The sequence below is a fragment of the Molothrus aeneus genome, chromosome Z (genome assembly GCF_037042795.1).
Source record: "Molothrus aeneus isolate 106 chromosome Z, BPBGC_Maene_1.0, whole genome shotgun sequence".
Lineage (NCBI taxonomy): Eukaryota > Metazoa > Chordata > Aves > Passeriformes > Icteridae > Molothrus > Molothrus aeneus.
In genome coordinates this window covers 37,784,612-37,850,277 of record NC_089680.1, presented here as the reverse complement: position 1 = coordinate 37,850,277, position 65,666 = coordinate 37,784,612, and the positions used below count along the sequence as shown (strand labels likewise).

Below are 65,666 nucleotides of genomic sequence, written 5' to 3'. Positions count from 1 at the left end.
GATTCCCAGAGTGTACTGTCCATAGCCAGGTGTAATGTTGCTTTCCAGTCTGTGACTACTGTGTATTCCCCAGCAGAAGCCTTGCAGCTGAGCTGGCCAAGGTGGCTTTTGGTCAAGAATAAGCATAGCCAGTGGTCAGGCTCTGCTGTCAGACTCTGACTCTCTGCACTGTACCCTGAGAAAAATCATTTATCATCTTTATGTTTCAGCCCTTAAATTGCTTCCTGCATTCCTCCACCTGATCGTCATAAATACAGAGCCCTCAAAGCAAGTTCCCGTAAGAAGGAAATATATAAGCCACACTTTGGAGGTCTAACACTGAGCACTGAAGTTAGCTCCCACTGGCCACAGTTCTAAGAAGCCACTATTGGAAATTTATTGTCTAATCTTTCTGCCTTAGTTTCTTTGTATGTGACAGTGGGCTAATACTATTTACTAACCTATGGGGAAGTTTGCAGTTATGGAATGATTCCTTTATTGTCAAGTGCTTAATTTCATTAGAACATATAAATATATCCTCCAATTGGCTATGAGATCTCTATGGATTTTAGTAACCATTTGCTATCATCACATAAAAGCTGAGAGGAAAATAAAACCCCTCTGAAAGCAGACTATCTTCCTGTCTGTCACCTTACCAGAAAACACCAGAAGCATGCAAAAACTGGTACTTGGTTTTTTTTTATTTGCATAAAGAACTTACCCTGATTCCTGCCAGTTTTACAGTGTTCTTTTTACCTTTGTTTGACATGTGCTGATCTTACATCTACAAAAACAATATTGAAAACTCATGTTGATAAATCTGACAGTAAAATGAAATTTTATTTGTGAAGAAGAATTTGGAAAAGTATTTCTTTTTATTGTGTGTAACAATTGCCTCAGTAAAGAAGGTGGTGTCTGAATTAAGAAGAACTACTCCAGTAAACGAGTAATTTTGCTGAAAGTCCTTACACATTGATTTTTGCATTTCTGAAACTAAGTAGTATGAGGTCTGCATCAGGAGCAGTATAGGAGAGGCTTTAGCTGTGCTTTTAAAGTGCCTATTAATGCAGCATTTGATTAACTGTACAGTAGGTATATATGCAGTAGTGAAAACAATAAAATCCCGATGTAAGTTTATCTGGCATAAAACCCCCCAACAGAACAGAAGGCAATAGATGGGCAGTAGGAAAGTATAGCTGAAGTTTGTGGCACTGTGTGTGAGAAGGGGATCTGCTTCTCCTGCCCCTTCTCCTCGGTTCTACTCTTACTGACTAATCTTCCTGATGTAATCTTGAAAGGAAAATCTGTGACTGTGTGGTCTTTTGTAGCGGTGGTGATGGCTACAGAGACATGTTGGGAGAGCTGGACCAAGCCTTTTCTTAGTGCATTAGTGTGTTCAGACAGTTTCAGTCTGCTCCTATGTGATACAAGGAGCTCTGGCACATTCTTCTTCCAGAGGTTCGAATTCCACCTGTTGAGCATAGAAACCTGTGCAAAGTTGCAGGAAAGCACATGTATGTGGAGTCAAATAATACTCTTAGACAGGTATGAACATATGCAAAGCCACAGAAAATCACACCATGATGCTAAGTACCCTAAAGCATCACAAACAGGGAATGGAAACTTAACTACAGAAAGCTGTACAATGTGGTCCCTTCCAACCTGACCATTCAGCCATTCTGTGATTGTGTCACCTTGCCAAGCTCAGTAGCAGCTGCATCAGGCAGGCCCTTGCCATTGTTGGCTGTCTGTGAGGAAAAGTTGGACTTTAGGACCCTGACAGGCATGGGGTTAATTTTTGTCTCCGTGTTAACTGTTTTACATCAAGTACTTATCTGTGCCCTTGGTCTGAGGTGGCTCTGAGGCTGGACACTGGACAAACTGGTCTCAACTTCCTCCCTTATAATGGTGAGCTTTTGCACAAATAGGGCCAGCAAAGAAAAATCTCAGAATCTAAGGAATTTCCTATGATTCTCTGAATCCTCAGAAAACCCTATGAAAATAATGAGAAAAAAATTTCCGCCTTTAAAATACAAAGGGAAATAATGTATACTTGCAGTATTCTCCTAAGTAATTACGAAGATGTTGATGCAGAGGAAGAGGCGTGATGAGCCATGCTGACAGTATGACCACATGAGCTCTTTAAGCCCTCTTAAAATTATTTGAAAAGCTCATATGCTTTTAATGTCCCTAGCTAAAGTGGTAGCTATGATGCTTCTGGTGTTTTGCAGTGGAAAAATATATGGATTGTGCAGACAACCCTTTGGTGATGGTAGCAGAATGCAGTCTGTTAAGTGGTGAGGGAACAGAGATCTCCACCTTTGCCAGTGGTGGAGGTATTTAAAATGTTTTATTAGGACTGAATTTTAGAGGACATAGCTTCCTCTCTAGGTATTTATACAAGAAAATTAGCCTGCTCATCAGATATTTTGCTCAGCAATAGAACAGCCTTTGAAAGATCATCATAATAGTGGTCAATCCTTTGTAATATATGTGAATGTTTTTCTCTGTTTTAAATAATGGACTAAGGTTTATCGCCTGCACAGTTTAATGGTAGAGTGGACCAGTCCATTCAGTATGAATGTATAAGAAAATGGTCCACTGGAATAAAGGCTGCTTTTAAAAGCATTTTGAAATTATAGGAATGGTATAAGGAATGTTGAGCCTATGCCAGTGAGGAGATACATTGTGTTTTGTTCAGAAAATTTATCCTTTGTGCATATATATTTTCTTAGCTCCCTGTGCCAAGCTGAACATCTGCAGACACCTGAATACTTCACCCTCTGTGAATAAACACTCAGCTAGTGTCAGAGAAGAATGTGCCAGGATTATTTAATCATTAGACAGAGGGGAAAAAAATCTGTCATGACCTACCGACCAGACATTTCTTGGCAACTGCTAATCAACAATGTTAGCCTTTTATTGTCTCCCCTGCCATTATCTTCCAGGAAAGGTCTGAGAAAGAGGTCAGAGTAGCTTAAGTAGGTATTGGTTCATTTGTTATCTTTCATGCAGTATGCTGCAGTCAACAGTCTGCTCTCCATTGAAGGTGAAATACTTCACCTTAATTTGTCATGTTCCTTTACTGTAGAATTTGGCAACCAAATTCAAAAGATAAGAATACTTTCTGGTGGGAATGTTTCTGAGAATAACTTTTAATGCTTTCTATGAGAATTAATTTTTGAGAGATCTATATTTGGTAAATCACAAACTCCTTCCTCATTGGCAGTCTACAGAAAAAACACATTAGAAAAGTGGGCTGGATCTTAACTCAGATTTCCAGCTCTGAAGACTGTCTCTGTTCAGGTAAGAGCTGTATTCTATGCTTACCTTTGAACAGGCAATTGGATTTGCATTCCTTTCCTCAAAAAGTCTTTCTTGGGTGGCATACCCCCCAAAAAAACCATTAATTCTGACAAGAAGATGAGGAACAAAAGGGTAAATTATAGGAAAAATTCACTTAGCACCTGCTTTCTGTCACACAAGTATATTGTGTAGACAGTGGTAACAGGCATGGTGTCAAGTGACTGTACCTGAAATGTTACATTTTTTAAAAGGAATTTAAAATTAAAGACAGTGTTATCTTTGATCAGAAATTGTTCATTATTCAGCTTTGTTCACCCATGCTGCCTTAACAAAACACTGCTGAACAGGAAAACCAGAAATTTGATTGCTTCTTTTCTGGGAATGGAAGTGTGTCAGCCAGCCTAAGGCACTGGGGGGATTTCTCTAACTTTCTTTTTTGCTGTAATACTGGAAACATTTTAAATTTGTTCAAGCTTCTATGGGAAGCCAATACAGACTATCCTCCTCTCCAGCACAGAACAGCAGCTGGCAAAAAAAATGAGTGCCACCACAGCTTTCATGGTAGCCACTAGGCAGCCCAGGGTTCATGGACCCTGGACATGCAGGGTAGTGCAAGAAATGAGAGAGATCCACCTCCTGTCTCACATCCAGCAGTAGCAATGAGGATTCCCTTCTGTTCAGGAAAATCTGGATTTGCAACATGTGACCAGCCTCTTTTGAGGCATCCCAGTAGATAGCTAAAGGCATGGTTTCCATACCCACTGAAAAGGGCTAATGTGGCAAAAGAGTTACAAATGTTTGACCTCACTGGGATTTCCTTGTTGTGCCATTTGGTCTTTCCTCACTTCCACATGCTGTACCCATTCCCAATCAGTTTGCTGAACTAAAGATAATTAATCTTTGCCAGAATGGTTACTTTAGGTTTTCATTCTGTGAAGACAAACCTCATTCTTGTTACGGCCAGAGCTGTAGGAATTAGATTCCCTTTCTCTTCTGTGCAATCTGTACAACCTGTGCAATCTGTGCAATCTGTGCAAACCAAAACCATTTTCTTTTTAGCAAGTATGGCATAAAGTCTGCGCCGAAGCTTTAATGTTTCTAGGAAATAACTTATGAACCCTTTGTCTATTGTGTGAGGCCACACAGGTACAAAGTGGCATAAGTCAGAACAGAGATTTTGGGATTTGCAAAGGTGGAATTTCAAGCAGAAAAGGTCAGGGGTTCTGTAGAGCAGAGAGAGCAGCTAAGCCATTGATCTCGTGGAGCAAATACCAGTCTGCTATACTGCAGGAGAAATTCTGGACCTTTCAGTGAGGCTGGCCTGAACAGGATGGCTCAGGTGCAAAGAAAGACAGAGCATGCCAGAATTGATTTTTCCTTTAAAAGTGCATGCATCTGTCATGCAGTGTTTTTGCATCTAGCCTCAGGGAGTAGGTTGTCTGGAAGGTCCAAGCACATGAGCTTTTTAATCTTATGTTTTGCATCAAGAAGCTAGATGTTTATATCACTTGTTGAATTAGAGCTTTATACCCTGACATTTGGATAAGATGTTTAAAAATAAAAGATCATTTTATTTGCGTGCAAAAGTTCTCTCTTCCCTGTGTTGCATCAGAGCAGCTGTTGTTGTGCTCTGCTTTTTTCTTTCTGGGACTGTCTGTGACAGCCACCAGCCATCCTGTTTACAGTCGTTAGCGCAAGGAAATTGGAAACTGCAGCTGCTGGAACATGATTATCTTCTTCTTCATGTCAGGTTTGTCTTTTACTGTGACACAGCAAAATAAATGTTTGTACAGCTAATAAGACATTTATCTAGAGATAAGCAGAAGTGCCATGTCCTTGCTGAATGAGCTGCTGATGTAGAGCTAATTTTGGACCAGCTTACTAGAAGTGGTGATACAGAAGTGTGACAAAAAGGGGCAACCTCCCCCAGCCCACAGCCCCTCTATAATCAGAAGCGGAGAAGCCTCTAAAGCAATTGCAGCAAGATTTAGATAAGAACCCTGAAGCAAGCAAACGCTGGCGTCTTTGTTAGCTTCTAGGAAAGGACAGTCTTGTGCAATGTTTAGTTAAAGGCTTATACCACTCGTAAAGGTTCTTGATTGAACAGCAGTCTAATTAAAATTTCCTCCAGTTCAGTGATCAAAGTGAAACAATGCCTAAAACTCAGGACTGTGCAACCCTTGTTTTATAAAGATAACAGTACACAATTGCATTTTTGTCACTGAGGAGTATGGAGAATTAAATCTGTCTGTGAAATGAACAGTTTTGAACAGTACATGCAAAAGGTCTGTCTGTTCCACAGTAATTAGTGTTTCATTGTACTTTTTTAACTTGCTGAATTCACAAAACACACAAAATTACAATTTAGAAAATGTGTGAAAAACAAAGAGACAAAAGACTTCAATTGTTAAAGCTGCCTTTTATTTTGAGTTTATTTTCTCAATCTTAATGAGATTCTTTTTATGGCACACGGCATCAGAATCAGCACCTTTGCATTTACAAATTACAGAGAAGCCCTGTCCATTTGTTTCCCTAGTTTCAACTTTCAAATCATGCAGAAAGCCTTAGTCTTTGTTCCTTTTTTCTATGAAAGGCTTAACAGCACATTGCTGCAACAAAATCATGTTATGAGGGTGGGTTCCATTCACAAAATAAATTTACTACACATTAGATGTTGATTAAGTAATTTCATCATAAATGAAAACTATAATGCAAATGCCTATAGATATATATACACACACACACACAGAGTGCAGCTTTTGTTATGTGCTACCTTATCTTGGTTTTTGTTATGCTCCAGATCACAACAGTATCATTAGTGCAAATTAATGAGATTTAACTGTAAAGTTATTTTTTAAACAGTAACTGTAAAGTTATCTTTTAAACAGCCACTTGGACATATTTCAACTAATTTAGGCCACTGTAATGAATTAATTTTCAGCATCTGATTTGGCAACTGATTTCTCAAGCTCCTCTTCAGGATTAGATTTCTTCTGGTTTGGGATAGCAGGTAGGACACAGCTTGGTTTTAGATGCTCTCCTGATAGACCAGGCAGGAGAGAATAGAGGATCTGACTCTGAGAATGTCCTGTTTTTGGAGATCTGGAGACTGGAGCTGGTGGGAGAATAACTGCACCAGTCCGTAGGGACTTAAACTTCTTAGCATCCTGAGATGGCAGCTGAACTAGAGGAAATAGGAAAAAAGAGAAAGTGCACAGAAAGTGAAAAGCACGGCATTTTTACAAATGATTTTGCAACTTCCTTTGAACTGTTGTCTCTTACTGTGTGTACTCAAGCCTGTACTTGAAAAATGTGATCAAAATACTAATAAAATATTGTATTTTTGTATTCAGATGAAGATAAGCCTGGCAAGGGTTATCTTCATCTGAAGGAAACAACTCCAGTGTTAAGTGATTTACTTTCAATTTAGTGACCAGTAAGTCTTGAAAAGTTCAAAAATTTACTTTTGATAAGCAGAGAACTCGTCATTTGTCTGGAGGAGACTTGGTCCGTTTGAGAAATTTTCACAATATATTTTTTCATTAGAAATCACAGACTGACTGTAACAGAAGTGTTCCATGGGAACATATTATTTCTAACAAAAATGCTCTATTGCTGAAGGTAAATGCTCATCAAAATCTAAAGAAGATGAAATGGAAGAATGTGAGATGTTGTGTCTGGGTTCCTCTAGGCACAGTCGATCGTAAACACAAATCCACACATGCTCTGCTATACAAGGGCCACAAAAGTAGCCCGTGACCCTGTAGCACACCAAGACACACCAAAGCACTTGAGAGGCACACCCATTATGTATCTCTGTTGTTGTCCTGTAAGAAACTGTGGCTTTAGATATTCCCTAATTTCCAACTCATAGTCATCAGTCATCAGCACAACATTGTTTGTGCTTCAAAGCTAATATAGTTCTGTATTTTCTTTAAATTGAAATCATCAGGCTCCTTCATTCAGACAACTCACTAATTCCCTGATTTTTTAAAAGGAGAATTCAAAACCATAATTGTAGACCTACTTTTCTATGCTGTCAATTTATTGTGAACTGCATTAGCTTCTTTTCATTTGATCTCAATATTATTCACAAATTCTTTGCATACAAACAGTTTTGTTTTTTATAGTTTAACCATATAAAGAGTTCATTCTGGAGCTATCATCTCTGTTTTGGCAACAGAATCTTGCAATTTTTTACATTCTTTTTTTTTTGGTTGCATTCTCATTGCATTTGTGATTTCCTTCCATCTGTGTATTTGTGATGAATTATCTGAAAGGCTATTAACACTTTCCTCTTCAGTGCTCTAGCTGGAAATTTTGTGCTTCATTTAATTTGCCCCACTGAAAATAAATGTTACCTCTCTAATGTCGGCAGTGGGTCCTCACTGCATATATTTGTCCATCTATCTATCTATCTATCTATCTATCTATCTATCTATCTATCTATCTATCTATCTATCTATCTATCTATCTATCTTAACTATACACATGGTACAAAAGAGGCTAAAGTTCTTGTCATAATCCCCTGTGGCATGCACCTTATACTAATTTAATAATTGATTATTTATTTTTCAGGAGCACTACTTTTCTAAAGCTTACCAGGTATGGATTTAGGGCAAAGCAGGATCTTTATAGAGAGGATTTAGAAACTTGGTAGATTCTTTTCTTTTTAAGCTAATTTCAATTACTATTCAAGTTGTGATTACCTGAGCAGACAGTGTTTACTACAACTGCCTGGCCTCCAGCAGTGTACTGTAATTCATTGGTCATATTTAAGATTCATTCATGTTCAGAAATTCAGTAAATCACTTCTCCTTTCCATGAAAAACACCCAAACCATTAATATTTTGCTTTAGTTGGTACTGAATTTGTGTGAGTCTGGGAGGGCTATATACAATAAATGAGCCCATTTGTTTTCTGGCACATGTTAGAATACTTTGAGTTCACTGAAATTTTGGTGAGGATTCAGCAAATGTTGAGAGGCTCACTTGTGTCCCTCTTTGGAACATAGTCATATGTTAATATATTCAAAGTTCACATCTGTGTGAAAAATATCTATAAAGCTTTATGTGCTTTATGTACATCATGAAAAACTTTAAATGATAGACTTAAGTAGGCCAAAACCACTGTAGCTTAACTTCACCCCCATGACAGAGCAGCCATCACAAACTCATGCTCATTCAAAGAATCCAAACACCAGTGCCTTCCACACTGTCCCACATACTGTGCTCAGTTTGGGATATTCAATTTAGGATTTCAGGGCTGGTACATGGATGGCTCTGAAACAATGCAGAAAATGACTAGTATTAGTAAATGTACTGAAACACACGAGCCTGGACCCAGAGCTGGCATCTGTGGGAGGGAGAGCCCTTAAGGCCCCAGGAGCTACACTCAGGAAAAGCACCATTAATGATCACACAGAGGGCAGAGTTGGTCACCAAAGACCTGAACAGCAGGAGCTACTGGTTCAGGAAGCCTTTCCCACTCAGCAGAGACTCTGGAGTGGCTGCTATTACAAACTGCAGAGGCAAAACCAAGGCTGTCTGTTGCAGACATCTTTTTATGAAAATCCTTTTCTTAGGATTTTTTCCTGCTGAGAAGCTGAGACGTTTCAGCAACAAAATGTAAACAATGGTTATCTGCTGCTGTGGAATGCAACAGGTGATTGGCCCATCTTGGATGTTTACAATTAATGGCCAACCACAGCCCAGTTAGCTTGGACTCTCTGTCCGAACCACAGACCTTTGTTATTCATTCTATTCTATTCTTGGCTTAGCTAGCCTTCTGAGAGGAAACTTTTCCTTCTATTCTTTTCTAGTATAGTTATAATGTAATATATATATCATAAAATAATAAATCAAGCCTTCTGAAACATGGAGTCAACATTCTCATCTCTTCCCTCATCCAAGAAACCCTGTGAATACTGTCACAGCTGTCAGAAAGGCATTGCCCAAGGAATATGGAGTCCAACAGAAGAATGGGTCGTAGACTCCCCTCCCTTCCACGCAGTGGACAACCGTGGCCTTCTGCAGTGGTGTGGGTGCTTTGTGGAATGTTTTGCTGTTAACTTGGGAAAGAAGAAACATAAAATCACAATGAATAATGGCAAAAAATACCCCACAGATCTCCAGAAAATACTGTTAAATGACCTGTAGAAACAGATTTTAAGTTTGTTTTTTGAATTTGTTGTTGTGGTGGTTTTTTTCCCAGCAATTAATAATGTCACCTTTTTGTATATCAGACACTTGTTGTCTCCTCTGATGCTTCCAGAAATATCTGACCTTCTTAACTACATGAAGAAGTGAGAGCAGCAGAGAGTTCTCTAGAAGTTCCATATTTGTTTGAAGATTTATTCTGGCATTTTGTGGGGAGTGTGTGACAGTCTGTTTTCCAGGGGTTGTTGGAAGTGTTGCATGATGAGATAGAAAGATGTGTGGGGGATGAAGCAGCAGCCTGCAGAATAGGAGATGCAGTCTGTACTGAGGCTACTCAATAAGTCATGTGAGGGATCTCTGGCCCTGGGAATACCTGAAGGGTGAGAATTTATTGTTTAAAACCACTCAAGTACTCTTCCCAGGCTACTGTTTCATTCCTATTTTCCTCTTTCTAATGTATATTTTAAAACATTTTATTGAGAGATTTAATAAGTTCTTCCTTCTTTTTTCATTGCCCTTCCTTTTTGGGGGGAGATACTTCTTCTTTCTCTATTTCTGAGTAGTTTCGGTTCTCATTCTAGTTTTTGCTTATTTTATTGTTCCAACTTCTTGGTAGCGTTTTTTTTTTTTTTTTCTTTTTTTCCTTAGTGTATTTTTAACACACGTCTTGTGTTATTAAAAATACTAGAGAAAACACAAATATTTGTATTCATACTTTGTTGCTGGAGCACTTTACCTGGATAAAGGCTATGTCCAAAAGAATAATACTTTTAGGGCTGGATGGAAGATGAGTGTGAAATCTCATACTGAGATGAGACTCTGAAACAGTAATTTAGAAAGCTTCATCAGCAAATACGTCATTTGTGTTAACAAGAAATAAAGTCTATTTTGCAAATAATTTTGCTTTTTTGTTACTGGCTTCAACTAATGTTCAAGCAGTAATGGCACCTGGATAAATGTGCCGTGTTAGTTAAAAAAGCCATGATTCTTAATTGTGACAATTGTATCTTATTTGTAAAACAGTTTTTGGCATGAGACTAGAACTAAATTCTTGACCACTTGTATGAATTAATGCAAGAACAACAATTATTAGGAAAGATTTTTTAAGGATTTTGCTTACAACTATGATTTAACTAGAAGACACAGAGAACAGGAGTAGAAAGCCTAAAAACCAGAATGCTTGGACCTAGGGTTTTAAAAGTAATCAAAAGCAATTAAATTATTTTCTTTCTTCTGAGCAGACAGAGAATACCACCTCAGTAATTCAAACACCTTTTCTTCTTCCTGTCTCATGTAGAAAACAGCAGCAGCACAGGATTCTGTATATCCCCACCCAATCTGATGGTCCCTGTAAGGCTGCCTCTGCCTCTTTTCTAGCAATATTGTAATCACTGTAGAATTGCTTCTGACATTCAGATTATAAGTGGCAGAGAATCTTAAATTTAGATCTGAATGTTTTTGGACCTGGATGATCCGCAGGATGACAGTCAGAAAACTGTAAATCCTCATCCAGTATCGAATGGAGATTTGTGCTTTGTGGAGCACAAGAATGTGAGGTTAGGACACTGCTGGGAGTAGGGCTGATGTCCGTGTATGAAGAAAACTACAGCCTGGAACAATCCCAGTCTTGACACTCTGCTGGGACTCTGGAACTGGGGTGAAACTCTCCTGCTCTTTGGGACCACTGCTTCTCCATGCTGAACATGAGCCAACAATGTGCCCATGCAGAAATACAGCCAACAGCATCCATGGCTGTATTTCAGGAAGAGCACTGCCAGCAGGTTGTGACAAGTGATTCTTCCCCTCTACTCAGCTTGGGTGAGGCACATCTGGAGTTCTGAGTCCAGTTCTGAGGCTCCCAGTGTACAGAGGGAGGGGGACATCCTGAAACAAATCCGATGGAGGGCAATGAAGATGACTAAAGGGTTGGAGTGTCAGCCTTAAAAGGGAGACTGACAGAGCTGGGGCTGTTCAAGAAGAGAAGGCAGCTCAAAGGATCTTGTCAATATGTATAAATGTTTGATTGTGTGGAGTAATGGAGAAGGAGACAGACTCTTCTCAGTGGAGGCCTATGGAAGGAAAAGAATCAATGGCCACAAATGAGTACTAAGAAACATTTTTCTCTGAGGATAGTCAAACACTGAGAGATGACACAGATAAAGTGTGTGGTCTCAATCTCCATTCTCAGAGATATTTAAAACAAAACTGGTGTGATCCTAGGCAATGTGCTGTAGGTGACTTCTCTGTGGACATGAGGATGGACAGACAGTCTCCAAACATGTCTTCCTACCTCAGCCATTCCATGATACAGTGAAAAACAAACATGAAACCCCTCTCAAGCACTCAGACACTACTGATGGAGGCACGCAGAGTGATACAGTAACTGACACTTGTCTGTACTTACTTTTGTGAGCACTGTGGTTGGGTATTGGAGCTAGGCTGTTCTGTACAGGAATAACATTTTTCATTTTGTGTTGGTCTATGGACATCTGTCGAAAACTTCTACCTGTGAAAGAAAAATAAAATTATTATGGAAATAATTGTAACTAGTGTGGTGCACTGTGCATTTCTGGCTTCCAGAAAAGAAAACTTAGTACTTCTCAGAAATATGTAATAACAAGAAACCACTGACTGAAAAAAAAGAAGCTGTTGCGTAGTTCACTTTACACTCACAAAAAGGACTGACTGATTTAGTACAACCTTCACATATACACTTATAGTTTCCTCTCATATAATATAGCTTTAGGTCTTAAAATGGGCACAGTTTATTAGCTAGGTCTCTGTAAGAATCTTTGGAATCTAAATCTGTAAAATTATTCAAATAGATGATTTGATTTCAAAATTGAAGCCTTAGTTTTCAAAATGTCCTGATAGGGTCTCAGCCTTTATAAGTATTAAAACAAAACCAGAGTTCAATTGCTGGTTGGAAAATGACATTGAAAGCTATTAGCAGTAAAGATGAGCTTCGAGAGGGTTTTTTTTCAGATGAAAGCATATCATAACTGATAGAAGGCTATACTGATCCTTATTAAACCATGTTCATGGCAGTATCATTTTCATCAAGAAGAGTATATACTGAAAAAGGAATGGTTGGTTAATTCTGGCATGTCATTATTTAAGATTAAAGTTAGCTTAGGTCTAATACTATTAAAAAAGACAGTAAGTTAGATGATGTAATGCATTTCATTGCATAAAGGACACGTCTAATACTGAAAAAAATAGAAACTCAAGCACCAAGTCAACATTTTTACCAGATCCTTTTCCTGAGCTGATCTTATTCTGTGATACTTGAGTCCCTCAAATTATTTTTCATGTTATCACCAAGTCTGTGATGAGCCATGTAATGAGATGTCTTGGCAAGCAGCTGCTCATCCAGCATGGCTTTGCAACACAGCTCATTGAAGAGCAGGCATATGCTCTGTCAGCACACAGGGACAAGGGGAGACACGGGGTGGATGAAGCAGGACATCCTAAGCAGGAGGAAGAGAAGGAATGACATTAATTGCCTTTCTGGCTTTGCAGCTGGTACTTGAAAATACCTATGTGTTGTTGGGCTGTCCAAGATAAAGCTGTAGGAAAACAGTTTTCTAAAAATTTTCTAAATGTGCACAGAAGTAGCTGTCACACAGATTCTGTGTGAAAGGAGTTACTGTGGTGTTGGTCAGGCAAGCCACCATGTTACAGTGCAAGCCCAGCCCGGAGCAAGGCTCTGGTCTAAAAGCCACAACAGTTCATAGACATTGGGTCAGTCTGCTGGATCCTGTGGTTAAGCTGATGTGTTTGAGCTAAAGCATGAAGAATCTTGCATGAAGAATCTCTGCTTAACAGAAATAGACTTCAGTCTGGTTTCCCTGTGTTTTACTTTTTAATATCTCTAGTGTCTAGTTGGTAAATTTCTTCTATAGACCTTGCATCCACTTTGCACAAAGGACTAAATATATCAATTCCAATATAGCAGAGAATCGTTTGGTGCTCTCATTAGAGCAATTCAAGTTATATTGGTTTCTGTGATGCTTATGCTGAGAACTAATAGCTTATTGTGTATGTACCATTATGGCTTTGATGATGGGAGGTTGTTGTTGCTATCAAGAGATGTGTTCATTTCATAAATGGGATATCTGTCAGCAAAATAATGGTATAAAACATAATCATGTTTGCAAGGATTATATGAATGCTTGGAAAAGAATCCTTGTTAAAAGTTTTGGCATCAAGTGGAAGTTTTCTTCTACTTTTCCTTTCTATCCATTTCACATAACATCTGGGAAAATAGTTTTTTTCTCTCTGAGACATCATCTTTGCTGTCCCCAAGAACACATTTATGATTGCAATTATTTTTGAATAAATGGAAGAAACCCAATTTCATTCTTATAAAAGTTAGGACTACATTTGGGTCTTTTTAGAGACTGTATTTTTCTTCTTTAATTTTTCCTTGCATTTAGGAAGGTGAACCACATAGTAATGTATTTTGTGTATAAGTTGTTAATGTTATGATGAATGTCTCAGAGTAAGTTGGTTCTTAAATTTGAGAAAGTGACAGCCACACTGATAAGCTTTGCTCTGCTTTCCTAGACAAAAAATGCTTCTTGTTGAACAGTACCATACTGCTTATACCATCATAAACTTAATAATAGCCCATTTTTTACATAACCTTTTCAAGCAAACAGAAGGTACTGTAATAAAATCTGTAATAAAGTATCATCTTACATCTGGAAATTTAGTAACCCAAAAGACAAGTGGGTGATAGGGGTCTCAGAGCTGTCTTATACTTGAGACAGGCTTCCTGTTACCCATATCACTTGGAATTCTCTACTTCCACTATTTTTCCCTGTAGAATGTAGATGGGAGTACATTTTGCAAAAAGAGATGATTGCAAAGCTCATAAGTAAATGCTTCAGATTTTTGATGCTAGCTCAGTACTGTGGGTGGAAAACTTTCATGGATTTTGACAGTTTTTAGTATAGACTGTCTTTGCTCTTCTCAGTGGAGGGCAATAATTCTGAGAGAAACCAATGGCACAGTAGTAAGGTAATTCTCATTGCTACACACAGCAACCTCTCCTCTTTGTGTGAGTGTTAATGCTCAGCTAGTAGATTGACTCATCTTTCATTCCCAGGAGTACAGATAATAGAACAAAAAACCTCCAAAGGCTTTGACACATGTATGTGCCAGCTGCCTTTGTAGCAAGTGAGCACAAAAATTAGCTTTGACTTTGACAATAGACATGGTCATGCAAGACAATCAACATTCCGTGTCAACAGAGAAAATAATTTTAAAATTGCATTTTCTTAGATTATTGATACCCATAATCCTGGCCTAGATATTCAGTGATTAGGAAATTACACGTAGTCCCCCCAGTCATGAATTGAGAAATGAAGTATTAACATTTCAGTATCTTCCAAAACCGGATGTTGTTTTTTCCCCCCTCAGCTAAGTCTCCTGCAGAAAGAAAGAAAAATCAATTAAAAAAAACCAACCAAACAACAAAAAACCCACAAAAAATCAAAAAAACAAACCAACCAAAAAACCCCCCAAAAAACCCCCAAGCCAAACAAAACAAAACAAAACAACAAAACAAAACTAAACTAAACTACACCCAAACCCAAAAAAAACCCCAAAACCAACAATAAACCAACAAAAACCAACAAAAGATATTTTTCCTCAGAGAGAGGGCTGCCTGCACAGCCTTGCTGGCTGGGCTGGGCTGGGCTGGGCTGGAACCAGACTTTGCTGCTGATCCCTGTAAGTCCTGCAGGCACAGCACACTGGAGACCTGGAAGCCCTGGAGCTCATACAGTAAATGCAGTTCTAATTCACAGAAAGTCAGGTGGCTTTAATTACAGGGGCAGACAGATTTAAACCACACACTAGGCATGAAGAGAGATAAGCAGATCTTTTTATCACGAAGAAATGTGAGACAATATCTGTGTTGTGCAATGCATTCCTGTCAGACACTCTCTTCCTCCTTAGAGGATTTTAATTCATGTTTCAGGGGAAGTTCCTTTTTGCCAGCTACAGGCATAATTTCATTATTGGAAAATGGTATTAAATTTTAAAATGGAGTTGGTACAAAGAAAACTGGACTTAAAGAAGATTCAGGCTTTTTGTTTTCTGAGAGAGATAACAAACTGTCAGTAATAAGATAACTTACCTTCCCTTTGGGCATTCAAAGATGGCTCCCATTATAACAATTAGATTTTTGTTATAGGTTTTCCACAAAAACATTTTTTCTAGGAAAACCACCTATCCTTCTGTCCAGAGTAGACAAGGATTTAGCCATTTTCTTAGCACTGTAGTATACTACAATATTAAGAGAAATCTATAATCACGTTTTAAATAACGTGGTAGTTACTTCCATATCAAATGTATAAATTCCAAGTCTATCAAATTCCAACAGGAAATTTTCCCAGAAATAGCTGTACTGCAGTTTGGTTTATCCAGCTTGAACTCATTCCTGCTACTGCTGTCAAGTTCAATGATCTCAAATATCTTAGCCTCCCTGTACCCTATTACAGTGAGGCTGTAAAGTGGCCCTGCAGGTATTTGTGTGTTCCACATGTGAGCTGAACCTTGCAGAATTTAGTGTAGAAGGATTTGTGCAGGAGCAATCATTGCTGGGCATGTGGAGGCTGGGGCTCGTATGGTTGAGTGAGCAGCTGAAGAGTGCATGGTAAAAAAGTAGTGACACCTTTGGAGCAGTTCTATTAAGCTTTCAGGAATGTGGCCTGGCGTCCAGGAAATGGCACTTTTAAAGTAGTTTCTTTTTACACCAAAAAGCTATTTCCAGCCTTTATTTGCACAATGTATGTATAATGGCCTGTCATTCTGAAATTGCTGTCTCTGCTCTAGTTGTCAGACCTGTGTGCAAAGATTTGCTTTTTTGTAGTTCACTTCACTTAGATTTCAGAACAGTTTGCACTATCATGCAGCTAAGTGGGGGCTCTTCTTAGGGTTTCTGTTCACTTCTCTTTCCACTGAAGGGTAAGGGCTCATGTCTCTTGGGATAAGTGTAGATTAACTTACTGTAAAATTTTTACTCCTTTTAATGGTATACTGGAAAGTTTGGGGTTTGCTTTTGCTTGCTTCATTTTCAGTTAGATATTGCAGTGGTTGGAAGGTATGCTAGATGTGTTTAATTTTGGCATGGGACTAGCCCCAAAGGAGATTAATTTGGAGACACTGATATGTTAAAGTAAACTCCAGAATGCAGGCCAGCCAGGCAGATTCATTTAAACATGGATGTGAGTCAAACAAAATACTAGATCCCAAATCCAGCCAAACTCTGGTATCAAGTTCACCTTAGAATTCTAATGCTCTGCTTCATTACTGCTGCATTACAACTTCCAGGCCACAGCATAAAAGCATTTGTCCCATCTCTGTAAATTTATCAACCTAAATTCAGCTTTGGAGAAACCATAAGAACAGCACATCAGACCAAAGAGCTGGCACTCAGGGTGTATTCAGGGCGGGAAGGGGTGCCACTGCAGCCTGGAGTCAGAATATAACTATATGGGTAAGGGGGCATGGCATAAAGCTGTCCAGCATGGCACTGGACCTGGCTGGATCCAGAAGCAGCTCTCAGCACAGTCAGAGATTTGAGGGCAAGACTATTCCCTTGCACATCTACATCCAGGACTAGATGTGGACACAAGGCAGCAGGTGTGGTAGTGGGTGTTAATGTGCAATTCACAAAGCACATACATATTACATGGAGGCAGTTATTGCTCAGGTGCCTTATATACTTCCTAGATACCTGCATTTTTGCTTGCTCATCAGACCTATTTAATCACCTATTTCTCCTAATTCTCTTCAGCTTCCAACTGATGTCCCACCCACATGCTATCTGTGATGGCCACATAAAGGAGACACGGAAAAAAAATTTAAAAACAGGAATGTTATTAATCCCTATTTTTTTTCTGACTCAATTTGCCACATGAATAGATATTATAGGATTTAGGATATAGAGAAGGAAAAAAATTACCTGATGGAGAACTGGGAAGTGAGGGAAGGCAGGGAGGGCACAAAAGCACATGGTGAGACCTATCAGAGTCTAAGCCATTCATCAGTTTGTCTGAAGAAGTCCTAGTACAGACTTTGTAAGAGAGCCTTTGGTTAGAACCTGTGTTCCAGGGATCATCCAGCAAAGCCTGGCAGCTGTCTTTGTTGTCCAGCAAGTTGTGCTCACTCCTACTCATTTGAGATTTGAATGGAAAATGATGGGTACTGGAGCTGGAGGAGAAGCTTGACATTTTGCTCTGGGAAGCAGTTAGGAAGGAATTGCCTGCAGTGATTGGGGGGAAGCTCTGGGTGGTGATGGGTGGGAGTCCCTGACATACTGATTTCTTCTTTTCTGCTATGAAGTACTTAGTGTCTGTGCTCTTTCTTTCAAAGTCAGGGGTGGTCTTACACGCATCTGGAATGTCTTTGCAATTTTTATTCATAATGCAATCAAAACGGGTGATGATATCATCTACTTCTGAGGCCTCTTTTCCAGGATATTGATCCCTGCTTCTCTCCTTGTGACTGGTTTTCTGATCATCTTTCTTCTTTTTGCAAGAGAAGATCTGGTTCAGAATACTGAATCGTCCTTCTTTCTTTATAAGTCTGTTGTTCTGGGAGTGCAACTGATGAACAGACTCAGATCTACTGGAAATACAAAACAAAATGTGATGTCAATACTACCAAACAATGAGAAAATACCATGTGTGTTACTCCATTAAAGAAGGAATATTCTGTCCGGATATATTTGCATGGGTGGTTCAAGAAAATTAGGATCCCAAATTTGTAATTAAAAGACTGAAAATGCTACTGTGTTAATTCACTCTTATAGGTGAATTGTCTCACAATCATCCTAATGATTGTAACTTAGCACAGCTATCTGGGAAAAAAACAAACACATTTTTGTGGCTTCAGTATCTACCAGATGTGAAGATCTAATGATAATGAGAAGAACATGCTGTGATCTTTTAAATCAGGTATTTGTATTATGTCATACTTGGAAAAAGGTTTTTCTGGTCATTGCAAACACTGTAAAAAAAGGCACTAGTTCTCCATTCCTACTGTCCCTCTCCCCTTTCCTTTTTCCTCTTTCCCGTTTGCCCTTTCCCTTGCCTTGCTTGTGCTAAAGAGGTCCAGCGCAGTTTCAGATTGGTCAAGATAATTACCTACACTAGTGTTGTTGCCTTTTCCAAACTAGAAATGAAACTCAAGATAATTTTAATATGGGAGGTAATATAAAAGTGGACCTTTATTGAGGGTCTTCAGGAGCAGTTATGGAAAGAAGTCCACAAAAGCCCACTGCCACAAGGGTGGCATTTTTATAAGTTTTAGGAAATTAGCATAATTGATAAAAAGCACCAATTAGGAGGACGGGTGCTGATGGAATCCCCCCCCCCGCCCCAGATCAAGCCCCTTCTCTGGAGCCCCTCTCTTGGTACTAGCTGTACTCTGTCCATGAGAATGTATCTCACAGCGTTGTTCTCAATCTTGGTAGCCAGGAAGAACCAAGACAGCATGGGGCCTTGTTCCCCATGGGACTTGGAGCTCTGGAATTTATTTTGTCTTTCTGCCTAGGGAAAGGCCATGGAAAATTACTGGGAAAACTAGCCACTCTGTACTAGGCTACAGAGCTACAAATAAAAATATGAAGAATGCAGAGAACATATAAAAGAGAAAAAAGCAAAACCAAAAATGGTGTCAGTATTGCTGTTAGTGGTTTTGAGATGAAATTTTGGTTAATTTCTGACCTTCTCTAATAGACAGAGTGCAGGAAAAAGGGAGAGGTAATATTATCTGTGTCTCGCATAATACTAACTTCTGACAGGGAAGGAGGGGAAAGTGCAAAGAAATGGTGAGATAAATGTAAGTGCATACTTGAAGCAGAAGAACGGAAACTAACTAGACAACAGCTAACCAATTAGCTGCTGAAAAAGGAAGAATACAAAGAAAGGAAGATTGTAACCAATAAGTCTTTTGTTATACTTTTTAACAGACAAGAACTCAGAATAAGAAAACACATCAAGGTAAAGAACTAAAGAAGGCTAGAATAATACTACCAAACCCTTACTCTGAGGAAGAAAACTTGAGATTTATTTTATTTTCTGTAAAATCTGATTTTGTGTTCAGTCTATCTGTCCATCTGATTATATGAGCACACAGATAGTGTGCAGAGATTTCAAAGAAGTGGAAGTTACATTTATCTGAGGGTTGAAATTATTCTGTTATACAAATTTTCTACATGAAGGTGACTGAGCAAGAGCTATACACACTTGCTCTTCATAGCCCTCTGCTGCTTGCTAGAGCAGTATTCAACCTCAGTGAAGAGTCTTTGTGAAGAGAACTGATTGTAATGTTTCAGCATTAGTGGAAAATGAAACAAGTATTGCCTATGGATCAAGGAAACACCACTGAAGGCCCAAACCCTTCAGGAGTATTCAAAACCCAACAAATTTGTTTTCTAGTCAGCGGCAACATGTGAGCAAGATGTGAACTTTACTTTTACCTGCTGTCCTGAGTCAGCAGCTTGATGCATGCCGTGTGCCCACAGTATATTGCATATGTCAGAGGAGTGTTTTCATTGATGTCTCGAGGGCTGCTGTCTATCCCCAGTTCCAGCAGTGTCTGCACACAGTCAGCTTTCCCTGCTGCTGCAGCCCAGTGCAAAGGAGTCCTACAGGAAAGGGAGAGTATAATTAAAATAGATGAATAGATTTACAATCGAAGCTATTAATGACATAGCGAGGGGTGCACAGGATATACTTGTGCAGATTAATAATATACATTTTAAGAAATTCTCCAGCCAACTGCTGTAGATGCATTTATTTAGTTGCAGATAAAGTAGATATGGGGCTGCAGAATGCCTATACCTTATACAATAGCATCTCTTCCACAGCTGGAATTGTAGACTAGGAAACTAGGAAAGTTTTCAGACTAGAATTTGAAAAAAACCTTCACAGTGTCCACTGCATAGGGGTAAACTCTTCTCATCTTTAAAGCAAGCACAATTGGCCATGGTTGGCAGAGGACTCTCCATGAGGGTAATTAGAGAATCCTCTCCCAGATGAATGACAAGGACTGAACACATCTACCAGACTGCCACTTTGCCAGTTTCTGAGTTCTATGACAGGCACAGAACAGAGCACATAAAATTGCTTTGAATCTCTGCAGAAGAATCAAACTGATTTTGTTGTTGGCATAAAATCTGCATTTTGTATTTAGAAACTTTTGTCCAGTTTCCAAATTGCTCTTGTGAAAAACCTGAAAGCACAGACAACATCACAAAAGAAGTGTTTAAGAATAAAAAAAATAAAATAGAAATTTTCCTTTCTATTCCTTTTCAGTCCCAGTGATTTCAGATTGGGTGCAATCAGAAACACAAGAGAATGAAAATCTTATAGATGTGTTTGTAAGAAAAGCTTACCTTTTCCCTCTCCAAGTATAATATATTCTGTGGAAATATCTGAGCACGTGGAATAGGTGCTCATGTCTTAATGAACTTTGAAGTGTAGGCAATCTTCTCCCTTTGCTCTTCTTTCCATAGAAACACAGCCTGCTCAACTACATTTTAATGATGTTTAGAAACTGCTCCAGAACCCTGTTCATTTTATTTCTGTTCCATTTTATTGCACTTTTCCATATTATTTTAAGAACCTAAAGACTTAAGCCAAGAAAACCTTGGCTTTTGCTTCACTGAGCAGAATAATCAATGTGAATAGCCAGCTGGTTCTCTTTGCATTAAATAAATTTATGAGCAAAATTCCAAGGAAGGTAGGTGTGGGGTGAAAAAGAGGAAAGATGACTCTTCTGAACTTATGAAATAGAGATTTAATCGCAGAAGAAATCACAGGTATTTTCAGAATGGAAGGTGAGGGTCCTCTGGTCCTGTAGGAGGATGATATTTTCATCTTAAATACAACAAGAGAACACTGCCATTTCTTAAATACAAATAATAGCAGCATCCTGGCTTCAAGTTGCAGGATTCTATTGTATTGTTTTAAAAAGAATGTTCACTTTTGATTGAAAGAAACTTAGGTGAGTCGTGGCAAAGTCCTTACAGAAATAAGCTCTTTTTCTAGAACAAATAGAAAACTAAATATAATTCTTTCTAGTCAGTTATGGTACTAAGTAGAATACATGTGAGCTGGACTGGTTTGCAGTGTTTCTGAGAAAGCACAGCTCTCTGTGGAGTGCAGGGCATTACTAGGCCATGGCCTGTGAAACAGGAAACATGATTACAAGACAGAGCTGGTCTCAGATTATTAGAAAGGGAGCAGCAATTTCAGAGTTTCCATGGTTACCTGTCATCCACATCAAGGGCCTGCAGGTTGCACTTTGGGACTTTAGCCAGTTCACTGATGATATCACTGTAGCCTGCAGCAGCAGCAATGTGCATGCATGTTTTGCCATTCTCATCATCACAATTTATTATTGATGGTCCCTGCCAGTGGTCCAGAATGATGGAACACAGAATCCTGTTGCCACTCTGGAAGGAAGTTCAGAGAAGGAAAGTGTTTTACAATGGAGCACACAACAGGCTGCATCTTCTCTGCCAGAGAATGCTAAATACAGTAATGGTATTCCTCTGTGTGCACACCAGAATCTCCAGATATGAAAGCCAAAATCTTCCAATCTCCAGTTGGGAATTATGCTTACTTTCTGAATTTTCTAAAACACTCTGAACACTGGAAAAATAACAAATAATGAACCACTGCAGATATCTCCAGAAGTTGTAGAGTGTAAATTGCTTAATAGAAATTACTTGTGATTTTTGCTGTTTTGCTAAGCCAGAGTCCAGAAACACAAGCTTATATTTTTCAATAGAAATTTAGGGCTGAAAGGAACCTCAGAAAACCAACCCATATCTGTAAGTCTGTCTCAGTACACTTAGAAAAGCCATGTCAAATATTTGTTCAAGTGCTTCTTGAAAACTTTCTTAGCTAGTTTGCTCTGGTGTCTGGTGTCTTAATAGAAAGTCGACGTTGTTCTCTAACCTGCAAATGAAATGCAACATTTTATATCCTACCTTAGTGGAAACAGAGCAAAAGAATTCATTACTTTTTTATAACAACAGAAACACAAGGTTGCAAAGGTCTTTCTGTACCATCAAATTCAATCCCTGCAATCACTTGAAGCTATGTTACATCATTCCTCTTATAAATTTTGTCCATTAAAGGCAATTAGGTTCCTTTTGCCCCCATTACTCTCAAAGGAACACAGTTCAAGAACTTCTTTGTTTTTATAATTTGTATCTCTAAATTCTATTCACACTCAGGGCTGATTATATCCTTTGTTTCTGTTCCAGCATTATTATTTGGATTAAATACTCCTTTCCTCTTACTGGTACTTGTTCTTCAGATGTATTTATAAGCAATCATCACATCTCTTTTGAATTGTTCTCTTGCTGCTCTAAGCAATCATGGTCTTCTAAAGCTTTTTTTTTAAATATGCTTTCTGTTTCTCTCATTAACCTGGTAACCCATTTCCTATTGTGTTTTAGTTGTGTTTCCTTGAAGAGAGATGATTAAAATTGTACTAGTCATACAAAGATGTTTTTGCCAGATCTTGTACAGCAACACTGCTCTTCCTTATTTGTGTTAGAAATACCTCTTTTGGTATGTCACAGAACAGCATTTTCCTCATTCACAGCTGCGTCCCATTAGAAGCTCCTAGTCATTTTGGAATGACCCTTTACACCTCAGTACTTCCTTAAGTTTTTTTCCAAGAATAGAGTTTCTAGTTTTGGGGAGGACCTTCTGTTACTAACACCAAAGTGCCTGATTTATACATTTTATCCTATCCAATTTTGTCCCATTTATATTGCTCAAGATTTAAAGGTGATCCATAACCCTGTATGATATCCCCATTCCTTCCTGTTATTGTCTTTCAGTTTTTTATTATTGGCAGATTTTAACAGAAAGCTCCTGTATTATGTGTCAAGATATTATGAAAATATTAAACAAGAGTAATATCAAGTCTTATCCCTGAAAGTAATTTCCTTCCAGCCTCTATTCAATATTTAATCATACTCTTGTTTTCTGGATTTTAAGATACAATTTCTTTTGCTTCTCTGTACTTTTGTATCTTATTTTGTAAGATAGCTACTTATTCTAAATATATCTTTTAAAAATGGGTAGACATCCATTATCTCAAGACTCTACCATACACTTTTCCTCTCTGCTATTGGGATTCAGCTTCCTGTCATATTTTGCACCATTGAGAAGATACATTCCAGGTCCCTGGAACATTCTCATCTCACAACTATTCAGTCCAGCTGAGAATTTCCTTTATTTATCAAAACATATCCCCCTGAAATCAGGAATTTTGTTTTACATGTACTTTGCTTAATTTAGAGTCTAATCTTGATCATGTAATCCAAGCTTATTTTCTATGGCCAGCATTTTGTAACATCCTGATTAACCATGCTCAAATTAAGTTATAGTTGTCTGAACATCTAGTGAAAAGAGGAGTGTTGATCCTCATGTTCAGGAATACTGAGGTCCTATGAATAACTGTTGTTTTTATTGTCCAGTCCTTATGCCAGATACCAATATCCTCCATACTGGTAAAAATTCCCAGTTACATATTTTCATCATTAGCATCAGTGAAATCTCTAGTCACATTCAAGGCTAACTAAATCTAGAGGTCTATTGCATACTTCTAGGACTACCACAATAAATATCTATCTGTTATCATCCTTCTCTAAGTCAGTTTTGATACAAAAAATTATTTACATTAGTACCTTACTACTTCTGTATTTATGCTCTAGTGACTGTACTATTCCTCCGGTTTTACACTGTCTTGCTAAGTCCAAATTTCACACCCTGCAGCTGCAGTTTCAGTCCCTCCATGTTCTTGCACAACTCTTAGCATTCACATAATAAATTTCCCACTTCTCTGACCGGCATTTTATACTTTTACAGACTGTTCTGTCTCCCACCAATCTTCTGTTTTCTAGACTAAACAAACAATTTCAACCTCCCTGTGCAGGTCATGTTTTCCAATGCACTTATCATACTTGGTGCTTGCTTTTGGCCTGTTTCCAGTTTGTCTACAGTTTTTTTCAACCATGGCACTCCAAACAACACAATTATCCAGCAGAGGCTTCTCTCCTGACATTGAAAATGACTTCCTGCAACCCACAAGTACCATACTTTTGTTAATATGTCCCAGAATAATGTTTGTTTGATTTATATCAACACCATAACCTAAACTCTTCTCACTTTTGTAATCTGCTAGTCTATTACTCTTAATTTTGTGCAAAAACCTTTAATTTTTTCACAATTCTGTATACAGTGTTATTTTATTAACTTCAGTTAATTCCTACAGTTTCTCAAAATAATTTTGAATTTCATCCCTAGCCATGAAGTACTTGATGTCCCTGTAATTTGATTTTCACTGTGGGTTATATGTGTGCTCTGTATTTCGACACCTCATTATGGAACAAATAAAAACATTCTTATGATACACCCCTGGTTGGACAGTCTATGAGATATTCACCTCCAAAGATTATTTGAACTGTCTTGAATGTGGCTGATAGAGAATATATGATGTGTGATACAAGTCTCTGGTGGATTTTGATGGCATCACTCCTTCTTATTCCTCTATGGGACATCTTGGACAGAGTTCTGTGTCTATTATAGCAAGTTGTACGTATAAAAATTGTGTTATTGATGTTATTCAATGTGATTAAACTTGCATGTGATTAAACTTGCATTAAACTGCTCAAATGAGAAAGGAACAAAGAATTAGACTTTTAATGACCACTGTATTTGCCACATGCTTAGCAAGGCTTCTGTGCCATGTGATGAGTTTTATCTTGTCACTTTTCCAGAATTTTTGTGTTTTATTACATGGGATTAAAATGATTAATTGACATTCAAACATACTATACCTTATTAGATATAGAAGCCTCTTATCTGACGAAGTAGTAATTGCTTTGAAGATGGCTATAAAAATTCTGCCTTGTTTCAACAATTCAATCAAATTGTTACTTCCATTTTCTAAGTGATCAAGAATATTTCTTAATATTTGAACTTTCTACTGCATGAGATTTCTGGGCGACTGCTCAGTGGCTTTCCAGTTCTCTCTTCTTAGGAATGCCTCCTTATCTTTAAATTCCTCTTGGCTCTTTGAAATTGCATTCAAAATTCTCCAAAAATGCTTACAGTGCCCTTATTCTGTGATTGATAGCTTTGAGCTGTGGTTACCAAAAATGTAGTGTTCCTGTGGTAAATTTACTGCAGCACTATTTTTAGACCAGAATGTTGTCTGGTATATTTACCATAGGAAAATCATGTGTTTTTGTAACCTTACTGTACGCATCACTAAATTTCATGTTCCCTTTTTGTATTCAAATTCTTTACAGCAGAGATTAAAATGTTCTCAGAGATTATCAGTCATTTTTGCTATTTGTTTTTGCTTTTTTGTTTCTAAATAGTTTTGCAGGACTTTTCCCCACCCCTCCGCTGCTCCTCCCCCAGGACTTTTGTCCCATCTTACACTTTTATCTGCTTCCACCCGTTATTGATTCTCCTCAATGAAATTTTCTTCCTTAGATTCCTTATCTCAATTAAGCATACTTTATTGGTCCAGGGTGACTTGTCTCAAACCAGGATATTTATGAAGAAGAAATGTCCTAAAGCCTGTATCCCTGAGCCCCTGTAAGAAAAACTCTGTGCTTTATGCAAATTTTTGTCTGAGATTTGTATCATCTCCAGACAATGGCAAACAGCCAAATCACTAACAGATATTTAGCTCTGACACTTGATTACAACTCTGGTTTCTATAAGTTGGCTAATGAAAGTCAGACTTCTGAGACTTGTGTCTCTGAGTGCTTTCCAAATAAGAAAATAATTATTCAGGAAGTATCTATCTAATCAAGTACCATGAGGAGAATCCCAAACCTCTGGGACATTTTTCTAGTTTTGACACTTCTTTCAGCTATGTCTACTCAATTTATCCTCATTGTTACTACAACTACGGTTCTTACATTTCAGCCCTTTCTATGTCCAACTAATAAGCAGAACAATAATTTTACTTAAAAACTTTCTTGTCACTTACATAATATTTTACCATAACATTACATTTTATTCTGACAGGTTTTCAGTCATAAACATTGAGAAGTTTGTTTTTTGTTTATACTGCACTGTATAGATGGCTATTTTTTCCCCTCTTCAGAATATTCTAGTAAACTAGATAATGGGTTGTCAAAGAGGAGTCATATGAAAGAAGTCTGCTAAGCCTTCTACCAGTAATGATGAGGTGGTATGGGTAGAGGAACAAGCTATGGACCACTTAACTGGTCGCCTGAAACCCAGATAAAATACTTTTCTTCCAAGTAAATGCCTCTGGAGATTATATAGTTAGGTTGCATTAGTTCTCCTATATTTCCTGTCTGTTTGTATTAGCATGCAGTTTAAAGCTTTCCTATATCTATAGCCATCTTTGTCAGGAAAGTCCCCACAAGAAGCTCTTGATGTTGCTTCTTATCATTAGCATTGAACTTCAGGTCTGCCTGTGTTTTCCTCTTTTTCATTCTGTCATTTTCTGATTTTTCAATTATGAACCCAAAGCCACCCCCGAGTAGCTTGAGATTTTGAGCATTATTTCCCTCCTTTCTGCAGCAACGAACAAATACTATCACCATTGCACTACTCTGGGAGGTAACTCACTTTTACAAAAAAAGCAAAATTAATTACATTTACATAAGTACTTCCAGCTCCTTCCTGGAAACCATCCCTGGGTGCTGTTTGAGTTTTATGTTAGAGAATCCCTTTTGTCTTTCCTCTTATCCTTCACAAACAGACACACATAGAATACTTGAATCTGAAATCAACTGTAACACCAGCAGGACCATTAGAAAATAAAACAGGCAAATGAAATAAAAATCTTTTTCTCTTTGCTGAAATAAGGAAACATGAGCCATTTAAAGTATTTTTGAGCAACCTACAGCAAAATTTGAACAAATAACTTGTCTGTGGACTTTTTCCTTTATAACCCTAGATGAAACTATTATGTTGGTAAACACATCTTTCCCTTCAAATAACTTTTTAACCTTTTTCTTTATTCTAAAATTCAGTATTTACCAAAAGCAGAAGCCATTCCACATTATTTTCCACATGGTTCTCTTGACTGGATCTTGAAAAGCCTTGGTCTTTAACTCAAGACTATTCTGGCAGAAACTGTGTTTAGTTACAGCTATACTGGAAAAACTCAGCTATTCTTCCAATACATTCTTTTCCCTTATGTGATTAATTTCACTGATGTGCCATTTTCCTCATATTCACAGGCAGAACACTGGAGCAGTGCATCACATCATTACTTTTATTGTAATATGATTTAGAACTTCATCCTAGAATCAGAGCAAGATAAATGTTGCATCAGCTGTGAGGATAAGTCAGGTTGGAATCAGATATTAAGGCAGTTCTCAGAAATCTGTCTTGTGGTAGGTGCGGTGTCTGCTGTTTTAAGGATGGAGAATGCCAGACTCAAAAACAGAGACATAACATTGCTTCTAGTCTACAGCAAACAGTGCTGTGGGAAATGTCCTTATATTGGCAGTTTGGCTTACTGAAGAGTTTTGCACACATTGGTGCTTCCTGCCATGTATCGAGGACTTCCAGCACCTCCCACTTCTGCACCCAAGACTAGACAAAGCTAAGAAATGGAAACACCTTCACTCTACCTGATTTCCTGGCTGCTACATGGCTGAACTTGGCAGTGTAGAAGTGAGCAAAAATTCAGAGCACCCTGTGGTTTCTCTACCATGAGAGGACATGGAAAACTGGTCTCTGTGATGAGGAAAGAAGCAAGTCATAATACCATCTTCATCTTTCCTCCTGCCAGGAAAACTGTGCCAGAGAATCCCTGAATGCAGCCCAGGCACTTCACAGAGTGTATTTCTGATGGCAAACCAATACAAATTAACAACTCCTCTGACACCACTGTAGATATATTGGTGAGACTTAGTCAGCTCAGAGAGAAGCTCATTCGTCTTCTCCTAACCCAAGTGCTGCAGCTTTACACAGCCACTGAGACAGTATCTCTGCAGAGTCAGAGCGACACAGCTTGGCTTGACTTTGTGGCACTGTGGGAAAGAGAATGTGTTGCTGTACAAGAAAGTCCTGTGGTCCTCAGAGCATTGCTGCCTCTGGTACAGCTAGAGCATTTAAAATATTTTAAAAATATTTTTCCTTTTAGCAGCCTTAATGTGTGTTGGGAAAAAGTACCAAATGACAAAGGCAGTCATGGAGGCATGATTCTGGCTATCACATGTCCCTGCCTCTCTAACCGTCTCTTTGCTCAAACAAAACACTGCATGAAACACTGGCTAAGTCTCTCTGAGAATTTATTCTCCCTTGGAGTCTAAGTGCATATGATTTATTGTGTAAATGACTATGACTATGACTAAAATCACTTGGCAACTTTCCCCTGCTATTGCATTGTTGTAAGGACTGATTTCTCCAAATGAGCTGTTTACATGCTGTGGAAAAGACGTAATTTTTTAAATCTGCAGAAGAATAAGGATTTATTCTATCAGAGAAATGGAAGCATTTGTCTTCAAGTGCCTTTTGTCAGGCACAGGAGATCAGGACTTGTATAGATATGCAAGAAGTGTGTTGCATATACATCACTCATATTCTGGCATCCACTGTGCAGTTACACATAGACTGTGTGCTGGGAAGAGGTCTGGCAATTATTCTGTACCTACCTACAGGATCTGCCCAAGACAAATTCCTGCTAAGCTCAGTGGGAATTCTGCAGTTGATTACCTCAGACATTTGATTGGCGTGAACAATTACATTGTCTATGGCATGTTCACACTTGAAGGGCTTACTTTTTAACAGTTTATTATTTCAGTAAGAGTTTTTCTGATGATCTGGCTGTACTGATGAGTTTTTATATCAATACTGCAAGTCTGCAGATGATACAAAACTGGGAGGAGCTGTTGACAACCTTGAGGGCAGGAAGGCCCCGCAGAAAGACCTTGATAAATTAGAGAGATAGGCAACCATCAGCCATGCAGAGTTCAACACAGGAAAGTGCTGAATTGTGCCCCTGGGATGGGGCAGCCCTGGATGTACAGACAGACTGGGGGTTGAGAGGCTGCACAGCAGTGCCATGGAAAGGGCCCTGGGGCTCTGGTCCATGGCAAGTTGGACATGAGCCAGCAGTGCCCTGGCAGCCAGGAGGGCCAAGCGTGTCCTGGGGGCATCAGGGACAGCACCACCAGCCAGGCAAGGGAGGGGATTGTCCTGCTCTGCTCTGCACTGGGGCAGCCTCACCTTGAATGAGGTGCTGGGGGCACTTCTGGGTATCACAGTATAACCAAGTTAATAAACTATTAGAGAGCATCCAAAGGAGGGCAATGAAGATGGTGAATGGACTTCAAGAAAGCTGTATAAGGAACAGCTGAGGTCACCTGTTCTGTTCAGCCTGGAGGAGATGAGGGGAGACCTCACTGCAGTTACAACTTCCTTATGAGGGGAAGAGGAGGGGCAGACAGGCCTCTTTCTCTGTGGTGACCAGTGACATGATCCAAAGGAATGGCCTGAAGCTGTGTTGGGAGGTTTAGGTTGGATATCAGGAAAAGTTTCTTTACCAGTGGGAGTTTGGGCACTGGAACAGGCTTCCCAGGGAAGTAGTCACAGCACCATCCTGCCAGAGTTCAAGAAGAGTTTGGATAATGCTCTCAGGCACAGTGTGACTCTTGGGGTGACCTGTGCAGGGCCAGGAGTTAGACTCAATCCTTGTGAGTCTCTTCCAACTCAGCTTATTCTGTGACAACTTAAAATGAAGAAATAGTTTGCAGCTACATAAAAAATGAAGCAGCACTTAGGAATATCCTTCAGCACTGGAATTTAGCTGTCTGTACCAAATAATTCTCAAAATCCTCTCTGGCATTGTTTAGGCCTGGGTCAATGAATACTTTCCCTACCAGTTCCTGGAGGTAAAATGAGTACCAGATCATTGCCAGTAAGTGGTCTGTGTATGACCATCCTGCTTGAGTAAGAGAGTATAGCAGTAGGGACACAGGTTGTCCCATGATAGTTTGTCTCAGTGCCAGAGCCAAGACTCAAGCACATTTAATTCACTTTTGTAGACAGTGTCACAAATATTTAGGGCACTTAATGGAAAAAACTTCTGCTGGTATTAAAGCAAGTTTATTTCTTACTCAAAACTATTTGCAAATTCTTCTATCTTGTTTTGTAACTTGACAGCTCACTCTGTAGATCCCTGCTTCTATGTAATGTTCCAGGCTCCACAAGCAAGAGTTGTACCATTGCTAGAATGACAATATTTACAAAAGAAGGTGATTTTAAAAGTGTATATTTAAAAAATGAAACTTGAATATCTTTTTGACTTGTTAACAGTCAAAAATGTCTTTAAAGCTTAGTGACATAAAAAAAGGAAATCGCTATTCCTCCTTTCAAGCCATCTTTAGAAAACTGCATGAAACAAGGAGAAATAAAGTACAACTTTGCAGGGAAAGAAATCTGCCTGAAACCAACTAGACAGTGAACCATGCCCAGCAAATGCACCTTTTCTGGTCAGTCCAACAACAGACATATCTGCAGTAGAGAAACACTCACTGGGTTTTAAGGTGGCTTTGGAAGTCTCTCTAAATTCTTCCACTGTATATAGCCCACATGAAAAAATGGGTGATGGGCAGAGACAAGGAGAGAAGTGATCCCTTGGGAGAGATTCTGAGCCATGACTCATTTCTCTGGCCCCTTCCTCTGCTCTGGCTGGATAGCCAGCTGTGTCCTCAAGATGTCCTGCAGCAACAGAGACATTCTTTCCTAGAAATCCTGGCATTTAAGTGTGATTTCACCTTCCAGCCAATTACAGAGAAACTGCGGTGCTTGGCCAACCAAACACAAATTAATACTTACTTATGCATTTCTTTTACAGTGTGTTTTATATATACAGGTATTTCACTCTCTTCTCTGGAAACAGAGGAATGAAATAACTGCATTGTTGCTATGGAACAAATACTAGTGCTTCTAATTTTTTTAAAACTTTGCACTCCAAATCAGCCTATTTAAAAATCATAAGCATGTCACCCTATGGCAGATTGTTATTTTTAATAGTTTCTTTCTAGTTGCATTCTTTTTATTCCTACAGGTTTGTATTTCTTCACTTAAAAAAAAATCTGGGTTTTTTTTGTGTATCCTTTAGTAGAAAGCTGATATTTTCATGTAATCATTTGACTTTGGGAGCCAGAGACTGAGAACAAGACAAAGAAAATTCTGGTAAAAATGATGACAACTGGCAAGGCAATGTAGCAAGATTCCAAATCTTCCCAGCTGTTTCCAAGGTACTACTTATACTGTTACAGTATAGAACTGTGTAGCATCATAATCCATGCTGTATGGTATATTTTATATTATATTTTACCAGGATTTCAATAATACCATTATGTAGAATTGTAGAATGCCTTTACCCTTTGTTCCTGTATCAGTTACAGTTTTGTATTTCAAAGGTGTGTTTCCTTTTCACTACAGTAATTAATGCTGGCTGAAGTGAAAGGAGAGAAATACCTCCCGAGACACTTTTAAAAAGGCCTGTCTGCACCAGCACATAGAAATACTGCATATGTAAAAAATGTGGCATGAGATACTCTCACAGCAAACAGTAATGATCAGTGTTTTTGACACTGATACATTTGCACTTAAGATGTGAACTTGAATGGCAGGAGACTTGAGTTTCTCAAAAGACCAGGCCTTGGTGTGGGCAAGGTCTGTCTGGCTACATGGATGGGACTGATCATCCCATGATGCCTGATGGAAGACAAAATCACACACATGCAGTTTTGGAAAGAGTCAGCACAGAACAATGATTTCATATGAAATATGCCTCATGCTCATGAATTTGGGGTTCAATGGTGGGCAATGATTTTCGTATGGTCCTACTGTGTGTTTCAGCAGAGTGTGAACAAAGTGCCTCTTTCCTGCAACTTCTGAAACAAGTTTCTGTGCAGTGTCTGGTCTTCCCCTCACTGCATTTAAAAAAAAAAAGAAATTAAACACAGGGCCCTATTCAGCCAAAAATAACCCCTGCAGCTGTACTGCCTGAGCTCTGTGAGTCTCTTGTTCTCTGAAGATATTTATACAATTCTTAAAGGAAAAATATCTCCTTTCCAGCAGTCACAGAGGAGGCAATTAGACATAACGATGATCCCATCGAGCAGAGCTGTTGTTCTGTTCTGTGTCACAGCAGAGAAAGTTGTGCCCGTCCACAGTATCCAAATCTCCTGGGCCTAAATGGGCAGCAGAGAGCACTGGCTGCAAGTTGTTTTCTTGGCCAAGAGTTTTCTTATTTGAGTAAGAGAAATGTAGAAATGTGAACAAATCTATTTCATGCTCTGGTATTTCAAATGCCACTTCTGGACTTAGAATGTGGAGAAGCATGTGGAAGGAAGAAGTAACTTAAAGGGTTTCACGGCAGAAATCTCACAATAAGGAAAAAAGGGGTGCATGTGTGTCATTCTGCAGGCTTCCTCTTGATTTCCGGGAGCAGCTTAAAGGAAAAGAGGGCATTTGTGAGTTCCTTCCACCTGAGGCCAAGTGGGTTTTGTGCAGTTTCCGTTTCCCCATTTCTCAAGACTTTTTCTGCACATTTGTGAGAGAAGGGTGGAGGTGAGAGTTAACAATGGAATTAGATAATGAAACATACAAAATACACAATCAGGGAAAGCTTTCCCCTCAGGAAAGGAGGGGAACTCTGAGGGTTATAAAGTGGATTCACTTTTGTCTTTCTGTTTGTCAGACAGGTTGTCCCCAGACCTATGATATAGACCACTGGCTATCACACAGAAGTTGGCATGGGATTCAGATGTTTCCCACTGGAAGCAGGTAGAACTGGAATATGCCTGGTGAAAATGCACAACAGGTAGTAGAGTAGATACCTTTAATCTTCTAAGGCAAATAACAAGTCTAATTTAAGACTGATTAAAGAAGAACAAAACTTTTGAAATATTACCAGTTTCAGAGGTCAAAATATACCTCTTCAAAATATACTTCAGAAAAAAAAAGTTAGGCCTATTATATGTTAATCATTTTTGTGAGGCTGTGGTTGAAGATTATTTGTTCAGATGTCCTTGCCCCGTAATAAATATCGTATATGGCAGTTCAGAATTTCAAATTTCCTTGCTGACACTTCTTTTAAGAAGAGAAAACTTAGACCAAAAGATGAGAATGCAAACATTTGGTAATTGTATGAAAACGTTGCTGGATTTTTTGTGTGAGTTCTATTTTGGTTTACCTGTTGTGCATGTGTTTTGAACATTGGTACTGGAATTTGCTATGCTTAGACAGCACATGAAAACATACAATTTCATCCAGGCAGTTTTCTGCACTAAACTAGGAAAACCAGTAAATTATGCTGTATTTGACATCACTTATTAACACAATTACATAATACAGTTTTTAATGCCATATTAAATCTGTATGGTTTGTTTCTCTAATGATGGCCTGAGTATTTGACAGTGCTCTTTTGCACATGAGATAGAAACACACAGTTCAACAGGAAATGTGTTTAGCTCCATGTCTTCTCCAGTCTCCAGAGAAGTAGGGTCTCAACCCTTCAGATAATTCTTTCATAGCTGTAGCTCTTTAAATATGTTTTCACTTGTGTTTATGCTGTTTTATTCCCAAAGGCCTTTGCCAAGTAAGCTGCTAGTTTCTGCAACCCTTATTTAGTGAAAAAAAAAATAGGCATAAGTTCAACATGAAGCATACATGTAGTCCCACTTGAGATAAATGAAAACTTTGGGTCAACAGGGCTAAGCTTCTATTAGGTATGCCTTGGTCTCCAAAGAAGATGCTAGACCCTTGATCTCTACCCACTGGCAAAACGCTGGGGCTTAGTGGGCATTTTTAGCATCCAATCTCCTTGTTCCACAGCCCAAACCACTTCCTTAGAAGTGTGTAGGACACCACAATAGCCAACTCAGTTCAATAAACATCCCACTGGGACTGTGTTGTGGCTCACCTGTACTGCCCAGTGCAGAGCTGTTTTGAAGTCCTTGTCCACCAGAGTTGGGTCTGCTCCCTTGTGCAGCAGAGTCTGGGTATGCTGGGGTCTATTGTGGAATGCAGCCCAGTGGAGTGAAGTCATTCCCTGCAAGCCACAAACCGAGGGCAAATTATTGTCACCCATAGGAGCACCCTTTAAGTCTATGTAGATAAGCTAGGCAGCCCTGAAACCATCCAGGGTGGACACATTTTTCCCTCTTCACCCTGATTTGGAATATTTAGTAGCAGCTTCTGAATTAGTGGAGTCACAGGGGGAACCAAGCAATTAGCTTTTTGGAATTATTACAGAAAATGGATACAAACACAAATGCTTCCTCCATATGTGCCTATAGCCTGTTATACGTAACATGTGGTCAAGGCCATGATGGCTGGGGGGACAGTTCCTCCCAGCTCAGGGAGGAACTTTTCTTGAATCCTGCAAGAAAAGCCTGGTTTAGGCTGTTGCTTTGGCATTACACAGCATGATGTTTGTGCTTGGTCTTATCTTTGATCCAAAAAAAATATTATAAGCTATTACTGCAGCTGGCACTAGTCAGCAAGCTAAAGAACTGGCAGAGTGATGCCCACAAGAAAGTCACAATATAAACATTTATATATTTACTCTTCAGGGAGAAAACAAAGCAAATGGTAGGTTATTCAGCTGCATTTTTATTCCATCTTAGCTACATCCTATCAGTCTTAATAGATCAGAGAATTCATGGCCTATATTTGCACCTTCAGCATTCTTACACTCACCTGTATTTTACTCTATATCCATAATAATTAAGATTTTCTGTATAAATTGACTAATTTATTATGTTTCTAACAAATTTCTAGTGTTTTCAGGTGTGGCAACGTTTTCCTTTCGGTAGGTGCTGTTTCCTCTCTTATGAGAAAAAATGCATTTCAAGGGTCTTGCCTGATTTCCAAAAGGATAAAAAGCATTAAAAAAAAAAAAAAAAGAAAATAGAAAAAAAAAAGTTGAGTGGAAAAGCAATTAAAACTTTAACTAGAACTCCAATAAAGCCAGTTGGTAACAACCCAGGTAAAGTATGAGCTATATTGATGCAGACATCTTATCAGTGCATTAAAGTGGAAGCTGTTTGCAGTGATTTTCTGACTAAAAGCCTGAATGCCGTGGCATTCATTTCTCTCACTCATCACACATCTTATAAGACTTTTAAGTTCCCATGTGGCCTAAGTATGGGTGATAACAAAACAGAGCAGTTGAATGAGAGCAGTTTTGGTTTTACTTAGGGTTTGCAAAGCTTAATCATGGGGGTTTCGGTTTTGTAAAACCAAAACTGAGGGTAAACTCCTGCACCAACTGAAATTAATGGGAGCTCTGCCATTTATGTCAGTAGACATGAGGGACCTAGTACTGTTGATGGACACACATTATCTGTGAGGCATCAGCAAAGTGATTTCCAGCTGGGAAATGAGTACAGGTCCTGGAGAGCGTGCAAATCACTGAAGAAGGAGAAACTACAGTGTACCAGGCCATCTTTCTGTTATCCTCTCTCATTGTGTTGATATGGCCAAGAAAAAAAATCCTTGAAAAATCAACTTTGTCTCTATTTCTACTGTGGTAGCCAGCAGAATCAGCTGTAAGATAAGAGTGTAAAACTGTGGATAGTTTTCAAAAATCGCTATGGTACAATGACAAAACTCAGAGAGATCAGTAGCAGATGCTTAGTGCAAAAATATAAGGAACAAGGCTTGACAATATACTGCCACCTAATATTTTGGTAATCAGATTAAAGACTTCATATGACATCGCACCCTCTAAAAGGTAATGATGCATTTTCTGAAAAAATATTTATTTTAATTTTCTTTGAAACTATTGCCTGATAATTTTTGTAGAAGTCTCCATATTTTTATATGCAAAACCCCCAGACCAATTAATAATAATTCTTTTTTCATTTCCACACCATTTATGATATCATAGGCTTATATCATCTCTCTGATGTAGTTGCCAAGCTGAAAGTCCTGTTACAGTTAGTATGCTCTAGTTAGCCTGCCCATGTGAGAAAGCTGCTCTGTAACTATTATCATCTTTGTAGTCCTTTTTCTGTTCCTTTCCTTGTATATCTTTTTTCAGTTTACTCTTGTAGCCATTGTGGCTGTACAAAGGATTCAAACAGAGCTTCCTGTTTTCTTCTCCGTTTCCTTTCTAATACTTTGTGCATTCCACGTGTCCTTTCAGAGCGCCCAGGTGAGCAAAGAGCATTGACCTGTTTGTCGCAGCAGCTCGCTCCTGCGGGCTTTCTGCAGCCCAGCCCACCCCATCTGTGCTGGGTGATACCACCCTGGAGTGGCATCTGTAGGTAAACAAACTGCTGCTCTTAAGTGGAAACATGAGAGTGGTATCAGAACTGCCAAAGTGAAGGTCCAAGAGAAAACAGTCTTAGAGGTGAGATGGACAAACAACTGCACATTCATAAAAAATAAGGAGCAATACAGGACATAAAAGGACAAACCCCGATAAATGGTTGTGAGAAATATAGTGTGACAATTGTTTTGCTCAGATTCAAGGCTTTTACAGGGAATGTTTCTTCACATTGTCATCTCACAGGCTTCACTAATAAACCCACAGAAAGACAGGGTTGTGGAAGCTATGAAACCTCCAGATGTATTTCTTATTGTTTATGTGTTCATGCATTCATCAAGGTGATTTTCTCAAGCGTCAAATGGGAAAACTGAAGGGTTTTACTTATGCCAAGAGAACAGTTCTGTTAGCTGCAATCCTTTATTAGGATCCACATTTTTCAGAAAACATGAGTATTCAGGGCTTAATACTGACACTTGAACAAATATATTGTCAGTGCCAAATGACAATGAGATGGACTAAAAGTTCCAAATTGCATGTAGCAGTGCATTACAGCAAAATATTCTGGTTTGAAATGATGATCCACCATTCCATGCAAATCATTAGTAACATAGTTCTACATCAAGACAATGCATGTGTCTGGTTTAGAGTGTTGTGAGCAGGGTCTGCAAACCTTTCAGTGGGTAAGAAAGAGGAAAAATATACAGCCCTCTGGCCATTCTGACTCTGTGGAAAAGAGACACATCCTTGAGCAACTGTCAAAATGAACAGAAACATATGAAATGACACTCAGAATTTCTCTTGTGTCTTGACTTCTCTATTTGGAGAAAAACGTGGGAAGTTAACTCTTTCCTATGTACAATGTATATACATGCAGGACACAACTCCACATGGAAGAAAACAGCACAAATTTTTGTGCATTCTGTGTAATGCCAGCTCTCTGATACTTTTCTTGAGAACAGGAGTTGAATGGTGGGATCAAGGAATCATTGAATAATAGAATAGTTTGGGTTGGAAGGGATCTTAAATATTATCTGGTTCCAACCTGGCTGCCATGGGCAGAGACATCTTCCACTAGACTAGGTTGCTCAGAGCTCCATCCAGCCTGGCCTTGAACACTTAGGATTGGTAAAGGTGAAGACTTGATCCAGTGTCTAACTTCAGAAGAATAAACGGAAATTCTTGTCTTGACAAATAATTTAAGAGATGGATTCAAGGTACCTCATAGCTGCCTCAATAGAGAGAAACTTTATTAGCCTACAGGTGCATAGTACATAGAAAGAAGAATGAGATAATACTTTGCAGAGTTTAGCAAAAGCATTATAGAAATTTTTGACTTAGCCTTATTGTAAAATTTAACGGTTCTATGCTTCCAGTACCAAGGACTGCGATTTGTAGCACAAGCTCACTCACCTCATTGTCCTGGTGATTAATTTCACTAAGATTTGACTGCTGCAGGAGCAAGCTCAGAAGCCTGTGGAAGCAATGATATAATCAGTGTGCTGTACTCCTGACTAAACTTGAAAAACCGACAGTTTTTTAAAAACAAAACGTGCAATTTCACGAAAAATCAGTATTAGCGATTGGCACAGGTGAGAATCTTAGCTTTGAGCTTTGTCATATGAGCAAAACAAATTGGACTTTATGGCTTATGGTAACAAAAAAAGTTTAGAGCTTGGAATTAAAAGAAGATCCACTCAGAGTAACTCTTATGCTGACTGCTGGGCTAGAACCAGAATGTAAAATACTGTACATGTGTGCAGGTTTTGGTAGCTTAGAAATTTGCGGCCAGCATATTTTATAATGTCCTAAGTAACAGAGATGCCAGCTTCTGTAAGGATTTTTCACTCTATTTGACTCTCGGAGTAATGTGATGCAGTGTACACATTTGTGTGCATATGTGAGTAGATGCATGCTTGCTGAATGTTTACACACACAAACCCTAATATTTTACAAGGCCATACAGAATGTCTGCTGGAAAAGGGCCATTATTATGGCATAAAATATAGCAATGCATAGGTTCACATTTTATAGAATATTGGACTACAAGAAATCCTGTCTGGTGGAGGGAAAACTAAAGTAGTTATTGGAAATATTATTCAAGTACCATAATATTTTAACACCTTCTTTTCCTTTTGCTATCTTGTGAAGATGTTCTGAAATAACTACAGGTTTGGCAAAGCTGGCTGTGTTCTATAGCAGGACGCTAATTGTTTGGATCATGTACGTGGCTGGACCATGAAAATTAAAAACTCCTTCCATTCACATGCTGCAGCAAAGCCAATCCTAATATGAATGTGCAGTTCTTAGGATTATAGCAAAATGAAGGATATATCCTCAGTGGATCAGTGTGCAAAGTTGTGGCTCATCTGAAAGTGTGAATTTGGTAGAAACCTTCAGAACATGGACATGAAGAAGACATACTGTTTAGCAAGAAAAGTAAAAAATAATGAAGTATAAAGGAAGGAAATTTGATAAATGTAAAGATAACACAGAAAAAAATGTATAAAACCCTGAATTTATTTCTATGCAGAGGAGACTGAATAAAAATATTTTGCTACTTTTTATCTTCAACCACTTCTAGTGTATCTTCTGGATTGAACTGTGCTCATGTGTGTGCATCAGATTAACGTTTCATGTCAACTTTGTTCTTCTCTGCTGGTAATAAAGAACTAGCTACATAAAATATTCAAAAGAAGATATTTACAGTTGCTTAGGGATGATTTTGACAATTCTGCAAGTGGAAATCTTATCTATAAGTAATATCATCCTCAGGTGTTGAAAGTTGAAATTTAGGATTTTTTTAAAGTAGAGTCCCTAAAGGGTGATGATTGGGCAGATCCCAGCATAGGGATTTTGCTTTGACTTCAAATCCATTTGCATATGGATACAAATTCTTGTAGAAAAGAGGTGTCACATCTCCGTTTCTAAATGGAGTCATATTGCAGGAAATCTGAAAAGGATGACACTATGATTGTTGTGAGTGGTTGGGTAGGAGTTTGTAAAAGTTAAGAAAGATTATGTTGTCATTTAGCAAAATGACTCAGAATCTCAGAAATTCCGTGTCTGAAAACATGTCTTGGTAAATACCAGCTAGAGAGGAAAACCAAAGTGAGATAACCATAGTATGCTTGTAAAACCATTTATCACACAGTTTCATAATCTGATACAGGACTCTGTGGTTCAACTCCTGATATGATCAATGACACCACTGTATGTGAAAGAAATCTAATTATTTGACTAGAGTGTTTACCATGAACAAACTTAGACTCAGTTACACCATTAGAGCACTATGGCAACATAAGTGCTACATTTAAATACGTAGATATCCAACCAAGCAGCTGAGGTTTCTCTGCTATCTACTCTTAAAGGCATAGATCAGGAATGAATTCTCTTTCCACCTTGCCTGTTAGGCTCTGTGGAATGCACTCGAGCACATAAATCAATTATCAAATCAATATATTAACTGTCTCTTGTCATTCCATGCTGCCTTCAGCATGTGAGGTTGTAGCAGCAGACTGCTAGCTTTCAGATTTAGCTGCAAAAGCATTTCATAACTGGCCATTGCATATTCTCTTTTGGCAATGACATAGGATGACAAGGCACTGAAAATGACCATGATGGAAAAACCTCTGTTCAGTGTTCCAGGCCTGTGTCTGGGCATGGAGCAAACCCAGTGGGAAGACAGAGGAAAAAGAAAACTGTGCAGAGCAAAGAAGGGTCTGTCTGTATCCTTGGAGAATGTGAAAAACATTCAGGGGACCTAGTGTGCTCCTGGTAGAGGAGATTAGTGTTCCCTTTCAAGTAGCAACATGTGTGGTGTTATACAGACATTGTCTTCTTTCTTGTGTGGGTTTTGTTTAATGATAGGGACCTTTCTTCTGCAGAAACCTCAAATTATTTTCTCCAAGTGATGCATGAAAAGCAAAGACAATGTGGAAAATGAATAAAGCTGTTAAAAAAGGCTGGAGAACAAGACCAGCAGAAGTGGCCAGATGTCTGGCCCGGTCTGATATGGCTACAGCAACAAAATTATGGACTCAGTGATGAAGTCACATGAACATATTGCATGTACTGAATGTTTTACCTGTTTCAAATGTCTGTCTACACCTTCAGGCATGACTTACTTAGGGGACTTTTTTGAGTGAATTTATTCAGATATACAAATCAAAATTTATTAAACTGTCCTATTGTCACAGGCTGGAATCAGAAAAAGAGAATCTTTCTTAAGAGTTCTGTGAACCCACTCTGTAGCTGTTACTCTACCTTCGGTAAAAGTAGTTAAAAATGAGCCAGACCACCAGTCCTTAACTTCCCCTTTAGGGTTGGGGATTTTCAGAGAGGTTGTCTTGTGGAAAACTTTTCTCAGATTTGCCATGCTACTCAGAAGAGAAGTCCAGAGAAGGAGTCTTGTACTATTTCATGTGGTAGGACAGAAAGGTAGTTGGGCAGGGGAAACGTAGGGTTTCAATCTCTCTTCTAATTATTTTCCCTCCTCCAGCTATTGCGATATTAAAACATGCTTCTCTCTTTACCTGGCCATCAATCTCTGGTACACAAGTATTGCACAATGTTTTTCCTCCTCTCTACCCCCTTCACGGTAACCACTAAACAAAGACACAGGTCACAAGTGTAGCTGTCACAACTATTATTCCTGCTGTGGGCTCTTCTTGGGGAACCAGGCACATACCTCACATCAGGCTCTGCAGTGGCAGCATGTAGTGGCAACCTCCCGTTCTTGTCAGGTATGTTCTGCTTAGCACCATTCCTGAGCAGGCTGACACAGCCTTCCAGCCAGCCCTAAAAAAGAAATTGGAGCATATCAAAGAGGAAGGTGAAAAGTATAAGGCCAGATCTTTTCTTGTTGGTGCTGGGGTTCACATGTGACTGTAGCCATTTCTGTTAACAGAGAAACTGGAATTTTTTTCCTCAGTAGAGGTTTCTCAGAACTGAGAGTAGTTCTCCTTTGGAGTCTGGGTCTCAAACTACCTCAGTTGTTCATTTCTCTGATGAGGTGTTTCATTTACACTGGATTTTTTGTTTCTTTGTTTTTTTGATTTGTTTCTTTTCCCCCTGCATCTGTGGCAAGCACTAACAGTGATTAAAAACCTGCTAATTCCTCTATCACTAGCAGATGCTGCACATATTCTTGTATGTGAATTCAATCATGCTGGATTAAACCAAGAACATGAGCACTCAATCTCAGTGAGATTTTGTTTGTGAGATTTTGGCAAAGATGGCAAATCAATGGTAAAAAGCCTTAGAGTGTGGCCTTATAAAATGTTGTTGCAGAAGTTTGTACTAGTGGCAGTGTTAGACTGAAAATAGCACCAAAACAGATGGGATGAATCAGTTCTTGGACTAAAACCTTCTATTGATCACCTCAACATAAAAGCAAGTAAACACTCTGGTTGTGACTGCATAAATCTTTCAGCATATACTTAAGTCTGAAGAAAACCAAGCATGAGTTTAAGTGCTTTGTTAAAACTTCAGCAGACAATTGACAAAGACCATTCCCTCTTGTATGAGCTGTTTTGGATTGGCATTATGAGCATTTCTGGGGAAAATGTGTGGAATGGTAGGATCAGAACACCCCTGTTGGAGCTCTTGGTGGAAGTACAAGACCTCCAAATGCCACACACAGTCTTGACTGTGCAATGCTCCTGAATCCATTTGTCTGGACAGACATCACAGCAGAAGTCTCTCTGGACCTCTCGTTATATCCCTCACAGAAACAGAAATGGAAACTTAGAAGCCTGGGTGGTTTAAATCTTTTCCAGTAATTTCTTTTTTTCCAAAGAATATTTTTTCCCCTCCGGGAAAAGAGGAAGGAAAAAAGAAGCGTGACACTTATTATGGGATTTTTTTAAAATATCTTGCAGAGGAAATGTTTGTTGTCAAGTAAGTGGGGCATGCTCCTTGCACTGGATGAGACTGACTGTTTTGTTATTTTCGACACTTATTTTCTGGCTGAATATTGCATAGCTAAGCAGGAACATTGTTTTTGTCCTAAATTTTCAGGAAGAAACTATGGGCAAGGGTTGTCATTTAATTAGGCTGCCACAGTGTCTGTTTAAATGAGCTGGCAGTCATCCAGCTTAACTCATACCGTGCAGCCATGGCTGCACACTCCTTCCTCCTTTCTGTCCAATTAATAATGGAAACCCAGTCTGCTCGGCTAACTTGGTCCCCACTTTCACTCTGAAACCTGAATTACCTCCTGCAAGGAGTAGAAGACTAAGGAGAAAAAAACTATTGTTTCTTCAGTTCAGACAGATTCTTAAGTACAATTCTTTCCCAAATGTCTCAGTGGGATGTCTGCCCCCTCCTGCAATTTCCAGGTAGACTGAACATCAGGGGCTGGATTGTTTATGATTTGAGCAAGTGCACTGGCACCAGCAACATCTAGAACTTCAGTCCTCAACCTGGCCATCACAAGTCCAGCACCACAGTGAAAAGAAGCAATGGCCTGGTTCATACAGTGTGCAGTAACACTTGCCTGCTGATCACCGGAGTTTGAGACAGGAAAGCCCTCGCTAGAGCATAAATATCTAATGCTGGCTATGCAAGAGGGAGAAGTCAATCTGCCTAATAACAACAAGAGGGGACTTTTAGTGTACAAAAAAAAAAAGCAATTTTCTTGTGAGATCCTCATATCATGCACCAATTTTATAAGCCAAAAGAGAAAGGACACTCTGACAGGAGTGTCTGACAGGAGTCCTGATCCTCTTGTAATAATCACTGCTCAGCTTTGCATTGTAGTTAAGTTTCAAAACCAATTCCACTGTTGTCTAGAACCAAATGTTTTGTGCTTTTTTTTTTCTTCCTGTAGTATAAGCAGAAATCTTATTTGGTCTGCACATTTACTCCCTTCACTCCATCCTTGTTCCCCAAGTCTTGATACCAAATAAGTTGCCAGAGATAAACTGGTACGTCCACAAGCATCTTGAGTATTAATATTAGCTCCCATCTTCAACAGAAGCTTCACTGTGTCAACCTGGCGTCCTGACACAGCATGCATCAAAGGTGTGCAACCTGGGGAAGAAAGCCAAATTTATTTTACCATTTGTTGTGTCATGTCTATAAGATATAGTCTCTTATTTTCTAATCTTAACACTGGCAAGCTAACAAATCCTTTCTCTGACAACTGTCCAATAGTTGTACTCAGCTTTTTTTAGTCAGGAAGTAATTTCTATGACAGTCGCTGACTGCTGGTTTTAAAAAGAGCATGACTATATTAGCAAAAGCTTTGCCTCATTAACTCTGCTTCTGGAGGGAAAAGTGCTTTTCTGTTGATAAGTTCCCAAAATTAACTTTTGGCTTTTTACACCATTTTGGAGGCTGATATCCTTCAGAATGACTAGTAACCAGATGGTGCTTGTCTAATTTTCTCAAACCCCAGCTTCATTATGTCTGTATATTCAAAAGACTTACAAAATCAAGCTGTTTCCCTTGCATAGGTATAAAAGTTGGCCCTTTGTGCAGAGAACAACTTAATTTGAAGTCTGGATTTGCTCTAGGATATTTTATTTCCTGTTTTTATAAGAACTTTTAAATATTCTGCAAAAATTTTCCATTTTGAAAAACGCCTGAAATCTCCTTTTAAACCTAATATTCTAATTTCTTCATGAAGTATTGTACAATTTAATTGCTCCCTCTTCCTTCCATTCTGTTAACTGTTGAAAAACAGCAGGAGACTTTCCTGCAGAATCTGACAAAGTATTTTAAAATTACTAGGCTGGGAATAAACATGAGTATTAGAAACTATAAGACTACTAGAAACTTCATCTATAGTTGAAGAATAATTATTCTTACTGAACTCAATGAAATTGCTGAGGAAATGTGCTACTCAACCTGAGGTCATGCAGAGCCTAAAAAACGTGCAGGATATGAGCTGTATGTTTTGTGCTGGAATACTGTTCTTTAGTTACATTTGCATGGACAACCTAGGAGACAAGTTAGTTCCAGAGCTGAAGTACTCCTGGCCAGTCCATCTCCCCCTACTCCACCCACTATTCACACCTAGTCTTCCTCCCATTAATGAGTGGACAGGGAACATTTTGTCTTGAGTAAATTTTCTCGACTAACCAGTAGATGTTTTAAAGATATCAGTTAGAATGCCTGGTTTAAAGTATATGAAAAATTGGTAGCTTGGTGAAAGCTGTTAAAGATTAGAAAAGACAGTGTTCATATGGACCCCTTATAAGAAACTGCAATTAAAAAAATACTTCTGACAAAAAAAGTTGTTCTTGAGAACAGCTTCCAGAGATCTGTGGTTCTTACTCACTTTGGGAATAGATGCATATAAAACCCAGCCAATGTACAATAATTTGTAGTAACATTAAACAGTAACTGGAACACAGTGTTCAGTCACTGCCCTGACCCCTGTGGGGTGGGAAGGAGAATCAGAAAATGGTAAAGTTATTGGGTTAAAGTAAGAACAGTTCAATAATTGAAATAACACACTGAGCACAGCCTGACAGATAAAACAGATAATTTAGATAATTGCACATTGTATCCTTTGGCAAAAAAATTACTTGACCAAACCATTCAAATTGTACACATACTATAACCTCTGCTTTAGAGATGTCCAGAATATATGTCACTTGGCATTGGTAAAAATATTCTTCCCCTGAAATGTCAGTAGTTTCTCAGCATACCCCTAAATAAGATAAATTAAATAAATGGTAAAGGACTGTCTAATCATAGCAAAACAGCTTATTTGTAATCATATAAAAATATCTTACAATTACAGGGGGAAGGAATTATCCAAACTGTGTATTCCCAGTGGATGTTCCAAGGAATAACTCAAATTTCCCATATTCTGCTACTAAATATAATTTTCTGAACTAAAAAATCAGAATAAAAAAATGGAAAGTTTAATTTGCAAGCTGAAGCCACAGATCTCCTGAGAACAAGCTGGGCCTTCATTTACCCTCTCTGTCACAAGACTCCAGGATGGAAGGATCCTCTCGGATCACTGCAGTCAGGGTGTTCACATCGCCGTTAGCTGCCGCTTGGTAAACCACAGCCAGGTCCATCTCTTCTGCTGCATCACCTGCAGACAAGGAGCATATCCATGAGCAAACAGAGAGCAAGCACAAATGATAAACAGGAAAAATAATGACACTTGTCTCACTGAGTTTAAATGACGGTGTAACTTGGGGTGGAACAAAGTGTATCTAAACAGCACTGTGGTTTTCGTTAGTCATCTGAAAATTGGTTTTCATCATAACTTCTTCCAAAAACTTTCAAACATAGACACTGAAAGTACTTAAGAAAAACTCTGGAAAGTTTCCACTTCTTGTAAGAAATCATACTAACGTAACATGACTTGAAAAAAAATGTAATAACTGAACTAGCTCGTAATATTTCTGGCTGAACTTTTATGAGATAGGATGAAATCAGGACTCAGGTGTTTTCAATTTCAGTGTTATCCTTGTACCAGTCAGAAGACTAAGGTTTTTCACTTCCCTGTAATATCCAAGGAATTCTCTTCTCAGGAGAGTAAACTTCTGGCAGCAATGGTTTGTGTTGATAATTCCTGCAAAAAGGAAAAGTGGACTATTTCTTGGAACCCAGGAGAGGTTTATTTTGTTTGGCAGCTACAGTGTGAGTTATTATTTAAAGCAGATGCCTTGCAGGACCTGTTCTGGAACGTTCCTCAGACTTTTCTTTCTAAAGAAATAAGATTCTCTTTGCTTCTTTCCTTTTCACTTCCTTTCAGACTTGTCATGTCATGCTCTACATGCATGCACCTCCTTTGGCTTCAAGTGGATTATTAACCTCTTAACTCAAGGAGTCAAAAGAGTAGATTTTTGGGTGCAGGGTCAAATCTGATGTAATGGTAAAATGCCTAGATATTTATTGTTGGTCAGAAACAGTCTCATGTTTCTTATCCCTATTAACTCAAAAATAAGTACAGCTGCAGCAAGCTGTACTGTTCACAATGGCTGAGGGTCTGTTGGGGTTTAACCTCAGATGCCCCCAATGTTCAGTCACTGCCCTGACCCCTGTGGGGTGGGAAGGAGAATCAGAAAATGGTAAAGTTATTGGGTTAAAGTAAGAACAGTTCAATAATTGAAATAACACATCATCATCATTATCATCACCACGACCACCACAACAACATCATTAATAATTGTAATAAAAGGAGAGAAACAGATGAATAAAACCCAAGAAAGATAAGTGATGCACAACACAGTTGCTCGCCAGCTGCTCACTGGTGCCCAGCCTGTCATGCTGCAGCTCCCCCAGCTCACATCCTGGCCATGCTGGTCTGTGTATGGCACATTCCTTTGGCCAGGTCGAGTCAGGTCTCCTGGCCATGCTCCCCCAGCCTGTGGGGCACCTGAGCAATGCAGAGCACAGGACACTGAAATGTCCTGGATTTAGTGTGAGCACTAACTACGAACAACTAAAACAGCACTGTGTTTTCAACATTAGCCTCATACTAAATGCAAAATACAGCACTGTATTGGCTGCTAAGAAGAAAACCAACTGTATTCCAGGCTAAACCAGGACAGGGTCAGAGCTATAAAACCTAACACTTGTCGAGCCACTCCACTAGCTTGATAGCTGGAGAAAATGCCTAAGTCACACTAGAGAGTTGATCAAAGATAATCTGATGACAGATTAAGTGACTGGTGATTTATCTGTCCTGTCAAACTTCTGCAGATAGTATGACTACTTATATTTTTTAAGTGATAAAAGATGTATAAATAATGTTGCAAAGTATTAGACACACTACTCATGTTGTGATCAGATGTTGTATCAGATGAACTTACATGAGCTCTATGCTGGACTACACAGCCTAGCCTAATTCTGCTCGTGATCTTCTCTCACTGGGTACAATCAGTACTCTGGACTTCAAAATTTGGCTGCTATGGAAACACAATCTGCTCTCACCCTGGAATGGGTTAGTCTGTCAAAACTGGAACTCTGGGAAAATTAAAAAGCTGATGTTAATCTGCCTTTGCCACAGATTCTCTCTCTATTTCTCCTCAGTTAAAGAGAATCTAATTTATTTTCTTTCTTAACTGGTATTTTAAATTACATACTTCTTAAAGTTTGTGAATAAAAATGTTAACTTGATTTTTATTCTGTTGAGGGGTCTGTTGCTGAGGCAACTGTTCGTTTGGCTCAGGAGGTTTGTCCTGTGGGCCTGGGAAATCCAGAGAGATGAGGAGTCATTGCTGCTGGAGAGTCACCATCAGTACGTGAAGAAGTGACTTCACCACTGGTTCAGTTAGTAATATTTCCTTATTATGTCAGACCTGAAGATGCCTCCCACAATCGGTACACTCAGCAAAAACATGTTAATGACAAGCTCAGGTCTGAGTGGTTGGTAGCTTGTGTTGCTCCTCTTGTCCTCCAGTCTCTGGAGGTACACCCAGAGAGGGTGGTGCCAGCCCTGAGCATGGCTCCTCTCACGGCTGCTGTCATGTACAGCTGTGCAGGTGCTGTGTGGGTGTGGTACAGAGAAGATGTTGCAGGAACTGGGAAAGAAACTGTGAGATGTAGTGAGGCAGGCAGTTAATCAAAGGGGCCCTCACCTCCTGTAATGTAAATTTACATTACACATGTAAATTTTGTACTATTTTTTTTGCCTTGTAGGTACTGTTAAGTATTCCTGTTGAGAGTCAGGAGCAGAGAAATCTAGCCACCAAAGGGAAATCTCCATCTCCTGAGCAGAGCAGTTGCTTACCTGGAGGGTGCTGTGGCAGGAAGATGAGGACAAAGGTGCACTCCTTCATGTGCATCTCTGAACATCTCTGCCCTTTCTCCTCCAGGTAAAACCAAGACACTTCCCCTTTGCTTCTGCTGGGCTCAGTCTGCTTTCCCCAGAGCTTATTAACCTTTTGCATAAGGAGGGGAAGTAAAACTGTGGATGGATGGATGGATGGATGGATGGATGGATGGATGGATGGATGGATGGATGGATGGATGGATGGATGGATGGAAAAATGAATGGAATGAAGTTTTGCCCCTGCCTCTTCTTGCAGAACACAGGCTCCATTCCTGTTAAAGGATGGTGGCATGAAACCATAAAGATTTACACTTCCCCACCCACAAGTCCGATCTGCCAGAGCAAGGAGAGACAGGTGGAGCAGGCTGTCACCCTGCCTGGGAGCCTGGGCCAGGAGGAATGGATGAGTGTTCCTGCTGGGATCTGAATAAAGATGACTGACATGAATTCCATTTCTGTAGGGTGACACAATTTCAAGTGGCATGTCTTGACCTGTGTGATTGTGGAGGGGGAGTGAGAAGGAAGACAGATAAATGGTCCTCTGATGCTTCACATGACAGAGAGCAGAAAATGCTGGGAGAGCTTGGATGCCATTTGTGCTGGACACACTTGGCTCCAGGTGAACAACATGACCACTTCATCTTCCTCCAGCTTAAAGCCAGTGGGACATTTACTTTTGAAGACATTTTCCTGGGCAGAAGAGGAATGGTTCAGAGAGTGGGCATTTTGCAGAAGGCAACAGTGAAGTACTGAGTGCTTGTGTCCCACCCTCTCTGAGCTTACCCTGCAGCGGGCTTTGCTGTGGCTGGGTCACAAGCACCATGTGGCAGAAAGGGATTGTGAACAACCAAATGCCTGAGTCTTCACCTTCTAATGTGTTACAGTTACTCCATTCCTATTCTGCAGTTCAAGAAATGCCACTAAGTACGGTCCGATTTCAAGTACATTTTACATTTTAGAGAATTGCTGTGATACTGGTGAAAGGAAGCTGTCAGTCACGTTCAGAAAGGCAGAAGATCCATTTCAGTGCTTGTGTATAGAGAAAGGCAGGGGAGAAACTGCAGGCTGACAGTAGTGGTGTAGAAAGGTCTGGAAGAAAAGATTAAACGACAGAGGGTGGTGCTAAAATCCTCAGAAACAATCAAAGTTAAACACCAATCTATCCGAAATAACCTGCAGTGTTTTAAGACTGTATAATTTCTTCAAGGCAAAGTAGTTTTCTTTTGATCAAAAAAGAGAGTATATAAAAAGAGAATTATTACAGGATTCAGAGCAGTGAAATTGTGCTTTTCATTACCTTAATTCTCCTTCTTAATTCTCCTCTGATGTACCATGAAGAGTGCATGTTTTACATGATTTGTGAGGTTGGCTGATTTGTTGTTCTACAAAGTGCACATTAGAGGTGCGTAAGTGCATGCTTTCTAGCACATTGGATTTTTAAGTTTTATATAAATTTGCTGGAGCTTGGTGTACATGCTCATGTACACGTACATGACAATGATTGATTTTGGACTTGCTAAACACAAGATATTAAAAACTGAAGACAGAATAATAGGATAATTCACGTTCATTGTGAAAAAGAACCCTTTACGCATGTAATTTATTACCCTCTCTCTCAGAATCCCTTTTGTCTCCACCACTAGCCAAAGGCCATATATGACTTCCTACACCTGGCTGTCAGGACACTATACTGTGTAGTTTATTGGTTTTCAGCACATCAGCATCCAGGGGCATTGGGAGGGGCAGTTTTTGAAAAGTGTAACTTACTCTCTACTACTGCATTTTTATTGAACACTCAACAAAGTAATAATCCCTGTGGGTGCCTGGCAGTGCATGCACCAGTACTGGCCTTTGTCTGGCTTCTCTGTTTATTTGGTAAATATTTGAAATCAGGAACAGCAGACATTTATTTAAATGGCACCAAGCAATATTAGGAGGGAAGGGGTTTCTGGTGCTGTTTGCCTTCTGTAAGTCCCACATTCCTGTTACTATTGTAAGTGTTATGAGATATTATTGAGCAAAAGAATTGCAAAGAGACAGTATCATTTTCTGACTTGGAATGCTGGGGATTTATTTTTATTTATAGTTGGGAGAATCTTCTGATGTGTGGGATGGAGAAAAAAGGGTTTGTGTGGAGAGTTGATTTTTTTTTTGGACCAAGAGAGAGAAATTTAGTGTGTTTGAAAGATAGATTGTATTCTTCCATTGTTATAAATTGCTGCAATGAAAGACATTTCCCTTCTCTTTGCTAAAAAAAATGATACCTGCTTAAATCAATAATGTACCAACACAATAAGATGGTATTTAGACACAATCCACTCCACACACTAAGTTTAAAACAGAGTATACTTTGCATAGTAACCAATGAGCTCAGTATCCCATTACTGCATGTTTTGTGCTCCTGCTTCCCATCCACCTCCCACACAGCTACCCGGGAAGGCACGCAGTAAATCACTAAGCACCTAATGAGCAAGCATTCCTGCAGCACGGCACAGCAGAGGTGATGAATGGATAGTGAAGGGACCTTCTGGCAGGGGAGCTGATGGAGGTGGAGAATGACACAGGCTGCAGGTGATGCTGGACAGAAATTAGGATGGGATCAGTGTGCAGAGTGGCCTGGCAGCAGAAGGGGGGGCAGATTAGGAGCAAGGGGAGGTATAGGTAGATGTTGTCTCCCAACACTATCCCTTCTACCTGAATAAACTAGTTTGGGTCCGAGGTCTCCTGCACTGCCTTCTGCCCCCTAAACCATCTGGAGATTTGGCTTTGCCTTCTCCAGCCTTGGTGATATCCCAGCCTCATTCCTGGTACCACTTCCACTGGCTCCCTGGCAGCCATCCCGATGACACTGAGCATGCAGGATTTTACCTCTGCCTCCCCACTCTGAGCCCTGCTGGACTGGCATGTGGCACAGAGGACACTCATAGTGCTCCAGAAGCAGAGGCTGGAATGGCTGTTTGGAGCTGCAGAAGCTCAGTCAGCCCCACACCTCTGTCCTGTTGGGAAAAATGCTCTTTAGGTCATCCACACATGATTAGGAATACCTGTCTCTTTTCCTGTAGTACAGATCACCCTTTTACCACTGCACTTCCCTTTCTCCTTTATACTTTTTGGTAATAGATTTTTCTCTCTTGTCACTCAGTTTTACTTCCCACTCATCCCCCATTATACAGGGTCCCCAGCTGGGCTGATGTAGACCAGTCCTCCCAAGACTGCTCAGGCTTTGAGTGCTACTGTGGCTGAAGGGCAGCCATAAACCCACCACTTTATGGGCTGTATTCACTTTGGGTTCACCGAAGAAGTATAGGCAAGCACAGAAGTACAACCTGTAGCACTCAGCTTCCCAAAAGTCAGTGCCTTGTCTTCCTCCTGCTTTCATTTTTGTTTCACTGTCAGCCCCTTTGTTGTGGGGACTGTGTGGCCACCTCAGCTCGGATATTTTGCAGGTCTGCACTTTAAACTGTGGCCACTGCACACATATTGTTTGGTAACCCAACTTGGAAGAGAAATTTGTTGCAACACGCATAATCAAGCAATGACAGTGTCTGGCTTTGGGAACATAAAAGGAATGTCGCTACACTTGTAGTGGATTAAGCCGTAGGACATAAAAGCTTGTATTGACAAATAAAGACATGAAATGTAACATTTTAACTTCAAAGTAGACAAGAAAGAGACATTTGTATTTCCATAGCAACCCTACAATGTAGAAAATCTTTACATTGGGAGTTTTAGTGATATCTTAAATTTGCAGTTATGGCAATACTCACCTATACAGATAAATTTCCTAATGCAAAGTGTTTCACTTGTCAGCTTCTAGTCCTTTTAGTGTAGACTTACAAAAAGAAGCTGTTCTTAAATTTTTTACTCCATTTAAAACTGCTCTGTTTGCTAGTACTGCAACTGTTTTTAATATCTATAACCATAAAAGACCAATACAATATAAAGATAAACATATATACATCTCTCAGTGCTAACCATAAGAGTAGCCAGACGCTGTTGCTATTCTGCTGAAAATTTTTTGAAATCACGGTAGCAATAGACTGAAATATCAATCCAGTCTAAAACTGATGGAAGAAATTCCTTTACGTGAAACCAAAATAAACCTAATATTTCCCAAAAATTAATGTTATTTATTCTGTCAAGTAATATTAGTACATTTGCATGGGACGCATTGGAGGACCAGAGGATTTGAAATTAGTAGCACGTGACTTACCTTTGTGCTGGTCAAACACGGATGAGGAACTGAAATCCATTGTGATCTATCTCATTATTTACAACCAGACCAGACAAATGCAACCTCCAGGGTTCTCAGGGTAGAATCTCATAGAATCTCACAGTACACAGTGAAACGATAGCTGTCACCAGTCTTCCTCTCAGAGAATTAAACACGCTTTACGGCTGCAGGTTGTTGCCAAGACAAGAGCCTGATGGAAACATTATATTCTGTTATGGACTGTCTTAAAAAGATGCTCCTGGAAGCCCATCTGAGATCCTGAAAAATGCCATGTCTTCAGCGAGTGCAAGAGCCGGCGAGCAGCTCGGCGGTGCCGCAGCTCTCGCAGCCCAGCGAGGGCAGTGCGAGCGGCCCGGGCTGGCACACGGAGCATGTGCAGACCTAGCCCGGGCCCGCCGCTCGCCCGTCCCCGGCGGGGGTCGCGGCTCCCCGGGACTCACCGGGGCCCGCCGGGGCTCACCGGGGCCCGCCGGGGCTCACCGGGGCCCTGAGGCGCGCTGCCCGCCCCTCCTGTGCCTGAGCGCGGGCAGGCCCATGGTGCCTTCAGGCACCCCCTGAGTGAGCACCCGCGCGGAGAGCACAGCTCGCAGGGCCGTCCTCCCTCAGTTTGGTACCACTGAGTTACAGTCAGTTAAGGGACAGTGAAGGGACAACAACTGACGGCAAACTGCTGTGGCTGAAGCAGAGAGCGTTAGCTACGACGCTGTGTGTTAGCACAGTGCTCCAGATCCACGGCGCACAGCTGTGCTGGTTTGGGTTGGGGTAGAATTCACTTTCTTCAGAGCAGCGGTATGGGGCTGAGGTGCGGATTTGCTGGGAACGGTGTTGGTAACACAGCGATGTTTTACCTTTCCTTCAGCAATGCTCACCCAGGGTCAAGGCCTTTTCTGCTCCTCACTATGTTCCACCAGCGAGGAGCCTGGGAGGGGTCACAGGGAGTCGGGAGGGGACACAGCCAGGGCAGCTGCCCACCAGTGACACAAATGACTATCCCATTCCATATGGTGGCATGCTCAGTGTATAAAGGTGCAGGAGAAAGGAGGAAGGAGAAAGGAGGGGACATTCAGAATGATGGCATTTGTTTTCCCAAGTCACAGTTCTGTCTGTTAGAGCCCTATTGTTCTGGGGATGGCTGAACACACCTGTTTGCCCATGGAAAAGGATGAATAAATCCCTTGATTTGCTTTGCTTGTGAATGTAGCTTTTGCTTTCTTTATTAAACTGTCTCTAACTCAACCCATGAGTCAATTCACTTTTACTCCTTCAATTCTCTCCTGCATCCCACTGTGGGCTGCATGGGGCTGGCTTAGATTAAACTGTGGTAACAGGGGATGTCAGACCCAGGGTCCATGACTTCAAACCCAGTATCTGCCAAACTGTCTTCGCACTTTGTTTTTGATCAAGCCTCTGTCTTCCTAAGTTGAGAACTCAGACCTTGTGCTTTAAGGGGAGGGGACCCTCATGAGCTTTGCTTTGTGCTACATTATTTCTGTGAAAGAAGGAGTAATAAATTTACCTTGAACACTAGATTACAAGCATTGATTAGGGTTTTGACCAATTCCTATTATTACAGCATATCCTAGAGACATATCCTACATGTGGATACAACATGAGTTGTGTCTGGAGCTCATCCTGAGCACCTCCTTCTGAACATAAATTCAAACTATGTGTTTGGGAAAGGATTGCATGTTCCAGGAAGCAACACAAACTCAACAGCTTGAAATTAAACACCAGAGTTGAAACTCTCCAGAATGTGGCAGTGTGATCTGCTGATCTGATAAATGTGAAGAGGCATGTGGTAAGACAGAGAATCCAGAGACAGGCTGTTTCTATTTTCTCTACTGCTGATTGTTTTGTGGTTTGCCTTGTCTCAGGCCAACCTTGTTATACTGAGGAGGGACCCACTGTATGGCAAGTGCTGTCTATGCAATCTGGGAGCAGGATATTGCCATTTGCATGGGCAAATGGACAGCTCCTAACTGGCATCTCCTTGGTGGGAAGGTGGCTCCAGGGGTGGCACCAGCAGGTGAAGTCCAGTCTAGGCTAGTCTAATACATTGACTCTGTTCAATCAGATGCCACAGCTGCTGACTTCATTGAGGAGGCACAGAGACATTTCTCTGGTCAGGAATTTTGACCTGCAAATTGTCACCCCTAGTGATATTGAAAGACCACAAAAGTGACCTTTGCTTTCTGCACGTGAGAAGAGGCCCTTTGGCCTCTGTGTACACAGGATTTCTGACCCTGGGCACTGCTGCTGGATCCCCCGCCCTCCTCTACCCAGTTCAGTCAATGACATATTCATAGTTTTACCTGCCCATTTGCTGTTACTGAGTCCCTGCCCCTTCATTCTGCTCCTGAGATGAAGGCTGTGGCTTTGGGGATTACTGGTTCAGTCTCACTCTTGCGGTACATTAGCCTGGGAATGAGGCACACTCAGGTATGCAGCCAGGGAATCTGGGGGAGAGACACTTTCAGCTAATTCCTTCTGTGTCCCATGTGTGGCACAATATTCCCTATAGCACTGTGCACATTTGCCTGGGGCTTAGCTTGCCTTCACAGCTACATGAAAGCCTGGCGTCTCCTCTGAGACTGGTGTCCACAGCTGCCATGGTGTCATGCACTGAAAACCATGGTGTCTTGTGTGTTTGAGAGCTGGCATCTTCTCCCCTCTACATCCATCAGAAGGGAAGTGAGGCCAGTGCTATAGCAAAACACCTTTCCCCATGTAGATCTGACCACCAGGTGAACACAGTTCTGTTCCTCAACTATGGTAGATATATCACAGCTTAGATGCTGCCAAAAAAGCTGAGGTTTGGGAGGCTTGAGTCACTGACTTTCCGTATTTCTTCTTTAGAAGAAATAAGTGTCAAAATTCCTTATGGCCTCCTGCGTGCAGTGCCTATGAAAGCAGCTCTGGCTAGGGATAACAAAGTCACAAAGGACTTAGAGGCTAGCATAGGCAGCAGATAAAGATTGTACTTTTGATATTGTTAATTTACACTATTCTTTAATTTAAGCAAAGTATTTCTGACTTTTTATTCTGTCAGAAGTAGTTTGGTTTTTTGGAAAGTTTTTAGTGGTCCAGAAAACTGATGAAGAGGGAGTATCAGAAACACAGGCATTCTTTTTGCATGTTTGTTTGCCCACATTTGCATCAGCACTTTGCTGTATGTAGGGTAGAATTAACAGATTCTCCTCCTTCTAATTGTTGTTCATTAGCTGAATGCAAAAGCTGTGGTGAAACCACAGTGGTCAAAACATATATTAAAGTGCTGTGTAAATGTTATTTACTGGGGTGCAGAGCAGGGTTGAAAACTGACAGTGCAGAGGCTGAGAGCTAATGGGTGCTTACAGCTGCCAGCTCCTGCTCTGTGCCACATTGCCTTCATGAGAGAGACTCAGCTTGGAGATCTTCTCTTCTCTTGCCCCTGCGGAGGACACTGGCAAGTGAGCAAGGGTTTTGCATCCATTTGACGAAATGACACAGCCAATGCTTTGGAGGAAGGATGAGCCTCTCGCCTTGCAAAGCGCCTGGAGCAGCAGTGCCCCCGTCTGTAAGGCGCTCTGCCAGCAACCAGCACTGCAGAGGCAGCAGCTCCGGCAGTACATTGTGCTTCCCTGCTTTCTTCATGGGTGTGTCACAAGCCTGAATGTTCACACCCTCAGTATTGCTTGGTAAACATGGAATCCAGGGAATGGAAGCCAAAATTGACAGAGGGATACCATCAATCTTCATTTCCAGTTTCTATTTGAAATCCACTAGTAATAATTTGGTTGTTAAGCTTTTAAAATACAACGCTGTGTACTATTTAAAGTACAATACTAACTCCTCATACGATTTTGAGCCCCATCTGCTTCTGTCTGGAAGATTAGCACCAAGCTCAGATGTGTGGAGAAGTCAGACCACTCAACAGGCAGAGGGAGTGAGCTGTGCTCGCTGGTGGGAACTGATCTAGGATGCTCTAAGTGAACAAAACCTCCCTTGAAATATTAGCAGATAATAACTAGAGAAAGGAGAATAAAGTCACACCTGTATCTTAGAGGTGCTCACAGAGTGAGGACCTACTCTACTTTGCTCCCTGTTTTTGGAGGCCAAGTACGTCCTCTGCTCAGTCAATGTGACTTTTTGCCCTTGACTTTGATGGGATCAGGGGATCTCTTATGGTGTGACTTATTGGGATATCAGCAGCACCCTGTGAAACAAATTCATTAACGAGCCAATACTCTTGAAAGTCCTCTCTATGGACTGTTAAACAGTTACTGGTTTATAGGTATTGTTTAACCAAAGGATAATCTGATTACAATTAAGTAAACCAAATTAAATCTTTTTTCTAAGACTGATTGTTGTACCCATTTCAGAACGAGTGGGGAGTGTCTCACTGAGCTTATTACCCTAACCATCTTCTAGCTTTCTCTTGTTACTCTCCAAAAACTTCCTCATGATATTCCAGGTGTAAAGCTGCATTCAGGGCCTCTGGCATGGTGTAAGGCTGGTTTGATGAGCCTGGCAGAGTGCTTGAGCCAGATATGCCTATGGAGGAGCAGAGGGCGTGGGTGTGGAGACCTGCTGAGTCAGGGAAGTCACGGTGTGTCTGGTGTGTCTGTCCTGGGTACACAGGTCTCTGTCTGTCCTGTCTGTGGCACCAGGGAGCTGGAGATGGGGCATGACGCTTTCATGGTGTTACACTGGTAAAGAGAAATTTCTGTGCAAATCTTCACTTTTATATTTATCTTTAAGAAATTCTGTTATTGTTTATTCTACAAGATAACATAAGGGGGGGAAAAAGTGTCCGTTCCAGGTTAGATCAAAGGTTCTCCTAGCCAGGTAACGAGTGTTTGAATGGCACTCACTAGCAGCTGTCTGGCAATCTGCAGGACAAGTGTGCAGTGAATGACATTTCCTCTCACCACTCCCCTGGTCTCCAGTCCTTTTCAGACTCCTGCAGAGAGGAGTCTCCAAGACAGTCCTGTGATTCTGCAGCGTTCCAGAAGGTGGTGGTCTGGGATCAGCACTTGGCTCCATGAACAAGCAGGAGCAGTTCTTAAGTAGAAACATTTATATTACTTTCCATTAAATCCTTCTAAATGGAGGAAGAAAAGTTCATTTGTGGGAAACCAGTAATCTCTGACCTTATGCAGTGCATTAAGAATGCCTGCAAATTAATGAAGTCCCATTCCAGATATCAAAGAACAGTATAGAGCATGACTAATCATCTATGAATGGTAAGCTTTGAGAGCCTTGCTGAAAACATTTGTGATAGTAGATTTGCACTAGTAAAATACTAGAAAAGCTTAACGTGTTTTTACTTCCTTGTGTTGGGGATAGTTAAAGGTACATGTCCATTTGATTTGCTATATTTTACATCTCACTGCCAAAGCATGCCATAGCCCCAGATATGAGAAACAAACAGAAAAAAAGGTGTCTGTAACATGCAAACTGTAAATTATGACACAAAGGATTTAGTCCTGCATTCCCGGCATACCTGGGACTCCTGTCAATATCTTACCCAGGATTATGAGCTTTACTTCAGGTTTGTAAGGTGACAAGTGCATTAGCAGTAATGGAACATGCAAGTCTGTGGTTTGGCATTGTTGTACTTCCCCAGAAGTGGCAATTTAAACATGTCCCAGTGAAACTCAAACAAAAATGCAAACATTTAAGTGGTATCTCACTATATGTAGTGCACTCACCTTCAGAAGTTGAAGTTAAGCAGCTCAGCAGGCAAAGGCAGGTTCAGGAGAAGTCCAAAAACACTGGGCTAAACAACCTGATCCTTTAGAAGACTCACACTATGACCACATCCCAAGGGGCATCAGATTTGCGACTCATCCCGACTCTAGATTGCAGCAGAATTAATTATTGCTTTGATGCAGCTGTGATAGTTCTCAGACTTACAAGACCTCTTTATGGACACCCCCTTCACCTGCACAATTACTTCTGGAGTTATGGTGAAATTATGGTGGCACTGGGAAGGCCAAGCAGGCCTTGTGCTCCCATGGTGTCATACAGGACTGAAACCCAGCCTGAAACTCTTGAGCTCCCAAGATTTTCCAGTCTATCTAGAGAAGAACATACAAAGGTTAGGAAAAGTGGCCAAGGTCAACTACAATATAGAGGTCACTTGGAAGACCATAGCAGGGTCACACACCTGGCTAGCAGTTCTGGGACTAGCAAAGGGCTTCCAAATAGCCATGATGGGTCAATGCTCAGTCACTTGATATCCTGGCTGTGGGAGCAAAGTGGCCTTACTAAAACTGTTAAATACTAAATTGGGAGACTGCTCTCTTTTGCTGCAGTCTGCTTGCACAGGCTTTGCTATTCCAGTTTACTGGAAATAATAATACTGTAATAATTTTAATTGGTTATTAATAGAAAAAGGTTTTACAGAACTGATGTACTTTTAAATACTTCAGTGGGTGTTTGAAGGAGGGCTGTTGTAAAGTGTGCTCATTTCTCACTGTGCTATCTAGAATGAGTGTGTAACAGAAATTTAGAAAATATATTTTGGTGCTGACAAGTGGCTTTTATAGAAAATAATTTTGAACTATAGGGGACCTTTGCAGAGATTGCACAACCATCTAAGTGGGTCAAAGCATGGCCTGGCAAAAGAAACTGAAAGCTCTTTGGGACTACTTGAATACTTTGTGTGTGTTTATTCTACATATGATGGACAGGCACAAATTCCCTTGATTTGTGCTCTGACACAAAGATAAGACAGATTTTTTAGCTCAAGCCTAGCATTGTAATCTAGGCTTGATTCAATCTCACATTTCTCAGCTTGGTCTGTCTGTCCATATATACAACATATATGCATGGAAAAAATAATTGCAAAGAGGAACTTTTTTTGCTACAAATGTAACAAAAACCTCGATATACATTGGTTAGAAGTAATGAATGGATGGCACACATAGATGTGATGCAGGAACAGGAGCATGAGAGTGGACAAGAGGAGGTGCTGCCGCTGAAAGGGATGCAGCCCCCATGCAGGACGCTGTCCCGCATGGCCTGGGGGCAGCACAATGCTGTGATGCATGCCAGGCTTTCTGTGGCACAAGTGGTTGGACAAGTACAGGCTTTCCTGGCAAAATTGCTCCACTTCAGTTGTTTTTCAGAAAGAGGGAGATGTTTTTCAGTCTGGTTATGCAGGCTAAGGAAACATGCACAGCTTCTTTGGAGACATACCTTGTGGGAAAATGATGTTGCTTTGTCTCAGCTGGTTGACAAGACAGCTTTCATGGCAGAAGCTGTCAGCAGTGGCAAGGACATTGCATGTCCAGCCTGGCTGGGGTACATGGTGGCCACAGCAGCTGTCTGGTGTCAGGGGGGTCTGTGCCTGCAGCAGCTGCATTTCTGTGCAGCACCTCGAGGCCAGCATGGCTCCTCAGCTGACCAGGGCTCCCAGCAAGCTCCCACCAACTCCCTGCAAATTTCCATGCCTCTGGGCCTACCCTCATCCTGAGTGTCAGCCTGGGGTTGTGCTGAAATGTTATTTTTGTATGAAGGAGCTATGGAATCACCTGTGTTTGTATGCCTGCCCAAGCTCTTTACCTAGACAAGATGACTACAGCAAGCTCAGGGCAGCAAGAGAGAATATACAGGAAAACAAGTACTGCCCATGCCATTATTAACTCTGTTCTTCCTATCAGACTGTGTGCCTTTTGATTTGGGCTCTCTCTCACTCCTGTGACTGCTGGCAGTGCTTCCTGCTGGCTGGTGGTTGGGATACAGGGATGAGAGGATGTCCCCATCCTGTCCAGGGTCTCTGCACCGTGCTCTGCCCTCACTGCTGGGAGCAGCTGCCAGGTGCAGCCAGGTCTCACCCTGCCAGCCTCCCTGCAGCAGGAAGGCAAGTGTAGTGGGAAGCGCTCAGAGGTGGTGATAGCTGACTTTTCACTAACCTCAGCCTTTAAAATTAACAACCTGCAGACCCATCCCTTCAGCCCTTCTGGGCACTTAACTAAGCAACCTGAACAGCCTTGAGAAAAACACTCAAAATTCTAAAAGTGGTTTTGTGATTTTCTGTGTGGCAGATTGAAGACAGAGCATTTGGAAGTTCCTTGAGCATGTTTCTGTTCTTGAATTATTTTAAGTTATAGCACTTTCGTCTGTTATATAGCTTCTTTCTTTGCTAAAGTAACTGGAGTGACTTTGGCAGTCTCTAAGTCCTAAGCTATTCATTGCAACGTTACCAGGGGTGGATAGGCCTGCATAGAAGTAAGTATAACAAGCACTTTCATTTTTAGAAAAAGCGAGTTATGGAATCAACCAAGATATTTTTAAGTATGTGAAAAAGCATGCTTGATTTGTTTGTGCTAACATTCAAGTTGGCTTAACACGAAAGAAATCCTTCGCAAATTATTTTTTCTGTTTCACAGCTGGTTTACTATGAGTTGTGGGGTTGGTTATAATCCACAACAGTCTTGGCAGCTGCATGATTATGAAATTGTTGTGTCTGCAAACCATGAAAATGTCACGAGTCTCTATGGATGAGTGAGAAATTTTAGCTGGTCTTTATTATTCTGTTGTTATAAAATTATATCCATTTTTATCTCCTTTTTGAGATTTTTTTTTCTGGTTTCTTTTCCACCCAGAAGAGATAAATGTGCATAAATCTTTTCTGGCAATTCTGACTGTGTAGGGATTTAAGTTTATGCAAACAAGGCTGGAGCTTTACAATGTCTAGAAAGCATTTTAGTATGTCAATTTTATTACACATAATGCCTGTAGATGATCATTCAAACAAGACGAACAATAAATAGTTTACAGTCATTTGCCTACTGGGATTTGCAAACTGACACACATGCAGACACAGACAAACACATTGTATTTTCACACAAACTCACTGTAGGGCCTTTACCAATCTTTAATGGGAAGCCAAGACAGATTATAAAAGTTCAGCAAAAAGACATTGCAGAGGGCTCAGACTCAGAAAAAAAAAGGGGAAATCTGTATGAAATAAAGCCAGATAACAGACAACCTTTAAGTGAACTTGCTTAATCCAGGAGAGGATTTGCTGGTGGATGGTGGGGAGGGGGGCAGGAGACTGTCCCTCTTTCTCCTGAGTGGCGCATGCTTCATGTCACATGCAAGGAGAGCAGCTGTGCAGCCTCCTCAATCCACTTCATGGCTGTACTGATCTCTGCATAATTCATGGCAAATTTATAACTCAGCCCACGTGGGGCCACATGAAATCACTTCATCAAAACTCTACAACAGGGCTACATGATGACAGAGGCACTGGGGACATTTATCTTCAAAAATACTACAGAATTTCCAATATTTATGGGACAAATAGGAATCTACCATAGCGTCTTCTCCAGCAACTATGAGCAGCAGGTGCTTTCAAATGTAGGAACTCTGTCAGTGGTGCTCAGGGACCTACATTCCTCTGACATTCTGTCTCTGGCTCCTTCTATGTAGATGTTACTGAAACCAGTAGCTAGTGCAGATGTTTTGAGTTTGGTGAATATCTGCCACAGTGAAGAAAGAAGAGTGGCGATTTCTTCCAGTAGAAATGAATGCATTTTCTCTGTCAGATCTTTGCAACTAAGTACTGTGAAATCAACTGAATGAAATAATGAAAAACTTTCCTGAAATAAGTATTTACGTAGCAGAGCTAATGGGATGGAGCTATTTCAATGAGCATTTTCTAAGGACCTCATTATCAATATAGAGCTGAGCCTGAGTATGTACAGCAGACACTTAAAACTAGGGGAGAGGTTGCTCTAGGGGGTCTTCTGCTGAATCCGTGGATTTTTGGCAGTGATGAATTTAGACCTATAATTACTAAAGCAAATTAAATACAGCAGGCAGAGGTTATGGTACAAAATACCTGCCAGTAGTATTTTTCATGATGCCAGAAAGGCTATGAAGTGTCTTAGGTTTGCTTTTCTTCTGGTAGGAGGGTGCTCAAGAGAGGAGAGACAATAAAGTTCTTACTTAGACTGTAAAGAGGCTAGAAAGCTTAGCATGCTTTAAATTGCTTAGCAAATACTAGCAAACTCTAGCTTAGAATAAGGCCATTTCTATTGCAATCTGCTGCAACATTTTACTTTGAGCAGGGAGGACTGTATTTCAAAGAGCTGTCATCAGAGCTGGAGCACATACCACTCCAGGAGTGACCGGGCCACACACTTTGTAGTAGAAAGTGTGCACAATGCCAAACCAAGTAAAGGCAGAGTGACAAGAGGAGCAATACGTATAGGTAGGGATAAGTATAGCTGTTGTTTCATGAGGCACAGCACTCCTTAAGTGTTAGTTGTTTCTCTTTGTACAAAAGATGCAACTAATTTGGTGTTCCTGCTGCACATCCCTCTTTTGGGTGCTAAGAATCCCATAAACACAACAACACAACAGCCAGTCAACACATCTGTGTGTACAAATATCTGTAAACAGCATTCCCATACACATTTACACACACATATATAGTGACCTGCCTAATATATACGTCGGTTGTGATACATAATGTACTTATTTGAAAAGGTACTGAACGTGCAGTTAACTGAAAACTATTGTGAACTCTTTAGTTAATGATATTTGTAAACAGCCTTCAGAAGAACCCAGTATTTTATAGAAACCAATTAAAACCATGGATTTTCTTCAGATCCATGTTTTTACTCATCCCATTAAATACTGGTCACCTGGACATTTTAATCAGGATTATGCTCTCTAAGGAGATTAGTTAGATAACATTTCTTGTTAATTAGGGTGGGTGCCTACTAGATTTTTCTGAAGGGCATGTGGATGTATGAAGCAGAATGCTTTGGCGAACAAGTGACTGTGAAACCAAGATCAGTGTTAGGATGCTGCAGAGGATATGACAGTGCAAACATGAGTGTTAGCACAGATGTGCTTTTAAAACAGCCAATTAAAAAGACATTATTAGGAAAACTCCACATTAGACACACTTTTGTAGAAGTAACTATGTCTATTCAACTACTATTCAAATGTACCTATTGTATTTGAATAGAAGATGTGTGCAGACTGCAGTTCAAACCAAACCAAACCAAACCAAACCAAACCAAACCAGAAAATTGCAATGAGAAAGTTAATTTTGGAAAAAACTATTAGAAAAGAGCTAACTTATTTCTTGCTCTGAATAGTTCTGAGGTGGAGATGTTTGTATTATGGTGAGCACCTTTACTGTTTGAGAGAGTTTCAGTTGTATGCACTTGAGACCCCCTTACATTTTCTACTTAAGTCCAGATTCTTTGCACTTACAAAGAAAACAGAACACAAATCCCAATTCTTTGCTTAGAATGAAGGACAACAATTCAAAAGTGTTGGATGAAACACAGTATAGTAAAATGTAGGCTGAACATCTGGATAGATGTCATGATAGTAAGATAAATTAGACTGTAAAAGAGTCTCATGAAAGCCTGAGATTCATTTAAACTAGAAAGATCAAAGCTGCCTGACATATATTGTGGAGAACAACCCCATGCTCAGGGGGAGAGACAAGATGATACCAGAGGTCTTTTCCATCATTTATATGCCTATAATCTGTGATAAAGCATTCTTTTCTGAAGAGAGGCCAGCAGTTATAAGCTTAGCACTGACATTTGGATTTAGTTTAAAGAAGTATATGTCAAGACCAACCTTTTCAAGACTCTAAGACATAATGCAAAACAAACTGAGATGTTACTGTGTTGCATCAACAGATTGCTTAAAAAAGCAGGGGCTGCCTAGGAGGGCAGATCTGCACAGAAGATTTCCTTCCAGGGCTCCATCTGCAGTTGACTCCCATGCACTACAGTAAGAAAAATCCTAATGGTTAGAAATAACAGCATATTGGCTTTGTGATACCAGTAACTGAATCCAAAACCTCTGAACAAAACTACATGCAGATTTTACAAAGCATGGTGTGGTTTTGAAATATATAGGAAAAAAAAAATTATAGCTCTTGGGTTTTATCCTTTCCACATTACAAGACAGCACATTCACTTTTTTCCTAGCGTCATAAAAATCAACCAAGAGCTTACAGTGAAAGATATGGCCTCTAACTCCTGTGAGATTGTTGTGATCATACTGGTAGCTGCTGGCCTTGAATATGAAACATACATGAAAATATGTAAGAGCCTTATAGCTTTTGTGCTCATAATATTACAGCATTGTTTTCCTCTCAGCATTACAAATGTGGCAATAACAAACACAAAAGGTATATGTAATATATACATATTGCATGTAACTGCATCAATTTCCTTCACATTGATCCTTTTTTAAAATAAAAATCAGCATGTATGAGGAGAATATAATTGAAGAATATGTGTCTTACCTAACTAATTGATTCTGTCATTTGAAGAATGACAAAGAAGAAATGATGATTAAACATAACCTCAGCAGGTAAAAGAGATCATGAAGTCCATGTATATTCAGTAGAACAAGATGACACAGTGATAAGGTGGAACTTACAAAGTATTTAGCCTGTGTTCAGCCAGCTGAGTAAGCTCAAAGTCCACCCAAGTCCTTGCCAATGCCTCTTGTACTGCAGCAGGCTGCCAAGGGAAGTGGTGGACTCACCAGTCCTGGAAGTGTTCAAAAGGTGTGTGGCTGTGACACCTGGACACATGGTGGTGCTGGATTAACAGCTGGACTCTGAAATCTCAGGGAACATTTTCAACTTTAATCATTCCATGAATCAGTTTGTTGGCTTCAGCTCTTCAGAATCATCTACCTGATATGAAATAGAAATCTGGGAAACTTAAATGCAATTCTGGCCAATTGAATTTCAAGATCTCTCTTCTCCTGCTGATAGCATTATGAGCTGTACATATATTTAAAAGGCAGTTATAGAATATACTTTCTAAAATCTCATTTATGGCCCTCTGGGGTTTTTTTGGTTTGCTTGTTTTGTTTTGGTTTTGGGTTTTTTGTGTTTTGTTTTTTTTTTTTCTAA

The 65,666-nt window shown here is 40.0% G+C and overlaps 1 protein-coding gene across 6 annotated transcripts; it reads right to left on the bottom strand.

Moving 5' to 3' along the window:
- Positions 1-5,684: 5,684 nt before the first annotated feature.
- On the bottom strand, positions 5,685-53,070 carry ANKRD55 (ankyrin repeat domain 55). 6 transcript variants are annotated; one of them, XM_066569220.1, is made up of 12 exons: positions 52,748-53,070; positions 45,721-45,843; positions 43,690-43,820; positions 41,476-41,585; positions 38,199-38,259; positions 34,434-34,562; positions 21,737-21,921; positions 19,942-20,109; positions 17,422-18,083; positions 14,826-14,879; positions 11,848-11,949; positions 5,685-6,469 (listed from the first exon to the last, which is right to left on the bottom strand). In XM_066569220.1, exons 1-12 carry the CDS (start codon positions 52,785-52,787, stop codon positions 6,216-6,218), a joined length of 2,019 nt encoding a protein of 672 aa, XP_066425317.1. In that variant the 5' UTR covers positions 52,788-53,070; the 3' UTR covers positions 5,685-6,215. The 6 variants fall into 6 exon arrangements, 5 of the variants coding, with proteins under 5 accessions (XP_066425317.1, XP_066425316.1, XP_066425318.1 ...); XM_066569219.1 differs by having other exon boundaries at positions 17,422-18,086; positions 52,748-53,069; XM_066569222.1 differs by having other exon boundaries at positions 6,337-6,464; positions 17,422-18,086.
- Positions 53,071-65,666: the final 12,596 nt, after the last annotated feature.

Excerpts from the sequence above, each read along its gene's own strand:
- ANKRD55 (XM_066569219.1), bottom strand. The coding sequence starts at position 52,787 with ATGGATTTCAGTTCCTCATCCGTGTTTGACCAGCACAAAG. Across the intron at positions 43,821-45,720 it reads GGAGTCTTGTGACAGAGAGG|GTTGCACACCTTTGATGCAT; the intron begins GTAAATGAAGGC and ends TTTCTTCCCCAG. Across the intron at positions 21,922-34,433 it reads CTCTGCACTGGGCAGTACAG|AGTGGCAACAGGATTCTGTG; the intron begins GTGAGCCACAAC and ends ACTTCCTTCCAG.